The sequence below is a fragment of the Rattus norvegicus genome, chromosome X (assembly GCF_021556685.1).
Source record: "Rattus norvegicus strain SHRSP/BbbUtx chromosome X, alternate assembly SHRSP_T2T, whole genome shotgun sequence".
Lineage (NCBI taxonomy): Eukaryota > Metazoa > Chordata > Mammalia > Rodentia > Muridae > Rattus > Rattus norvegicus.
Window position 1 is genome coordinate 150,988,950 of NC_141554.1, and position 72,089 is coordinate 151,061,038.

Here is a 72,089-nt window from a genome sequence, read left to right on the forward strand (position 1 = left end):
ACACTACTAGACTTACTATATACTTTGATATGTATTATCATGTGAATGTCATCCCACAATCATTCTCATCCATGAGTTATTTTATAGACATACCTCATTTATTTCTGCTTCTTCATCTTTTTTTATTCTGTTTCATGTACCTAACTTGTTTTCCTAACATGGCTTTTCAGATCTTTATGCGGTGGAACTAAAGTACATGTCCCCATTCCTGTGTTTTTAAACTGAATGGAACTCTTACTCTCAATTTCAACCAATGTGAATTAATGAATCATCCTAAAACTGCCTTTCCTTTTATTTATTTATTTTTTGGTTCTTTTTTTTTTCGGAGCTGGGGACCGAACCCAGGGCCCTGTGCTTCCTAGGCAAGCGCTCTACCACTGAGCTAAATCCCCAACGCCTGCCTTTCCTTTTATATCCAGTTTCAGCAAGTTACTACATGCTGTGAAATTTAACCTTTTAGAATATATCATATCTGTTTTTCCATGCACCTGTACTTTGTCTTTTACTACAGATTCACCCAGATCTAGCAACAGCCACCTAACTGAGCCCCTGGCCTTCCCAGACTATGTTAGCACTTCCTTGTCCTATAAATAGGGAGCAGTAGGTATACTTACTTCAAAGGACCCTAGCAGGATCTTCTATAGAGCAGCTGGAATCAAAGCATCTGCACTTCAAAGATCTTTGACTTCATCAAATACAACAAGAAAGTAGGCAGCAATCTTTCTAGTACTTTATGATGGACCTTGCCCCTCCTACTATGGGAAGTTTGCAAGTGTATTCATTTTGCTATCACTGTGATTCAGTACAGCCTTTAGTATTTGGAATCTATACAAAAGAATGAAAGATCTACAGAGGATAATCTATTATCACAGGTAAAAAAGAACTCCTTAATGTGACATGAATTACAGAAGGAAAGAAAAAAGTAAGAGGGCACAGAGGGTCAGGAATTTGAACAAAGGTAAAACAATGAGGTATGGTAAACTGGGGGAAGCCACCAGCAAGTCCCAGAAGCCAGGAAAGCAAGAGGCTCCCAGGACCCAACAGGGATGAGATTAGCTGAAAAACCCAATAAAGAGGAGGTTGAACCTGTAGAGACCATATTGAGAGGTTAGGCAAGCCCCCAAAACCCAGTTGGGAATGAGGCCACCCATCCATCTCCCAAATTTTAACCCAGAATTGCTCCTGTCTGAAGGAAATACAGGAACAAAGAGTGGAGCAGAGAGTGAAGAAAAGGCCATCCAGAGACTGCTCTACATGAAGATCCATCCCATATACAGCCACCAAACCTAGTCTCTATTGCTGATGCCAAAAAGTGCTTGCTGATGGAAGCCTGATATTGAGCCTGAGAGGCTCTGCCAGAGACTGACAAATACAGAGGCAGATGTTTGCAGCCAACCATAGGACTGAGCATAGGGACCAAAATGAAGGAGTTAGAGAAAGGACTGATGGAACTAAGGGATTTTGCAATCCAAAGGGAAGAACAGCAATATCAACCAGTCAGACACCCCAGAGCTTCCAGGAACTAAACCACCAACCAAAGAATACACGTGGAAGCACCCATGGCTCCAGCCACATACGTAGCAGAGGATGGCCTTGTCAGACATCAATGGAAGGAGAGCCCCTTAGCCCTATAAATGCTCATTTCTCCTATGTAGAGGAATGCCAGGGTCTCGAGGTGGGAGTGGGTGGGTGGGAGGGAGAGCATCCTCATAGAAGCATGGGAAGGGGAGCAGAATAGGGAAGAACCCAGAAAGGGGATAACATTTGAAAAGTAAATATATAAAATATCCAATGAAAAGAAAAAGAAAACAGGTTACCAGATCCACAGAAAACTTAATCTGTTGTGTGGAGAATCAAAACACTGATGTTACTATTGTGATTTTCTGTTTGTTTATCACTGTTAGTTCCTGCATCTACTAGCTCTATATCTTTAAGAATGTAATTCAGCCCTTCTGAAGGTAGTTCCCGACATATAAAACCGAGACAATACTAAAATCTTTTCATAGGATTTCTCTGATCTTTAATTGTGGTAAAGATAAATAACACCCGTTTGGTCACATGGTATAGGAAAATTATGCATCATTCACAGGTTACTACTTATCACACCTCTCCTTAGGTTTTGGTTTTGGGTTTCGTTTTTCTCTCCTTCAACCTCTCTAGCAAATTAGAGTCAACAGTGAGAGATGACCAGGCCATCAGACACAATATGCTTCTAATTTGTACACTCCTGAAACAGTGGTAATACATCAATATATCAGCTGGAAAACTAGTTTAATTAATTGGCTTCTGTGAGAAGTACCTGCTGTAGTGGATAAGAATTTCTTAGGATACCGATATCCGTGGTTAAGCAATCAAGCACTTTGTTCAGGAACAGAGGAGATGGCAGCTCCTGCTGTAATGAACGGCTTGGCATAGTTTATTAAGGCCCTTGGGATTCCCAGGAGCCCTACATCTAATTCTTTGAACCTCCCCACATGCCTGCAGACTGTTAACAAATCTGTAATTTCCTCCAAATTGTCCAGGGGATAGAAAATCAGTGATGCAATATTGAAAGATCTTGTTGTAAAGTTCTTACATTGAGCTTTTTCCTTTGCTATTGTCCAATGACTGTGAGGTTCCTCTCAGGCTGATTTGTAAAATGATCTCCATGATTAATGAGTGTGGAAGACAAGATAGCCACGAGGAAGGATGGGAAAGAAAATAGAAAGCTACCAGAGTGGAAACTCCCAGGAGGTATGGCGAAGAGGAGTGGTAAATTTGAAGTGAGAGGCTATAGGGAATAGTAAATTGACTGTGAAAGGAGAATGAAAGGCTAAATTTCAGAAGAGAAAACAAAAAAACAAAGTCATGAGCACATCAGCCACAGCACTAGAGCTGCTCATTCCCCATTACTCAAGAGAAATATCAGAAGCTCAGATAAAGTCCTCAGCAGAACTTTCATAGCAACCAAAAGAAAGCTACTTTTTTCAAGAATCCACTTCAAAATAGACTGAAGGCCTATTAGATAGAATTTTCAATAGCAAAAAAACAAACAAAAACCAACATTTTTGGAAGAAAAAATCTATAATGCAAAATATATTATTTACTTCCTCTGAGGAATATATTCATACACTTGCCAAAATGGACAGGGTGAAAGTCTGGACAACTGATTATCTGGAAGCATAAGAAAGATAGAAAAGTATCTGTGCTAAAATGTTGAAATAGAATTCCTTCTTCAAAAAATACCTTCATTTTTGCTACTAGGACCTACAACTGATTACATGAACTCCATCCACATTATTGGAAATAAACTTTACTTGCAATCAGCTCCATATTTGTGTTAATAATACTGCTAAATTACCTTTTTTTTTTTGGTTCTTTTTTCGGAGCTGGGGACCGAACCAAGGGCCTTGCGCTTCCTAGGCAAGCGCTCTACCACTGAGCTAAATCCCCAACCCCTAAATTACATTTATAGCAATGTTTAGATGCATATTTGAGCAAACAATGAGACAAAAATATTATCAAACTAATAAACATATTTAACCAGCACACAAGGGACACTTTATTAAGACATTCAAAAATATGCCAAGTGAATTATACAGGTACAGTGTGGGATTTGAAAAATGTTATCTCTAAAAGAGCCTTAATGAGGCACTTGGAGACAGCATCTAAATAAAACTACTAACTTTAAATATAATAGGTTTGTTTCAGTGAATACTGTTATGCTGAAAGCACATATAAATATATCTCACTTAAGACTACACAAATATTAACCCACGAATCAGTGAAGTAGCGACAAAAATATCTTATGTTCAAACAAAATTCGAAACTGGGGGGATTTAATAATTTTCTAGAATGAAATATTTATAAATGACAAACTTTCGTCTGTACTATCTGACTATACACCTGTTTTACACATTGTGAAGACTTGAGAGCAACAACAAAAAGAATGAAATTTCAGAAATGATAGTGATATTAGCAATTGTATTACCCATTATTTTCTATTTAGTATACTATTGAAATGGCTTTAAATATTTGACTTAATCTATACCATTACAGATAAGGAACTAGGGAATGCATCTTGTTCCCATAGCTAGTAGTAAGAACATTTGGAGCAGCATGATACAATAGGGTCCCTGCTTCCTTTGTGAATCAAACACTTATATCTCATTTTGATGACAGATACCTTTGTCTTAAGACTTAGTACATTAGAAATTTGAATCCTGAACTCTGGCAATAAATAAAAAAGATTTGAATTCCTTGTGTTTCTTTATAATGACAACATGACCATACTGAGCAGCACAGGGCCTTAATGTAAGCCTCTATTCAATCACTGTATAGTCTTTTAAAGAAACCTGTCTTAGTTAAGGTTTCCATTCCTGTGGTAAAATATGAGGTCCAAAAGAATTGTGAGGAATAAAGGGTTATTGTTGTTATTGCTATATTTTTTTGTTTTTTATTGGTTTTTGTTTTGTTTATACATGCACATTACAATTCATCACTGAAGAAAGTCAGGGTAGGAACATGGAGGCAGGACCTGAAACAGAAACCATGAAAGAATACTGCCTACTGTGCTAACTGACCACAACCTGTTCATCTTGATTTTATACATCATAAAAGATCCTGAGCTCATAGGTAGCAATGCTCACATTGAGCGAGGACTTCCCACATCAATCATTAATCAAGAAAATGCCCCCAAGAATATGCCTACAAATAAGGATATGTGGAAATATATTCTTGACTGAGTTTCCTTTTCCCATAGAATTCTAACTTGTAGCAAGTTGACAAAAAGCTAGCCAAAGTTACTCTACATTACCTTCTAATAATTAATTATTTGTAGTAAGTGTAGAAAAACTATGCAAATAAGAGGAAAGGCAGAATAAGCAGAGCTTTGTATTTAAGGATCCACAAAACATTTGGGCTGAGTGACACATGGATGTTTGAATCCTATATATTGGTTGCAACAGGGTTCAACTGTAATCCTAAACCTGGTTACAGTTATTTAAGCAATCAAGAATACTTAACTAGGCGGATCACGGCCCGCAGCAGCTCTCTGCTCCCAGACCCCGTGGGAGAGAGACCTCACCGCCTGGTCAGGTGGGCACTCCTGAGGCTGCAGACAGAAGAGACCACCAACACGGCCCACCCCTGCCCACATCCCTGGCCCAAGAGGAAACTGTATAAGGCCTCTGGGTTCCCGTGGAGGAGGGCCCAAGAGCAGCAGGACCGCTGCATCTGAGAAACCGCCAGAATCTGAAGGGATCTACCGGATAAACAGTTCTCTGCACCCAAATCCCATGGGAGGGAGAGCTAAAACTTCAGAGAGGCAGACACACCTGGGAAACCAGAAGAGACTGGACTCTGCACACATCTTGGGACGCCAGAGGAAAACACCAAACGCCATCTGGAACCCTGGTGCACAGAAGCTCCCGGAAACGGCAGTGCAGAACTTCCTGGTTGCTGCCGCCACAGAGAGCTCGTGGGCAGCACCCCGTGAGCGAACTTGAGTCTCGGGACCACAGATAAGAACAACTTTTCTGCTGCAAGTGACCTGCCTGGTGAACTCAAGACACAGGCCCACAGGAACAGCTGAAGACCTGTAGATAGGAAAAACTACACGCCCGAAAGCAGAACACTCTGTCCCCATAACTGGCTGAAAGAAAACAGGAAAACAGGTCAACAGCACTCCTGACACACAGGCTTATAGGAAAGTCTAGCCACTCTCAGAAATAGCAGAACAAAGTAACACTAGAGATAATCTGATGGCGAGAGGCAAGCACAGGAACCCAAGCAACAGAAACCAAAACTACATGGCATCATCGGAGCCCAATTCTCCCACCAAAGCAAACACGGAATATCCAAACACACCAGAAAAGCAAGATCTAGTTTCAAAATCATAATTGATCATGATGCTGGAGGACTTCAAGAAAGACATGAGGTACTCCCTTAGAGAAACAGAGGAAAACATTAATAAACAAGTAGAAGCCTACAGAGAGGAATCGCAAAAATCCCTGAAAGAATTCCAGGCAAACATAAATAAACAAGTAGAAGCCCATAGACAGGAGTCACAAAAATCCCTGAAAGAATTCCAGGAAAACACAATCAAACAGTTGAAGGAATTAAAAATGGAAATAGAAGCAATCAAGAAAGAACACATGGAAACAACCCTGGATATAGAAAACCAAAAGAAGAGACAAGGAGCTGTAGATATGAGCTTCACCAACAGAATACAAGAGATGGAAGAGAGAATCTCAGGAGCAGAAGATTCCATAGAAATCATTGACTCAACTGTCAAAGATAATGTAAAGCGGAAAAAGCTACTGGTCCAAAACATACAGGAAATCCACGACTAAATGAGAAGATCAAACCTAAGGATAATAGGTATAGAAGAGAGTGAAGACTCCCAGCTCAAAGGACCAGTAAATATCTTCAACAAAATCATAGAAGAAAACTTCCCTAACCTAAAGAATGAGATACCAATAGGCATACAAGGAGCCTACAGAACTCCAAATAGATTGGACCAGAAAAGAAACACCTCCCGTCACATAATAGTCAAAACACCAAACGCACAAAATAAAGAAAGAATATTAAAAGCAGTAAGGGAAAAAGGTCAAGTAACATATAAAGGCAGACCTATCAGAATCACACCAGACTTTTCGCCAGAAACTATGAAGGCCAGAAGATCCTGGACTGATGTCATACAGACCCTAAGAGAACACAAATGCCAGCCCAGGATACTGTATCCTGCAAAACTCTCAATTAACATAGATGGAGAAACGAAGATATTCCATGACGAAACCAAATTTACACCATATCTTTCTATAAATCCAGCACTACAAAGGATAATAAATGGTAAAGCCCAACATAAGGAGGCAAGCTATACCCTAGAAGAAGCAAAAAACTAATCAGCTTGGAAACAAAACAAAGAGAAGAAAAGCACACAAACAAAACCTCATATCCAAATATGAATATAACAGGAAGCAATAATCCCTATTCCTTAATATGTCTCAACATCAATGGCCTCAACTCCCCAATAAAAAGACATAGATTAACAAACTGGATATGCAACGAGGACCCGGCATTCTGCTGCCTACAGGAAACACACCTCAGAGACAAAGACAGACACTACCTCAAAGTGAAAGGCAGGAAAACAACTTTCCAAGCAAATGTTCAGAAGAAGCAAGCTGGAGTAGCCATTCTAATATCAGAAAAAATCAATTTTCAACTAAAAGTCAAAAAAGATAAGGAAGGACACTTCATATTCATCAAAGGAAAAATCCACCAAGATGAACTCTCAATCCTAAATATCTGTGCCCCAAATAGAAGGGCACCTACATACGTAAAAGAAACCTTACTAAAGCTCAAAACACACATTGCACCTCACACAATAATAGTGGGAGATTTCAACACACCACTCTCATCAATGGACAGATCATGGAAACAGAAATTAAACAGAGACTTAGACAGACTAAGAGAAGTCATGAGCTAAATGTACTTAACAGATATTTATAGAACATTCTATCCTAAAGCAAAAGGATATACCTTCTTCTCAGCTCCTCATGGTACTTTCTCCAAAATTGACCATATAATTGGTCAAAAAACGGGCCTCAACAGGTACAGAAAGAGAGAAATAATCCCATGCGTGACATCAGACCACCACAGCCTAAAACTGGTCTTCAATAACAATAAGGGAAGAAGGCCCACATGTACGTGGAAATTGAACAATGCTCTACTCAATGATAACTTGGTCAAGGAAGAAATAAAGAAAGAAATTAAAGACTTTTAAGAATTTAATGAAAATGAAGGTACAACATACCCAAACTTATGGGACACAATGAAAGCTGTGCTAAGAGGAAAACTCATAGTGCTGAGTGCCTGGAGAAAGAAACAGGAAAGAGCATACGTCAGCAGCTTGACAGCACACCTAAAAGCTCTAGAACAAAAAGAAGCAAATACACCCAGGAGGAGTAGAAGGCAGGAAATAATCAAACTCAGAGCTGAAATCAACCAAGTAGAAACAAAAAGGACCATAGAAAGAATCAACAGAACCAAAAGTTGGTTCTTTGAGAAAATCAACAAGATAGATAAACCCTTAGCCAGACTAACGAGAGGACACAGAGAGTGCGTCCAAATTAACAAAATCAGAAATGAAAAGGGAGACATAACTACAGATTCAGAGGAAATTCAAAAAATCATCAGATCTTACTATAAAAACCTATATTCAACAAAATTTGAAAATCTTCAGGAAATCGACAATTTCCTAGACAGATACCAGGTATCGAAGTTAAATCAGGAACAGATAAACCAGTTAAACAACCCCATAACTCCTAAGGAAATAGAAGCAGTCATTAAAGGTCTCCCAACCAAAAAGAGCCCAGGTCCAGACGGGTTTAGTGCAGAATTCTATCAAACCTTCATAGAAGACCTCATACCAATATTATCCAAACTATTCCACAAAATTGAAACAGATGGAGCCCTACCGAATTCCTTCTACGAAGCCACAATTACTCTTATACCTAAACCACACAAAGACACAACAAAGAAAGAGAACTTCAGGCCAATTTCCCTTATGAATATCGACGCAAAAATACTCAATAAAATTCTGGCAAACCGAATTCAAGAGCACATCAAAACAATCATCCACCATGATCAAGTAGGCTTCATCCCAGGCATGCAGGGATGGTTTAATATACGGAAAACCATCAACGTGATCCATTATATAAACAAACTGAAAGAACAGAACCACATGATCATTTCATTAGATGCTGAGAAAGCATTTGACAAAATTCAACACCCCTTCATGATAAAAGTCCTGGAAAGAATAGGAATTCAAGGCCCATACCTAAACATAGTAAAAGCCATATACAGCAAACCAGTTGCTAACATTAAACTAAATGGAGAGAAACTTGAAGCAATCCCACTAAAATCAGGGACTAGACAAGGCTGCCCACTCTCTCCCTACTTATTCAATATAGTTCTTGAAGTTCTAGCCAGAGCAATCAGACAACAAAAGGACATCAAAGGGATACAGATCGGAAAAGAAGAGGTCAAAATATCACTATTTGCAGATGACATGATAGTATATTTAAGTGATCCCAAAAGTTCCACCAGAGAACTACTAAAGCTGATAAACAACTTCAGCAAAGTGGCTGGGTATAAAATTAACTCAAATAAATCAGTTGCCTTCCTCTATACAAAAGAGAAACAAGCCGAGAAAGAAATTAGGGAAACGACACCCTTCATAATAGACCCAAATAATATAAAGTACCTCGGTGTGACTTTAACCAAGCAAGTAAAAGATCTGTACAATAAGAACTTCAAGACACTGAGGAAAGAAATTGAAGAAGACCTCAGAAGATGGAAAGATCTCCCATGCTCATGGATTGGCAGGATTAATATAGTAAAAATGGCCATTTTACCAAAAGCAATCTACAGATTCAATGCAATCCCCATCAAAATACCAATCCAATTCTTCAAAGAGTTAGACAGAACAATTTGCAAATTCATCTGGAATAACAAAAAACCCAGGATAGCTAAAGCTATCCTCAACAATAAAAGGACTTCAGGGGGAATCACTATCCCTGAACTCAAGCAGTATTACAGAGCAATAGTGATAAAAACTGCATGGTATTGGTACAGAGACAGACAGATAGACCAATGGAACAGAACTGAAGACCCAGAAATGAACCCACACACCTATGGTCACTTGATTTTTGACAAAGGAGCCAAAACCATCCAATGGAAAAAAGATAGCATTTTCAGCAAATGGTGCTGGTTCAACTGGAGGTCAACATGTAGAAGAATGCAGATCGATCCATGCTTATCACCCTGTACAAAGCTTAAGTCCAAGTGGATCAAGGACCTCCACATCAAACCAGACACACTCAAACTAATAGAAGAAAAACTACGGAAGCATCTGGAACACATGGGCACTGGAAAAAATTTCCTGAACAAAACACCAATGGCTTATGCTCTAAGATCAAGAATCGACAAATGGGATCTCATAAAACTGCAAAGCTTCTGTAAGGCAAAGGACACTGTGGTTAGGACAAAACGGCAACCAACAGATTGGGAAAAGATCTTTACCAATCCTACAACAGATAGAGGCCTTATATCCAAAATATACAAAGAACTCAAGAAGTTAGACCGCAGGGAAACAAATAACCTTATTAAAAAATGGGGTTCAGAGCTAAACAGAGAATTCACAGCTGAGGGATGCTGAATGGCTGAGAAACACCTAAAGAAATGTTCAACATCTTTAGTCATAAGGGAAATGCAAATCAAAACAACCCTGAGATTTCACCTCACACCAGTGCGATTGGCTAAGATCAAAAACTCAGGTGACAGCAGATGCTGGCGAGGATGTGGAGAAAGAGGAACACTCCTCCATTGTTGGTGGGATTGCAGACTGGTAAAACCATTCTGGAAATCAGTCTGGAGGTTCCTCAGAAAATTGGACATTGAACTGCCTGAGGATCCAGCTATACCTCTCTTGGGCATATACCCAAAAGATGCCTCAACATATAAAAGAGACACGTGCTCCACTATGTTCATCGCAGCCTTATTTATAATAGCCAGAAAATGGAAAGAACCCAGATGCCCTTCAACAGAGGAATGGATACAGAAAATGTGGTACATCTACACAATGGAATATTACTCAGCTATCAAAAACAACGAGTTTATGAAATTCGTAGGCAAATGGTTGGAACTGGAAAATATCATCCTGAGTGAGCTAACCCAATCACAGAAAGACATACATGGTATGCACTCATTGATAAGTGGCTATTAGCCCAAATGCTTGAATTACCCTAGATCCCTAGAACAAACGAAACTCAAGACGGATGATCAAAATGTGAATGCTTCACTCCTTCTTTAAATGAGGAAAAAGAATACCCTTGGCAGGGAAGGGAGAGGCAAAGATTAAAACAGAGACTGAAGGAACACCCATTCAGAGCCTGCCCCACATGTGGCCCATACATATACAGCCACCCAATTAGACAAGATGGATGAAGCAAAGAAGTTCAGACCGACAGGAGCCGGATGTAGATCGCTCCTGAGAGACACAGCCAGAATACAGCAAATACAGAGGCGAATGCCAGCAGCAAACCACTGAACTGAGAATAGGTCCCCTATTGAAGGAATCAGAGAAAGAACTGGAAGAGCTTGAAGGGGCTCGAGACCCCAAAAGTACAACAATGCCAAGCAACCAGAGCTTCCAGGGAGTAAGCCACTACCTAAAGACTGTACATGGACTGACCCTGGACTCTGACCCCATAGGTAGCAATGAATATCCTAGTAAGAGCACCAGTGGAAGGGGAAGCCCTGGGTCCTGCTAAGACTGAACCCCCAGTGAACTAGTATATGGGGGGAGGGCGGCAATGGGGGGAGGATTGGGAGGGGAACACCCATAAAGAAGGGGAGGGGGAGGGGTTTGTTTGTCCGGAAACCGGGAAAGGGAATAACACTCGAAATGTATATAAGAAATACTCAAGTTAATTAAAAAAAAAAAAAAAAGAACTCCATAAGCAGACCAACAGAGTCAACTAACTTGGAACCTTGGTACTTCCCAGATACTGAACAACCAACTAAAGAGGATATATGGACTGGACCTAAACTCCCACAAATATGTAATGGATATACAGCTTGGTCTTCATGCAAATGGGAGTGGGGGCTATCTCTGCTCTTTTGCATGCCTTTTTACTTTTAATTACTCATTACATTTGTTTACTTTTCAAATGACACCCTACTTCCCTGCTATCCCTCCACAAGTACTCCTGATCCCACAACATCCCTCTCCTCTCTCCCTTTTGCCTCTATGATGATGCTCCCCTCTCTTTCCCACTCCACTCTTCAAGCATCCCCCTATGCTGGGGCATCAAACCTTTATAAGACCAAGGGCCTTGCCTCCCATCAATGTCAGACAAGTCCATTCTCTGCACCTATGTATCTGGAGCCATGGATCCCTCCCTTTACACTCCTTGGTTGGTGGTCTAGTCCCTGGGAGCACTGGGTGGTCCATTCAGTTGATGCTGTTCTTCCTACCCCTCAGCTCCTCCAGTCCTTCTGCCAGCTCATCTACCAGGGTCCCTGAGCTCACTCTAATGATTGGCTCCAAGCATCCACACCTATATTGTTCAGTTGCTGGATGAACCTCCCAAGGAGCAGTCATACCAGGTTCCTGTCAGAAAATGCTTCTTGGGCAACAGCAACAGTGTTGGATTAGGTGTCTGCAGACAGGATAGATGTCCAGGTGGAGCAGAACTTGGATGACTTGCTTCAGTCACTGCTCCATGTTTTGTCCCAGTTGTTCCTTGGGTAGGAACATTTCTGGATTAAAAACTTTGAGATGGGTGTGTGTGGTCCCATCTCACCACAGAGAGGGCATGCCTATCTACTGGAGGTGGTCTCTAAAGGTTCTATCTTCTCTACTGAAATCATCCCTGTTAAGTCCTGGGAGCCTCTCGATTCCCTGGAGTCTGGGACCCTCCAGTGGCTATCACCAGCTCCTCACCCCTGTACATATTTGTATTCGATTTCCTGACCCTCTGAAACTCTCTCCTGTCCCCACCAGTACCTGATACTACACCCTTATTACTCCTCCTCCCTCCTAGGTCCCTCCTACCTTTACCAATAACAATCTTCCTGTTCCCCCCTGAATATAGTTTTGAAACATCCACACCCTGGTCTTCCTTCCTTCTAAACTCTATATGGTCTGTTGGTTGTATCATGGGCATTGTAAGGTTTGGGGCTAATATAGACTCATCAGTGAATATATATATATATATATATATATATATATATATATATATAGTGTGTGTGTGTGTCTGTGTGTGTGTGTGTGTGTGTGTGTGTGTGTGTTTGATTTGGGTTACCTCACTCAGGATGATGTTCCGTCCACTTGCCTGAGAATATCATGAAGCCACTCTTTTTTTATAGCTGACTATTAATATTCCATTGTGTAAATATACCACATTTTTCATATCCATTCTTCTGTTGAGGCACATCTAGGTTGCTTCCAGCTTCTGGCGATTTGTAAATAAGGCTGCTATGAAATAGTGGAACATGTGTCCTTGTTATATGTTAGAGCATCTTTTGGGTATATGCCCAGGAATAGTATAGCTGAGTTTTCAGGTAGTAGTATGTTCAATTTTCTGTTGAACTGCCAGACTGATTTCCAGAGTGGTTGTACCATCTTGCAATCCCACCAGGAATGGAGGAGTGTTCCTCTTTTTCCACATCCTCACCAGCATCTGTTGTCACCTGAGTTTTTGATCTTAGCCATTCTGACTGGTGTTAGGTGGAATCTCAGGGTTGTTTTGATTTGCATTACCCTGATGTCTAAGGATGCTGAATATTTCTTTAAATCCTTATTAGTCATTTGAGATTCCTCAGTTAAGAATCCTCTATTTAGTTCTGTATCCCATTTTTAATGGGGTTATTTGCTTTTCTGGAGTATAACTTCTTGGGTCCTTGGATATTTACCTTGTTCCCCTAACTGGGCTCCCTTGAGTGGCTTCCGTGGGAAAAGATGTGCCTAGTCCTGCAGTAACTTGCTGTGCCACAGTGGGTTGTCATCCAAAGAGGCCTCTCCATTCTCAGAGGAAAAGGGGAGGGAGGATGGCGGGTGTGCTTGTGTGAGGTGGGCCTAGGAAGGGGAGCTGAAATTGAATGTAAAATGAAAAAAAAAACTTAATCGGACAAAGAACAGCCTACTGAAAACAAGGTGTGCATTATTTACACTTGTTGGAAAGCCCTGTGTATATTACACCGATACCAGTTCAATTGCAGATATATTGTAGTCCTTCCTGAGTGACAACCTTTGGGTTATTGGTTTTCCTCCAAGAATGCAGATCCATATCTTGTTTCTTTAATCAACACTATGCAAATAACCAGTTGCTTGTTTTGTTTTTTTTTTTGTATCTTACAGATACTAGTTGTGATTAAAATTACGTATTAATGTTTTAATGCCCATTTAATTGTTATCCTATTTTTCTGTGGAAGTATATATTTAGAAACATTAACTCTAGTTATTTGATTTTTAACATCTTTTATTTCTCTCACATTTTCTCTCCATCAGAAACAAGGTGATGCACTAAAGTTCAAGAAATTTTTTAAAATAGAGTGGAAACTATGAACAGCTTCTCATTTTCTCAGAATTCCAATCATTCTTTTCACTTTATTTCTAGTAGAAAAAAATAGGTTCTATTGACAGGCATTTTGTTCTAACAACTATTTCTATCATTTCAATTATTGCTTTCATGTCAATACTTTAAGAATTCTTCAATAATTCTTCTTTAATACCACTATTGAAAAAACAAGTCATTACCTGTACTGCTATTATGACTTGCCTTAGGTTTAAATTGTAGGTGGAAATTATAATATCTGGGTCACTTATCACACACCATTGTTATGTTAATTAATACATTGGCTGTTATCTAAAGTAAGTTACCTGGTTATAGAGGAAGAATGACTGCTATACTATGGCTTTAGAAGCACTTCCTTGAAAGTTGTCTTAATCATATAAAAATATAATATCCTTTGATTTAGAAAATAAGGTGCCTTAGAAGAGAAATGTGACTGTTTTGATTTGGTCTGATATCTATAAGGTGGTAACTTGCTGTCATTACAACATTATAAAGTAAAGGTTACCCCTCAGCAACTGATCCAAAAAGACTAAAGTATTTACTGTTGACAGAAGATTTCAGATTGGTAGCAACACAACTGCAAATCTGACAAGGTTTAGAGTAATCATGTTCTTTTCCAAAGTATGTCCCTGCATATTTAATATATAGTATTTTTAAGTGCAGAGGCACAGTTGTGCTATTATCACATTTTAATTTACCTCCTGAGAGAGTGTTCTTAGAAATTTATGACTGAATTGAAAATGAAAATAAAATACTTCTTTGGGATGACATGTGGAATTCAGTCAAATGTAAGTCCTGGAGAAAAATGGCTCTACACCACAACCATAAACTTTTAGAGAAAGACAATTCTCAATAACAGGATTTATGTCCTTACCATTCTAGAACTCTTTCTTTTTCAGCAAAGCTTCACAATAATTTGAGGATGGCAGCCCTGGAACGCATATTATTCTATCAATTTGTCAGTGCCCACTTGTATGCCTCTGTAAATAAAGAGGTGCTTGTACTGCCTGATATGTGGGGTGCCAGGGGGCAAATTACCTAAAAATTGACTTCTGCTTAATAAGATGCTAATTTGCCAGCTATAGATGACTCGGCCCCTCTGACACTTCAGGAAGGCCTAATTGCTTCTAAAGCTGAACAATACCTAGAGGCTTTGAACCATTTACTTTTACTAGTCTTCATAATTCTGAAAGTCTTCCTCTCATAGAAAAAAAATTTAAGCAAAATCATTGTAGTAAGTTGGCTATATGACATCAAGTGTATCATATAATCTTAAGTGAGAAAATAAAAATATTTAAATTGTCTATACAACACTATCTCAAATGGCTGAGAATATATACTATTACAGTGATGAAATTAAGAGACCATAGCTTGGCATGATTTACATTTAAGGAGTGGAAAGGTTATGAAATTGACATTTTTTTCTTTTATCATCTTTTCAGTGTTTTCAATTTTATTTAAATATTAGCAGCAATTTTGATTTTAAAGGAGAAAAAAGCCTCAGCATCTAAAAATAGTCCATTGGAAGCACTATTCCATACTACTAACTTTTATTTACCAAAGTTGCTTAAATATTGAAAATTCCTAGCCTTTGCCAGGCATAGTGGTGGTACCTGGCTTTAATTCAAGCACTTGTGAGGAAGAATCAGGCAGATATCTGTGAGTGCAAAACCAGCCAGGCCTACACAGTTAGTTACAGTACAGCCAGTATTACATGTTGAAAATATGTCTTAAAATTAAATAAAAAATGCAGGGTTTTTACCCTTATTAAATAAATTATAAGCTGCATTTATTATTTCCTATCTTAGATATATCACAATAATTTTTAAAGCCTTCTTCGTCCTTAAAGTAATTCTGGCACAACTTGAAATATTTCCACAATGTAAAAGACATTTAATAAATAGGTAGGGAATGATGAATGCCAGAAATAATAAAGATACTAATTCCTCCAACTTTTTCATTATATGCTGTGCAAATATATTGAATTATCATATTATATCCTGAAATAAAAAAATAGCAAGTGTTAATTATATCTAAAGTATAAAACTATGTAGAAGACCAATTCCTTTGATGTTTCATTGATGTACAATGAGACTGCACATTACAGTCACTTTCAGGGCAGAAGAAGGCAGTAGAAATTAGATATTCAGAGTAGCTATGAAGAATGCTGAGGCAGTATTTACAGTCCAGTAGGATTTATACCTTTCTCTGCATGCTACCTATGGGCACTGATATTGTGCATTATGGGTTTTATTCTCAACCTTTTAAATAAGAATTTTCTTGATCATTTTAGCATATATCAAAAATTGACAAATAAGATAATAGTTATTCAAAAATGTAGAAGTGCAATCTGGAACTCCATGATTAAGAGCACTGGCTACTCTTCCAGAGGTCTGGAATTCAACAATTCAACTCTCAACACCTACATGGTGACTCACAACCATCCTGAACAGGATACCTTCTGAGATGTAGACATACATGCAGATGAAATACCCATGTAGATAAAATAAATAAATCTTTAAAAATGTAGAAATATTTATTGCTGCAGTATATATAAGTGAGTGTCTCATATCTTCAACTCTGAGAAATATGTAAAACTACTTTAGGGTTTTCACTTATTGTTACACTAATTTTTGAATTTATGATAAACATTTTAGAAAAGAGAGGAAAAGCCTATATCAAGTGAATTATTATTTTTTTTTGTTCTGTTTTTCGGAGCTGGGGACCGAACCCAGGACCTTGCGCTTCCTAGGTAAGCGCTCTACCACTGAGCTAAATCCCCAGCCCCATCAAGTGAATTATTATAAATTTAACTAAATATTCCATAGTTCATCTAATAACATTTATGTCTATTCTGCTTGAATTTATTTTTAAATTAATATAATTATTTTAATTTTATTTGTGAGACACTAGGCAGAGAGAGAGAGAGAGAGAGAGAGGAAGAGGGAGAGAGAGAGATACATGATGGGGCAGAGGCAGAGACAGAGAGAGAGAGACAGAGAAAATGAGACTTTGGAATATACAACTCTAAATGGAATGTTTTCATCAAATACCTCTTTCAGAACTTAGAGAATCCCAAGGAAAAGGAAGTTGAAAGAACAGAAAAACCAGAGGGGGATGGAGAATAAGGCCCTCTTAATCAACTGAAAAAAGTACATATAAGCTTACTGAGGATGAAGCAGAAAGCAGATGGCCTGTAGGGGCCGGCATATGTTATGACTTCTAGTTTAGTGTTTTTATGGGGATCCCAAGTCTGTGAATGAGTTGAGTCTTTGCTTCTTATGACTTCTCTTAGGCTCTTTTCCCTCTGTTCGTTTTTTCTTATCCTGATATGCTAGATTTTTTTTATCATATTTTATTTTATTATTATGCCTTAGAAGCCTATTCATCATCTTTTTTTTACATTTTTCATTGTATATGTTTTATTTACATTTGAACTTCTATTTCCTTTCATCGTTACCTATCCATATGCCCCCTATTTCCTCCCTCTCTCCTTCTTCTATAAGGTTGTTTCCCACCCCATCCAACTCTCTTATTGTCCCCCGAGACATTCCTTTACACTGGGGGTCCAACCTTGGCAAGACCAAGGGGTTCTTCTCCCATTGGTGCCCAAAAAGGCCATCCTCTGCTACATATGCAGTTGGAGCCATGGGTCAGTCCATATATAGTTTTGTGTAGTGGTGTAGTCCCTGGTAGCTCTGGTTGGTAGGCATTGTTGTTCTTATGAAGTTGCAAGCCCCTTCAGCTCTTTCAATCCTTTTTTTAAATTCCTCCATTGGGGTTCTGTTCTCAGTTTAATGGTTGGCTACTAGCATTCTTGTCTGTATTTGACATGTTCTGGCTGTGTCTCTCAGGATACATCTATATCCAGTTCCTGTCAGCATGCCTTCTTAGCTTCATCAATCTTATCTAGTTTTGGTGGCTGTTTATATATATATATGGGCCACATGTTGGGCTGCTCCTTCAGTCTCTGCTCCAACCTTTGCCTCCATATCCCCTCCTATGAATATTTTTTCTCCCTTTTAAGAATGAGTGAAGCATCCATACTTTGGTTGTCCTCCTTCTTGAGCTTCCTATAGTCTGTGGATTATATATTGGATAATTCAAGCTTTTGGACTAATATCCATTTATCAGTGAGTGCATACCAAGTGTGTATTTCTGTGATTGGGTTACCTCACTTGGGATGATATTTTGTAGTTCAATCCATTTGCCTATGAATTTCCTGAAGTCATTGTTTTGGTAGCTGAGTGTAAGAGGCCGTCGGAAGACCCCCACTCATTAAGGCCACAGACACCAGAATCGCTGCAATCTGCAAGAGTTTTATTGTTCCAATGTACATTGGGGTTCCCCAGCACGCAGGCAAGAGGAGACCCCGAGCTCATAAAGCACACACTTTTTATAATCATTTTGCTGGGGAATTCAGTGATCACCTGTGTTGGACCACTGCGAATGGTTACCCTGAACAACATTTAAAATTATTGGTCAACTCAAATGGGAAGGTTTTCTCCTTCATTTAGTCCTGTCCTGCCCATCTTGTGGAATTTGTGGTATTTCCTGGCATTGTCCCCACCCTCCAGTCACTTCCCTCTTTGTCCTCATCCTAGGCAGGGTGGTTCCCTGTTTAGACCATTTCCTTATCTGTCCTAACGCCAGGCAGGGTGGTAACCTGCTATTTCTAACAGGGTTCTCATGTGAGTAGTACTCTATTGTGTAGATGTACCAAAATTTCTGTATCCATTCCTCTGTGAAAGAATTCTGGTTTCTTTCCAGTTCCTGAATATTATTTAAAAAAGGCTGCTATTAACATAGTGGAGCATGTGTCTTTGTTATATGTTGGGGCATTTTTTAGGTGTATAACCAGGAAAGGTATAGCTGGGTCCTCAGAGAGAGTAATGTCTAATTTTCTGAGGAACCACAAGACTGATTTCCATTGTGGTTGTACCAGCTTCTAATTCCACCAAAAGTGGAGGAGTGTTCCTCTTTCTCCAGATTCTAGCCAGCATCTGATGTCACCTGAGTTTTTCATTTTATCCATTCTAACTGGCGTGATGTGGAAGCTCAGGTTTGTTTTGATTTGCATTTCCCTGATGACTAAGGATGTTGAACATTTCTTTAGTTACTTCTCAGCCATTCAACATTCTTCAGCTGGGAATTCTTTGTTTAGCTCTGTAAACCATTTTTAATAGGGTTATTTGGTTCTCTGGAGTCTAACTTCTTGGATTCTTTGAATATTTTGGATATTAGCCCTCTATCAGATGTAGGATTGGTAAAGATATTTTCACAATGTGTTCGTTGCCATTTTGTCCTAATGACAGTGTCATTTGCAGTTTTATGAGGTCTCATTTGTTGAATCTTTATCTTAGAGCATAAGTCATTGGTGTTTTGTTCAGAAAAATTTCCTTAGTGCCCATGTGGTCGAAACTCTTCCCCACTCTTTCTTCTATTAGGTTGAGTGTATGTGGTTTGATGTGGAGGTCCTTGATCCACTTGGACTTAAGCTTTGAACAAGGAGATAAGAATGGGTCAATTTGCATTATTCTACAATGCTGACCTCTAGTTGAACTAGCATCATTTGTGGAGAATGATATCGTTTTTACCATTGGATGGTTTTAGCTCCTTTGTCAAAGATCAATTGACCATAGGTGTGTTGGTTCATTTGTGAGGCTTCATTTCTATTCCACTGATCTACCTGCCTCTCTCTGTGCCTGTTCATTTTCTAAACAGATAGAATGGGATTGGATCCAGATGGAAGGTAAGGTGAGGCAGAACTGGAAGGAGTAGAGGGAGGGGAACTAATCAATGTTTATTATATGAGAAAAGAATATATTTTTTAATAATGTGGAAAAATTAACAGTACATGATTTCACTTTTATGTAGAATCTAAAAATTTGGTCTCATAAAAAGAGTGAAAAAAATGAATACAGTTTCACTTGCCAGAGACTGAAATGATAATATAAGTGACTAGATCAAGAAATATTTGTTTTAAAAATATGGAGTCTCTCTTAGGTGGGAGGAGTAAATTTTATCAATCTCTCTTTCAATATGAAACTCTACTAAATAAGAAAGATTTATATCACAGTAACCTGTTAAATAGAGTTATGTCCTCAATGATCTCAGAGAGAGGATGTTACATATATCTTTGGTCTCATTTTTGCTTAATAAAACAACAACAATAACAACAGCAACAAAAAGAGGAATGGAACAGGTCTTCAGGTCTTCAATGCAAGGCAGAAACTTTTTAACTGATATAATTTGAGAATTTATAAGGAGAACTGGATTTGAAGTAAAAGAAGTCATGAATAAATCTCATAAACTATGAAGTATCAATACTGAAAATTTCTCTTTCTTTTAGCTGAAGATGGCTGAGTGGAGCATGAGCTTGCAAGCTGGGTTTCTCACATAGCCTATTCTTTTTAGAGTGTAAGTGAACTTAAGTAATCTTAAGAGCTGTAACATTATGTCTCTGAATATTCCTAGTACTGTAAATTATCAGTATAACCCTAACTATTGAAGAGCTTGGTTTTCTCATCATAGAATCTAAACTCGGAGTAATTTTTATTTGCTAATTTATATCTCTACATTATCTGTGATATTTATTTCACTAGTCTCTATCAGTGGACATTTTTCATGTGATCATGTGCATAAGTCTGAAGGGGAAAATATGAAATAAAGTCCATTACACATCTAAAATTACATAATGCTTCAGAGAGAATAGAACTACTGACTCTTAAAACTTGGAGCTATTTCCCTGATTTTTTTTCTCAACACAACATTGTCAGAACTCTTCATAACCCAACTTAAGTTCTACCAATGGATATCATGTCTTGTCACTTAGAAAGCAGAGGAGAAGTACAGGCCACCCGGTTTATCACTTTAGTTTTGAAATGAGCTTCCCTGATTATGTGTATTTATTAAAGTTTATTTTAACTCAATACTAGCTGGCCTTGTTTTGTAGGAGTTTTATACAGGTTAAATTAAAACCTTCTTACTTTGAGGGTAAGTACAATTACAGGATATTTTAAGATAGGGTGTTTACAAGCAAGTGAATAACAGGATGTTCTAAAATGGGAGTGACACACTATCCTGAGGACATGCTCCATTATGACAAAAATTAAGCAACTCAAAACAGTTTTGGGAAGTTCCTGAAACTAACTAGATTCAAAAGGCTCTGCAGTTCCAAAAAGTATTTAAACAGTAAAGACTGCTGATAATTCTTCTCTGATGAGTCAATCTATAAAGAAACAAAGAATACCCAAGTGGCCCCAAAGTAGGAGAAACCAACCAATTTAAAGAAAAAAAAGCTAAAACTAGCTGAACTATCTTGAAGCAGCTCAGAGAAACTGATCAAGCTGTAAAGAACACTCTTCAATCCACTGAGCTGCCTGCAGGCTGTGCAGTGTGCTCCAGGTTCCTAGCTATTGTGAGCTCTCACCCATGCTAGGGTGGACTTTGGTGATACAGGTGTCTTTTGAGTTCCTTCAGGTTCTGTAAGAAACCCTAGTACAACTAATTTGTTCAACAAGTTGGAGTTTTGGTGACATTCATGATTTGATCTGTTGTTAATTCCATATCTGGGGTTGGTAAAAGTTTTTATATTTTATCTCCCTGGAAAAAGTCTGTCACACAAAAGACTATCATGACTATATTTTCTGGTAGTCGTTTTTCTTTATGTTTTTCTTTTTTTCTTTTTTCCCCTGGTCAACAATTCCTGCTGTAAGAACCAAAGGATAAGAAATTGTGTGGGAGGAGGCACCAACTTCACAATCTCTGAAAACTAAAATGAACCAAACTGTAATAATAGTAGCCTTCTTGGTTATCTTAATTTCCACTCCTCCAATTGATTTGTAAGCACCTCATTTCCCATGTTAAATATTGTGTGTTAACTGCTTTCAGTGATGTCTGTTTTCGTTATAAGCTGTACCAGATATCAGAGACATTTACATTGACACATCATAAAAGGAAACTAATTAAGACGCATATATGGAGAAATAATAGATGTCTTTTGGCTCACTGGGAAGTATATTAAGAAACAAAATGTTGCTCATAAAAGAGAAATTAAAGAGTCCATATATATGAATTTGGAGAAAGGGATATGACAGAGCATGGAGAATAGATAGTGGTAAGACTTTTAAGGGCTTTGTCAGACTGAACCCATGGGTAGGGGTATGTTGCTGTAAAAATATAAAAAATAAAAACTGTTATCTTTCATCCCATTCTAAATCTGGCTCCACAAAACCCCAAGATATCTGCTAGATATCTTGGCGGAAACACATCCCAACTCCGCGGGGGGTGGCCCAGTGTCTCCAGCTGCCACATGATTTCCTACACTCAAATTGTCACATAAAAGAACACACAACACAATAACCTTTGACCCAATTGATAAGGTATAATTGCTCACATAAACATACAAAGCTCTGTACACATCCATCCCTGAAGAATACTTATAACAACCTGTAAAGGTACAGTGGCATGTACCTTAACGTCACCTGCCATATTGTCCTGCCATGGCTTCTCTCCCTCTCCCTTCTATCTCTTCCTCCTTTTCATTCCAGTCTCCTGCTCTTCCTTCAAACTTTTCTCCCACCCATCCTTCCTTCTCCTCCAATAACAGGCCTCCTTCTATCCTGTACCTGCCTTCACCTGTATTTTACAAATTAAATGGGGAGAAGGTTCTGGTGAGTCCTGAGTACATGATTAGGTAGCTGTCCTTGAGGCAGCGGAATTTGCATCAAAATACAGATAACTCCAGGGTAAACCACCAAAGGGGTAGAATAACAGGAGTTTCTGCACATAAATGCCCTATATAGATGGTAAAGCATCACTCAATAACCTGTACATGGAATATACTACAAGAACCAACAATGGGAATAAGTAGAAATGAAAATATTATGGCAAAATGTGTGAGAAAAAGCAGAGGCTTATCCTGCAGACATTCATTGAAATACACTCAAGAAATAGTTTTCTTTTAGGAATAGTAATGTTTATGGGTAGAACGAAAGTGATTGATGATGGATATAAAATATCTAGGCCTTTTTTCTTTTGTTTTCTTCGTTTTTGGTATACAATCCAGCATAAATGTATGCATGTGACACTCCCTGGCTTTTACATATCTATAGAAACACTGATTTAAGAATAACTCAACCATTGGACATAACATTAAAATGATTATGTTACTTCCAACTGGACAGAATTAATCAGCAGTTGAATATAGTATGAGAATGCTAAGTATAGCACTTGAAAGGCTGAGCATCTAAATTTAAGAAATTCATCAGTATTTATATGGTCATTAATAAAACTGGCATATGTGGAATAATCTATTATGGATATGTAAAATGAGAATAAAGTGTTGTTTATGCTAAAAATCTATGAACGTTTAAATCAAAAAGGGGAATGGTCAGTTGTCATACTCAAAACGTGCAATAATATGGATCAAAATTTAAAATTTAATGGATTTGTCAGTAAGAATATTATTTATTAGCTTGACAAGCTCATTTTTGTACACTGATGGTTGTAGAAGAATGTTTATATATTCACTCTAGTTAGTTTCTTCTTATAGTATGTTATTACAAATACCTGGAACAAACTGAAGACTATAGAATAAGAAAGAGAATAAAGAACAAAAAGCTGAAAAATTCTACATATTAAGGTTATGTAAAGAGGACCACAGTAACTACGGAAATAGAGTGAATTGCAAATACAATCATTAAATGCTACTGAGCTGACACAATGATGCAGTTGAAGACAGAGGACAAGTAAACAGTAGAATAAAGAAATTAAGGAATTGAATTTGCATGGTTTGTTGTGCTTTAATTCTCAAATGGAGAATGAAATAGGTAAAACAACTAACAAAAAGAATTATTGTAAAATTGAAGTTACCCCTTGAGTATGATACAACATTGGAGATTCTTATTGATTTTATGGAAAGTATCATACCATCAAACCTATTAAAATTTTAAAAAATAAAAATGAATAGTATTAAGGAGCATAGAAGTTATTTCTTTTAATTAGCCTCCACATAATATTTTAGTCGAATATACATCTAAACAAGTAATCAAAAACAAACAAAAAAAAAGAATGGGGAATAATCTATATCATTTGAGAGACTAAAACCATTCATGGAACCATTAGTGTGTTAGCTGATTTCATGGGACTCAATTCATATTTATGAAATTGTTAGTATTTATATAAAAACACTGTCACAAACATTAAAGTAAATTATTAATTTATTTAATAGATATATGTATTTTTCTTCTCTTCACAGAAATATTTTTCTTATTGGTAACACAGTTCATGAAATATGGTTGAGACCAACTCTGCTTACCTTTAAATAAGTGACCTAGAACTAGCCAATAAGAATATAGAATCAAACAGTAATTATTTCATATATCTCTATTATCTTACAGTATAAACTGAGCAGAACCAACCATTTTCCTTAGGAATCCCACATATGAACGATAGGGTATTATATATATGAAGATTGCAATGGCGATCTTTGCTAATAAAAGATGCAGTGCCCATCCCTGATATTGAAAGTAGTGAAATCTAAAACTTTCCTATGATGTGAACAGCCATGACTGGAATTTGTGAAAGTGGAATTAAGTTACCCAAGGAACCAACTATGATAGATCACTTCTACAATCCCACCAATTTGTAGGTGGAGACGGGATGATTTCCATGAATTTGGCATCAGACTGAGATAGAAGAGTGGGACACAGTCTGAAAAAGAAATATAACCTTAAAAAGTAACCAAGTGTCTTAGTTGGGATTTCTATCGCTATGAAGAGACACCATGACCACAGCAATTATTATAAAGGAAAACATTTAATTGTGGCTGGCTTACAGTTTAGAAGTTTAGTCCATTTTTGTCATGGCAGGAAACATTGCAGCATAAAGGCAGACATGGCATTGAAGAGATGAGAGTTCTACATCTGTATCTCCATGCAGCAGGAAAAAACAGTGATCTACTAAGCCTGGCTCAAGCTTGTAATGTCTAAGCCCACCCATTAATGACATATCTCTTCCAACAAAAGCAAATCTCCTCCAATAAGGCCACATCTTCTCATAGTGCCACTTGCTATGGGCCAAGTATTCAAACACATTAGTCTATACAGGCCATTCCTATTCAAACCATAATATTAAACTCCAATAGTACTGTAGCCATAACATAAAACAGATATTCATTCATTCCAGTGTGGGAATAGGAATCAGGAAATAGGGGAGAAACTGGAGGTAGAGCCCATGAGATGTCCTGGATCATACTGTGGAGACCAGCATCAGAGTGCAGATCTAACTTTATTGTTCAGTATACAATCTTATAATACAGTTTTTCAGGTTCAGTTATGTAACTAAGGACCAAACTGGACATAAACACATTGTCCTACCAAATCTATTTCACATGTCAAAGACTCTATAGGGAAGGAGTCAATCACCTGGAGAAATGTCCTTGAAGATGTGGAAGACGCCATTGCCCTGGTCTTTGATCCTTTATTCCTTCTTACTGGTGTTCTGGAAGACATCTTAGATTGAGTACCATGAGTAGAGCAAGGATCCTAAAGGAGTTGCAGGAGCCAATGGTGCTTGTATCTCCATCCCATTTCTCCCTCCACCAAGTTCGCCTCCATATCTACCATAGTCTAACCATAAATCTCCATATTCTATAATAGCTTGAAGCTTGTTTAAATGTCCAAAGTTCAAAGTCACTTCTGAGATACATGCAATATCTTAACTATAATCCCCTATAAAATCAAAATCAAAAAGCAGATCATATACTGCCAACATGTAATGGCACAGAATATAAATTACTACTCAAAAGGGAGAAAAAGGAGCATAGTGAGGAAGTATTGGAGCAAAGCAAGAACAAAAACTAGCATGGGAAAATTCCAAACTGCAAGTCTGATGTCAAATTGCTTTTGAGATTTCCAACTCTGTGCAGCTTTGTTGACTGCAGTACACTTCTTTCTCTTAAACTGGTTCCACTCTCTACAAGCAGTTTTCTTTGGCAGATATTACAGAGCTCTGACATCTTTAAATTCTTGGGGTCACCAAGTCAATCCAGGCTCTACCTTCACAGGTTTACACAATGATGTCTCCAGGCCTCCATGCAGGGACACCCCTGACATATGCCTGGCAACAGTGACTTCTATTCTTGACTTTAAACCCAGAATTACAAAAGCAAACCTGCCAAGTTCTTCTGCTTGCTTGGATTGGAACATGTCCCCTCCTGTTCAATTACATCTTTATCAGCTTTTTGTTTTCAGTGGTTTCCTTCACTGTCTAAACTTGGCTGTCCTGGAACTCACTCTGTAGACCAGCCTCGCCAAAAATTCAGAGATCTGCTAGCCTTTGGTTTTTGAGTTCTAGCAGTAAAGTTGTGCACCACTATAACCAGATCTATTGGGCTCTTCTTTAATTTCTTTTCACAAGTGGTAAATTCATCTGCATGTTAGTGGGTCTTACATAGAGTCCTCTACTCCCTTCATTACATTTAGTCTTTTCTTTAATCTGTTTATTCCCTTGAAAACAGTGTTTAGCTCTATTCCACTTCCTGATGACCCCTTTCTCCTTGAACTGTACATTCTATATTTTTTCTTGCTCAACTTGTTCCTTTTCATTGTAGATCCTCCCTCGTAAGAGTGGGCACTATTAACCCCATGATATAGTCCATATTAGACTGTTTTGAAATTTTCTTTTCCAATGCAACTAATCTAAACCTTTTCAATTTATCTTCAGGCAGTTCCTTTTAGACAAACATAAAAAGCAGCCACGTTCTTCAGTAACGCATCACAAGAACAATCCCTAGATCACAGATTCTTTTCTCTGAAACCTCTTGACCTGGGTCTCCACAATTTAAATAACTCTCAGTACCACCATCTCCCAGCTCCTACTAGTATGTCTCATTAATCTCTATTTTAAGCACGTCACTGCTTTCTGAATTCAAAGATCTAAAGTCTAAATTCCTTTAAACAAAACCATGATCATGCCCATTACAGCAACGTCCACATTTCTGGTACCCATTGCTTTCTTAGTTAGCATTTCTATTGCTGTGAATAGACACCATGACTATAGCACCTCTTATAAAGGAAAACATCATCTGCCCACTCTCCAATCTTCCTGGATGCTATTGGCCACCAGTCTGAGAGGACAAAGGGAGCAGAGACAGAGAGCAGGGTTTGGATGGCCATAGGAATGATGGAATGGCCTTCAGAAGACATTAGAACTAAACGAGTCTACTTCATTGTTTCAGGCATAAGGTATATAAGGACTTTTTAGGGGTATGGTTGGAAAGGAATAAGTGATCATGGCATAGGGTGAGTGGGAAAAGTTGATTAGTTATAATAAGCCACCTAGTTATTATGTAGGTGGAAGCCATCAAAGGAGGTGCATACTGAGTCACTTTTCATACAAGTGCAGCCACCTGTTTTCAGAGACATTATCCAAAAAGACACTTTCCAGACAGAGGCAAAGACTGGGAAACCCCACTAAGAAAGGGAGACTCCCATTATTTGCTAAGCTCAGAAAGGCATCTGGTCATGGGGGACTGCAACTTTAATAGAGAAGTTCCCCAACATTTAATTGGGCCTGGTTTACAGTTCAGAAGTTTAGTCCATTATTATCATGGCAGGAAGCATGGAAGCATGAAGGCAGACATGGCATTGAAGAAATAACTAAGTTCTAAATCTGGATCTTCAAACAGCAGGAAGGGAACTGGCTTGAGATTCTGAGAACTCAAAGCCCACCCCCTAGTGACACACTTCTTTCAAAAAAACATACCTACTCCAACAAAGCCATACCTCCTAGTAGTGACAATCCTTATGGATCAACTCATGAGTCTATGGGGGCTACTCCTATTCAAACCGCCACACAAAGTTATGGACTTTTCAAATCAACTGTAAAGGATTTGTTTTAAGATTATTTTTTTCTTTAAGAGCTGAAACACCCAACTAATCATCAGTATAATGTGTCTCAAATTGTGTGTGGCACAAATATTTCATAAAATATTGCTATTACTGTAAGTGTAATAGCAGTAATAGTAAAGTGAAAAACACAATGTTTTGCTGTGTTTTTTAAATCATGTTCATTTTATAAAAGAATGCATTCCTCTACAGAAAAATAAAAAAGGTAGGCAAAGCAGCTAGAACCTATGAGCTAAAGCCACAGGGACAATGGGAAAAAGGCATACAGAAAATACTGAAGATACCTTTCCATTGTTCATGCAAAATTTCATTAGAAAATTTCATTAGGAAAGCAACCCATTTAAACCATACTGAATCATAAATAACCAAGATAGCACCATACTAAAGAAAGACTGCATTTGGTATAAGTAGGCAAAAGCAAAACCCAGAAAGATAATGGAAACAGAAAATGGCTTATGAATAACTATTCCAGAGAAAAATTGATCAGCACAATACAAACTATCCTACAGATAAACTCAGTACAACACTAAATGGGAGCAGGACAGTTAGAATGCTAAATGGGAAGGAAAAGATAGGATTAGCAGGTAGTATCACATAGAAATGATGAAATAAACAGTGACTGTCTTATTGATCAACATTAGAAATTTGTCTGTTATAGAAATTAAACTCAGTTTAGAAAACTACTGTAAATGGAACACTGAAATTTTGCTATATCTTTTCTCAAACTTGATGCTTATGACTTGTACTTCAAGCCATGTCTCTCCAGACATCCTCAGTGAACCAATTAAAGGAACCAAATTAATAATGAAAATGAGAAAGTGGAAATTTCTCTGATGTATCAAACTGTAAAAAGGAACAAAGAGACCTTGCAAATGCCCCCATACCCTATATTCCAGACATCAAATTGAGATTAACGTTTAAAGGACCAAGATATGAATATATGCTGTCCAAGTCAATATATTGTCCTCCTTAAACCCGATCCATAATTATCTGGACTTCAGTCTCATTTTCTAAGATAATCTGAAAGGGTGTTAGGTACAAGTTCCTCCTATGGCTGGGACATTTTCATTCTCTAATGCATGAGATTCCTGGAGAAAATTTTAATTTCTTCAAAGTTCACGGTTTCAGTAGTCTGACAGATTGAGAGAAACAAGTGTCTCTTTAGAATATAGGCACTAATGCCAGTTCCTTACATATTCACCATACTTTTATTTTTTGCTTATTTTTTAAGTATTCATCTTTTGCTGTTTCTCAGTAATTTCACAAAAGAATTTTAACTTTTTACATCTGTTTGTTAAATTCCAACGACTTTCTGATTTGAACTACAATCAATAAATGCTGAGCTAATTATTTTCAAAAGATACCAAGAAGTAATACGTATATCCCAAGGTAGCAAGGATTCAGTCTTAAGGAAATACAGATTATTTTATCTCCTTAGTACTTAACAGAAACCTCTACAGTACTAAAACATCATTCAAGTACTGCTGGATCAAACAATTTTTTTCACCTAATCTTCTGCTTTGTTATGCTGATCCATTGAGAATATCATCATTGATGCTGTAAAAAATAATCTGAATAAGAAGTCATAAGACACTAGTGATTTGTCAGTTCCAAGGATGATTCATTTACTATTATTTTTTATGTCCAAGATTATTATGTAACAAATATATTTTCAAGAAGAAAACATTCAAAATATAAAATATGACATAACACAAGAGCTCAATATATACACACTAATATATGTTACTTAATTATTTAAATGTATAATATATACCATTAGATATATACCACTAGGTAGCAATCAATGATAAGTATGGATAACTAAGACTATAAATAGATTGCACTATGTTCATTTGTAAAAGAAAATTTGTTTTGAAATAGAGCGGTATTCTCAAGGAAGCTACAGTTTGCCTCTACTCCACCCCTTACTTCAGTTACATAAAATAAACCCAAAGTTAGTTATTTAAGGAAGAGCAAAGTAAATTTATAGGATTCACACTTACCCAATGACTTAAAGTTTAAAACGTGTGTGTGTGTGTGTGTGTGTGTGTGTGTGTGTGTGTGTATGAGTGTGTGTGTGTTTCTTAATTTTAAGTGTTACATTAAGGAATAGTGCTTAGATTAAGAGTATGATCAAGTATGTTTTTTAGGAAAAGAGTAAACATTTAGTTTGCTGAACTCAGTAATATAGATTTTAATGCCCAGTATAAGAAAACACATTCTCATCAATCTAGGGCCCAAAGAGAACAAAAATCGGAGGAAAGGAATTTTTCTCTCTTTCCAGACTGTCTGCTAGTGATGGTGTCATCTACTCTTTCCCTTAGATTAAGATGTACCACCAATAACATCCCTATATCTTAGACATTTCAACTTGGCCTAGACTTATATGACAATACCTAGAACTCAAATCTAACACAAAGGAATGGTTAAGAAATGCTCATATCTGTTGGTTGAAATAGAATGACAAACTTAGAGATTGACGTGTCTTTGAAAATAATACAGAACAGAATGAATCTATTTTTCCGTTATATAAAGAGGACTATAATACATAGAAGTATAATCAGTATTTTTAAATGAAATTAAATGCTTTATAGTACAGCTTGAGATCAGTGATGGTGATCCCTCCAGAGTATGAAAATGGTTTGGGTTTTCATATATCTTTTGTTTTTCCATTTGCAGTTGAGAATTACTCTTTCAAGATCAGTAATTATTTGTGTTGGTATTTTGATGGCAATTGCATTGAATTTGTATATTGCTTTTGGTAAGATAGCCATTTTCACTATGTTAATACTACCAATCCGTGAGCATGGGAAATCTTTCAATCTTCTGAGGTAATCTTCAATTTCTTTCTTCAGAGACTTGAAGTTCTTGTCATACAGAACTTTTACTTGCTTGGTAAGATTTACCAAGATATTTTATATTCCCTGATTGGGTCTTGGGTAGGAAAGATAGAATACAGATTTTAGTAAGTAATAATTCAGGCATATTGTAGGGGAAATATTAGAAACATGGAAGTTTGAGCGTGATCCAGCCTTTAAGCTGATTTAGGCATATTAAACATCAGGCTCTGTGTGTGTGTGTGTGTGTGTGTGTGTGTGTGTGTGTGTGTGTGTGTGTGTGTATGTCTTTTGGAAATCCAGAATATTGGGTGAGTGGCAATGAACCACCAGCTGGATGATTTGAGTGTATTAATCAATAATGCAACACAGAGGAGGGTACTGATATCTACAGAGCAATAGTGATGAACAATTACATGGTATTGGTAGAGAAACAGTCAGGTTGAGCAGTGGAGTGTAGTTAAAAACCCACAAATAAACTGACACACATATGGACACTTGATTTTTGACAAAGCCAAAACCATACAATGGGAAATAGAAAGCATCCTCAAAATTTGGTACTTGTCTAACTGGCTGTCTAAATGCAGAAGAATGCAAGTAGATTCATATTCATTACCTGCATAAAGCAGAAGTCCAGGTGGAACAAGGACCTCAACATAAACCAGATACACTGAATCTAATAGAAGAGAAAGTGGAAAGTAGCCTTGAACACATTGGCCTAGGAGAAAATTACCTGAACAGACACCAATAGCTCATGCTTTGAGATCAACAATTGATAAATGGAACCTCATAAAACTGCAAAGCTTCTACAAGGAAAAAGGACCCTGACAATAAGAGAAAAGAGTAGCCTACAGATTGGGAAAAGACCATTATTACATTTGATAGATCACTAATATCCATAATATATAATGAACTCAAGAAGACTTCAAGAAATGAAATAACCTAATTTAAAAAATGGGGTACAGAGCTAAACAGAGAATTCTCAACTGAGGAATCTTGAATGACTGAGAAGCACTTAAAGAAATGTTCAAAGTCCTTGCTCATCAGGAAAATGCAAATCAAAATAATCCTGAGATTCTACCTTCCACAATCAAAACGGCTAAGATCAAAAACTCAAGGGATAACACATTCTGGCAAGGATGTGGAGCAAAGCGAACATTCCTCCATTGCTGAAGGATTGTACAACCACTCCAAAAATCAAGCTGATGTTTTTTTAGAATATTGGAAATATTTCTACCTGAAGACCCAGATATACTCTTCCTAGGCATGTGCCCAGAAGATGTTCTACCATACCAAAAGGACATATTTTCTATTATAGCAAGTTCATTTTTTGATAAACAAAAACTGGTAGCAATGCAAACATCTCTCAACTGAAGAATAGATACAAAAAAGTGGTTCATTGACAAAATGGAATAATACTCAGCTGTTAAAAACAACTGAACTTGAGACCCATCCCAGGGGCACCAATTCCTGACACTATTGTTGTTGTGCTAACAGACAGGAGCCTAGCATAGCTGTCCTCTTGAAGGCTCTGCCCAGCAGCTAACTGAAATAGATGCTGATATATAGAGTCAAATATTGGATAGAGATTGCGGACACCTATAGAAGACTTAGTATAAAGACTTAAGGCCCTCGAGAAGATGCCAACCCCACAGGAAGATCAACAATGTCAAGTAACCTGGACCCCGAGACCTGCCAGAGACTGAGACACCCAACAAAGAGAAAATGCATGCTGGTCTGAGGCCTCTGGCACATATGTATCATATGACTGCCTTGTGTGGTCTCAGAGTGAGAGGATGTATCTAAACCTGCAGATACAGGGTGAGGGGATATTCACAGTGGGGGAATTGTAAAGAATTGTAAGTACAGTATAAATGGTGGACCACTGGCAATGTTGGTTTTGAGTAGCTTCTGATTTTTACACTTGAGCCCTGGTCACTAAACCTAATGCAAACCAATAACAACTACACCAAGAACGTATAATATCCTTGATTCTCTAGTTTATGTAACCTCATATTACAAAAGTTTTTCTTTTGATGGTTGTTATTGATTAAGTAAATCTGCCTTATGGATTCATGACTCTAATATAAGTTTCTTAGGTTTTTATGCAACTATACTTTTCCCTTTGTACTCACCTATATCAAAATTTTGAAATGATATATGTGCTTATTTGGGTGTGGGGTTTATAGACCCATCTGATAAGTAAACAATAGCATGAGACTTTCGATTTAATCTTAGGTCTTTTGCTGGGGCAATATCTCAGCTACCGTTTAAACTTAACCCATCATTCTAGCCTATGACACACCACATGGCTAGCTAGCTCTATACCTTTTTCTGCTCTGGTCAGTATCTGTCCCTTTCTCTGTCTACAGTTGATTCTCTCATTTCTGTTTCTTCCTCCCAAGTCATTTTTCTGCTAAAAAGTTCTGCCCTCCTTCCTTCTGCCCCACCTATTGGCCATCAGAGCTTAATTACAGTCAATCAGAAGCAAGACAGCCACTGATACATTTCTAGATTGCCTTTGGACAGTGAGCAAGAACAAATATTTACAAAATAAAAACCCTTATGATAAGCCATAGAAATTGCAATACCAAATCCTGAAAATATTTACTTCTCTGCTGGTACGGAACTAACAATTAAAAATACAGAGTCATACCTTCATACAAAGTAAGAAATGAAATGGTTGTTCATCTAGAACATATTACTAAATTAAGTTAAAGTTCAAAGAACATACATTTAATTACAGCATACACATTTAATAATATATTTGAAAGCATAAATTAATACAAAAGAAAACTTGAAATGTAAAGGAAACAAAATATCATATAGCAAAATATGCCAATTAAAAAGAAAGGAAACTGTTGGTTGAAATTTAATTAATTTCAATGTGATAAAATATTCATTAAAAGAGTCACTTTTACTGATAAATTTAGAAGCATACCTTTATTGTGTTTCCCGCATTCTAGGGTGAAGATATGAAGGTTTATTTTTTTATTTTTTTTATTAACTTGAGTATTTCTTATATACATTTAGAGTATTATTCCCTTTCCCAGTTTCCGGGCAAACATCCCCCTCCCCCCTACACTTCCTTAGGGGTATTCCCCTCCCAAACCTCCCCCCATTGCCACCCTCCCCCCACCAGTCTAGTTCACTGGGGGTTCAGTCTTAGCAGGACCCAGGGCTTCCCCTTCCACTGGTGCTCTTACTAGGATATTCATTGCTAACTATGAGGTCAGAATCCAGGGTCAGTCCATGTATAGTCTTTAGGTAGTGGCTTAGTCCCTGGAAGCTCTGGTTGCTTGGCATTGTTGTACATATGGGGTCTCGAGCCCCTTCAAGCTCTTCCAGTTCTTTCTCTGATTCCTTCAACGGGGGTTCTATAATCAGTTCAGTGGTTTGCTGCTGGCATTCGCCTCTGTATTTGCTGTATTCTGGCTGTGTCTCTCAGGAGCGATCTACATCCGGCTCCTGTCGGTCTGCACTACTTTGCTTCATCCATCTTGTCTAATTGGGTGGCTGTATATGTATGGGCCACTTGTGGGGCAGGCTCTGAATGGGTGTTCCTTAAGTCTCTGTTTTAATCTTTGCCTCTCCCTTCCCTGCCAAGGGTATTCTTGTTCCTCATTTAAAGAAGGAGTGAAGCATTCACATTTTGATCATCCGTCTTGAGTTTCGTTTGTTCTAGGGATCTAGGGTAATTCAAGCATTTGGGCTAATAGCCACTTATCAATGAGTGCATACCATGTATGTCTTTCTGTGATTGGGTTAGCTCACTCAGGATGATATTTTCCAGTTCCAACCATTTGCCTACGAATTTCATAAACTCGTTGTTTTTGATAGCTGAGTAATATTCCATTGTGTAGATGTACCACATTTTCTGTATCCATTCCTCTGTTGAAGGGCATCTGGGTTCTTTCCATTTTCTGGCTATTATAAATAAGGCTGCGATGAACATAGTGGAGCACGTGTCTCTTTTATATGTTGAGGCATCTTTTGGGTATATGCCCAAGAGAGGTATAGCTGGATCCTCAGGCAGTTCAATGTCCAATTTTCTGAGGAACCTTCAGACTGGTTTCCAGAATGGTTTTACCAGTCTGCAATCCCACCAACAATGGAGGAGTGTTCCTCTTTCTCCGCATCCTCGCCATCATCTGCTGTCACCTGAGTTTTTGATCTTAGCCATTCTCACTGGTGTGAGGTGAAATCTCAGGGTTGTTTTGATTTGCATTTCCCTTATGACTAAAGATGTTGAACATTTCTTTAGGTGTTTCTCAGCCATTTGGCATTCCTCAGCTGTAAATTGTTTGTTTAGCTCTGAAGCCCATTTTTTAATAGGGTTATTTGACTCCCTGCGGTCTAACTTATTGAGTTCTTTGTATATTTTGGATATAAGGCCTCTATCTGTTGTAGGATTGGTAAAGATCTTTTCCCAATCTGTTGGTTGCTGTTTTGTCCTAGCCACAGTGTCCTTTGCCTTACAGAAGCTTTGCAGTTTTATGAGATCCCATTTGTTGATTCTTGATCTTAGAGTATAAGCCATTGGTGTTTTGTTCAGGAAATTTTTTCCAGTGCCCATGTGTTCCAGATGCTTCCCTAGTTTTTCTTCTATTAGTTTGAGTGTGTCTGGTTTGATGTGGAGGTCCTTGATCCACTTGGACTTAAGCTTTGTACAGGGTGATAAGCATGGATCGATCTGCATTCTCCTACATGTTGACCTCCAGTTGAACCAGCACCATTTGCTGAAAATGCTATCTTTTTTCCATTGGATGGTTTTGGCTCCTTTGTCAAAAATCAAGTGACCATAGGTGTGTGGGTTCATTTCTGGGTCTTCAATTCTATTCCATTTGTCTATCTGTCTGTCTCTGTACCAATACCATGCAGTTTTTATCACTATTGCTCTGTAATACTGCTTGAGTTCATGGATAGTGATTCCCCCTCAAGTCCTTTTATTGTTGAGGATAGTTTTAGCTATCCTGTGTTTTTTACTATTGCAGAAGAATTTGCAAATTGTTTTATCTAACTCTCTGAAGAATCAGATTGGTATTTTGATGGGGATTACATTGAATCTGTAGACTGCTTTTGGTAAAAAGGCCATTTTTACTATATTAATCGTGCCAATCCATGAGCATGGGAGATCTTTCCATCTTCTGAGGTCTTCTTCAATTTCTTTCTTCAGTGTCTTGAAGTTCTTATTGTACAGATTTTCTACTTGCTTGGTTAAAGTCACACCGAGGTACTTTATATTATTTGGGTCTATTATGAACGGTGTCGTTTCCCTAATTTCTTTCTCGGCTTGTTTCTCTTTTGTGTAGAGGAAGGCTACTGATTTATTTGAGTTAATTTTATATCCAGCCACTTTGCTGAAGTTGTTTATCAGCTTTAGTAGTTCTCTGGTGGAACTTTTGGGATCACTTAAATATACTATCATATCATCTGCAAATAGTGATATTTTGACTTCTTCTTTTCCGATCTGTATGCCCTGGACCTCCTTTTGTTGTCTGATTGCTCAGGCTATAACTTCAAGAACTATATTGAATAAGTAGGGAGAGAGTGGGCAACCTGTCTAGAGCCTGATTTTAGTGGGATTGCTTCAAGTTTCTCGCCATTTAGTTTAATGTTAGCAACTGGTTTGCTGTACATGGCTTTCACTATGTTTAGGTATGGGCCTTGAATTCCTATTCTTTCCAGGACTTTTATCATGAAGGGGTTTTGAATTTTGTCAAATGCTTTCTCAGCATCTAATGAAATGATCATGTGGTTTTGTTCTTTCAGTTTGTTTATATAATGGATCACGTTGATGGTTTTCCATATATTAAACAATCCCTGCATTCCTGGGATGAAGCCTACTTGATTATGGTGGATGATTGTTTTGATGTGCTCTTGGATTCGGTTTGCCAGAATTTTATTGATTATTTTTGCAATGATATTCATAAGGGAAATTGGTCTGAAGTTCTCTTTCTTTGTTGGATCTTTGTGTGGTTTAGGTATAAGAGTAATTGTGGCTTCATAGAAGGAATTTGGTAGTGCTCCATCTGTTTCAATTTTGTGGAATATTTTGGATAATATTGGTATGAGGTCTTCTATGAAGGTCTGATAGAATTCTGCACTAAACCCGTCTGGACCTGGGCTCTCTTTGGTTGGGAGACCTATAATGACTGCTTCTATTTCCTTAGGAGTTATGGGGTTGTTTAACTGGTTTATCTGTTCCTGATTTAACTTAGGTACCTGGTATCTGTCTAGGAAATTGTCAATTTCCTGCAGATTTTCAAGTTTTGTTGAATATAGGCTTTTATACTAAGATCTGATGATTTTTTGAATTTCCTCTGAATATGTAGTTATGTCTCCCTTTTCATTTCTGATTTTGTTAATTTGGACACACTCTCTGTGTCCTCTCGTTAGTCTGGCTAAGGGTTTATCTATCTTGTTGATTTTCTCAAAGAACCAACTTTTGGTTCTGTTGATTCTTTCTATGGTCCTTTTTGTTTCTACTTGGTTAATTTCAGCTCTGATTTTGATTATTTCCTGCCTTCTACTCCTCCTGGGTGTATTTGCTTCTATTTGTTCTAGAGCTTTTAGGTGCGCTGTCAAGCTGCTGACATATGCTCTTTCCTGTTTCTTTCTGCAGGCACTCAGCGCTATGAATTTTCCTCTTAGCACAGCTTTCATTGTGTCCCATAAGTTTGGGTATGTTGTACCTTCATTTTCATTAAATTCTAAAAAGTCTTTAATTTCTTTCTTTATTTCTTCCTTGACCAGGTTATCATTGAGTAGAGCATTGTTCAATTTCCACGTATATGTGGGCATTCTTCCCTTATTGTTATTGAAGACCAGTTTTAGGCCGTGGTGGTCCGATAGCACGCATGGGATTATTTCTATCTTTCTGTACCTGTTGAGGCTCGTTTTTTGACCAATTATGTGGTCAATTTTGGAGAAAGTACCATGAGGAGCTGAGAAGAAGGTATATCCTTTTGCTTTAGGATAGAATGTTCTATAAATATCCGTTAAGTCCATTTGGCTCATGACTTCTCTTAGTCTGTCTACGTCTCTGTTTAATTTCTGTTTCAATGATCTGTCCATTGATGAGAGTGGGGTGTTGAAATCTCCTACTATTATTGTGTGAGGTGCAATGTGTGTTTTGAGCTTTAGTAAGGTTTCTTTTACGTATGTAGGTGCCCTTGTATTTGGGGCATAGGTATTTAGGATTGAGAGTTAATCTTGGTGGATTTTTTCTTTGATGAATATGAAGTGTCCTTCCTTATCTTTTTTGATGACTTTTAGTTGAAAATTGATTTTTTTCTGATATTAGAATGGCTACTCCAGCTTGCTTCTTCAGACCATTTGCTTGGAAAGTTGTTTTCCAACCTTTCACTCTGAGGTAGTGTCTGTCTTTGTCTCTGAGGTGTGTTTCCTGTAGGCAGCAGAATGCAGGGTCCTCGTTGCATATCCAGTTTCTTAATCTATGTCTTTTTATTGGGGAGTTGAGGCCATTGATGTTGAGAGATATTAAGGAATAGTGATTATTGTTTCCTGTTATATTCATATTTGGATGTGAGGTTATGTTTGTGTGCTTTTCTTCTCTTTCTTTTTTGCCAAGCTGATTAGTTTCTTGCTTCTTCTAGGGTATAGCTTGCCTCCTTATGTTGGGCTTTACCATTTATTATCCTTTGTAGTGCTGGATTTGTAGAAAGATATTGTGTAAATTTGGTTTTGTCATGGAATATCTTGGTTTCTCCATCTATGTTAATTGAGAGTTTTGCAGGATACAGTAACCTGGGCTGGCATTTGTGTTCTCTTAGGGTCTGTATGACATCGGTCCGGGATCTTCTGGCCTTCATCGTTTCTGGCAAAAAGTCTGGTGTGATTCTGATAGGTCTGCCTCTATTTGTTACTTGACCTTTTTCCCTTACTGCTTTTAATATTCTTTCTTTATTTTGAGCATTTGGTGTTTTGACTATTATGTGACGGTAGGTGTTTCTTTTCTGGTCCAATCTATTTGGAGTTCTGTAGGCTTCTTGTATGCCTATGGGTATCTCTTTTTTTAGGTTAGGGAAGTTTTCTTCTATGATTTTGTTGAACATATTTACTGCTCCTTTGAGCTGGGAGTCTTCACTCTCTTCTATACCTATTATCCTTAGGTTTGATCTTCTCATTGAGTCCTGGATTTCCTGTATGTTTTGGACCAGTAGCTTTTTCCGCTTTACATTATCTTTGACAGTTGAGTCAATGATTTCTATGGAATCTTCTGCTCCTGAGATTCTCTCTTCCATCTCTTGTATTCTGTTGGTGAAGGTTGTATCTACAGCTCCTTGTCTCTTCTTTTGGTTTTCTATATCCAGGGTTGTTTCCATGTGTTATTTCTTGATTGCTTCTATTTCCATTTTTAATTCCTTCAACTGTTTGATTGTGTTTTCCTGGAATTCTTTCAGGGATTTTTGTGACTCCTCTCTATGGGCTTCTACTTGTTTATTTATGATTTCCTGGAATTCTTTCAGGGATTTTTGTGACTCCTCTCTATGGGCTTCTACTTGTTTAATTATGTTTTCCTGGAATTCTTTCAGGCATTTTTGTGATTCCTCTCTGTAGGCTTCTACTTGTTCTCTTAGGGAGTTCTTCACGTCTTTCTTGAAGTCCTCCACCATCATGATCAAATATGATTTTGAAACTAGATCTTGCTTTTCTGGTGTGTTTGGAAATTCCATGTTTCTTTTGGTGGAAGAATTGGGCTCCCATGGTGCCATGCAGTCTTGGTTTCTGTTGCTTGGGTTCCTGGGCTTGCCTCTCGCCCTCAGATTATCTCTAGTGTTACTTTGTTCTGCTATTTCTGACAGTGGCTAGACTGCCGTATAAGCCTGTGTGTCGGGAGTGCTGTAGACCTGTTTTCCTGTTTTCTTTCAGCCTGTTATGGCGACAGAGTGTTCTGCTTTCGGGCGTGTAGTTTTTCCTCTCTACAGGTCTTCAGCTGTTCCTGTGGGCCTGTGTCTTGAGTTCACCAGACAGGTCACTTGCAGCAGTAAATTTGGTCTTACCTGTGGTTCCGAGACTCAAGTTCGCTCGTGGGGTGCTGCCCTCGAGCTCTCTGCAGCGTCAGCAACCAGGAAGATCTGTGCTGCCGCTTCCGGGAGCTTCAGTGCACCAGGGTTCCAGATGGCGTTTGGTGTTTTCCTCTGGCGTCCGAGATGTGTGTGCAGAGTGCAGTCTCTTCTGGTTCCCCAGGCGTGTCTGCCTCTCTGAGGGTTTAGCTCTCCCTCCCACGGGATTTGGGTGCAGAGGACTATTTATCCGGTCTGTTTCCTTCAGGTTCAGGCGGTGTCTCAGACACAGCGGTCCTGCCGCTCCTGAGCCCTCCCCCACAGGAACCCAGAGGCCTTATACAGTTTCCTCTTGGGCCAGGGATATGGGCAGGCGTGGGCAGTGTTGGTGGTCTCTTACGCTCTGCAGCCTCAGGAGTGCCCACCTGACCAGGTGGTTGGGTCTCTCTCCCACGGTGTCTGAGAGCAGAGAGCTGCTGCGGGCCGGGATCCGCGGGTTTGGGACTCCGGGTAAACACAGGAGGTGCCCGGTCCTAGAGGAATTCTGCCTCTGTGTGTCCCGAGATCACCAGGCAGGTCTCTTGCAGCAGAAAAGTTGGTCTTACCTGTGGTCCCGAGGCTCAAGTTTGCTCGAGGTGTGCTGCCCAAGAGCTCTCCGCGGTGGCAGCAACCAGGAAGATCTGTGCTGCCGCTTCCGGGAGCTTCAGTGCACCAGGGTTCCAGATGGAGTTTGGTGTTTTCCTCTGGCGTCCGAGATGTGTGTGCAGAGTGCAGTCTCTTCTGGTTTCCCAGGCGTGTCTGCCTCTCTGAGGGTTTAGCTCTCCCTCCCACGGGATTTGGGTGCAGAGAACTGTTTATCCGGTCTGTTTCCTCATGGAGGTTTATTATTGTCCTATTAAAGTAATAATAATTTCACTATCCATTTATATTATATTTCCAGGTAATTTCATAATGCTAACTTTTAGGTTATTAAATTATTATCCTTCTGTCCCTTCCTCCTGAGCAATTGTTGTGTGTCTCAGAACTCTTGCAATATAGGCACAATGAAAGCAAAGTTTGAATGAGACTTTTGTTGAAATAGGTTATGATCAATTAGACAGAGAGTGTGAATGGATTCAAAAGACTGAAATAGCCATCTTCTCAAGCATACAGAAAGATATCCTTGAGATATATGAGGGTTGCCATTGCCTGGAGATGTTTAATAAATGGAAATAAGGAGATAATGATGAGTTATGACTATAGGTAGGAGATGAAAAACAATTTTTAAAATAAAGCATACTTGAGAAGTAATTAATATTTTACATAAAACATTAGATCTCAGATATTTGTCTGACAGCATTCTCATCAGAAAGCCCATGCAGTCATAAAGACCTTTTGGAATTTTAGTTGTCTTTATGAGCAGCACAGGAGAAAGGAGCTGACCAGTTAGCATAGTAGACATTAGAAACATATTACTACTGTTGAAATGTTAACATTCAGGATATGTATATATAATAAGATATTTTACAGATTAAGTGCAAATATTCATGTGCCAGGTTTAAAAACAAAATAAAATTGTCTTTGCTAGTCATAAGATTTTTAATCCAGGTCTCACTAGCTTTCAAAAACAAATTATTGTGCATTCCAGAGCCCAGAACTACTATATCTTCTCCTCTCCCAGCATAGTAGCTTAATCCCTAGTTTTTGCACTATTGAGTCTGACAGTTGAGCTATTTTATTATCTGTGTAAATTAATCTTTTCAGTAAAATATTCCTTTAAATAATTAGAATGACTCCTATTCTCTTAAATGGATTCTTTTTCTTGAGTCCCTATATCTTTATTTTGAAGGTGCGACCATACAAAAGCAGGCAAATCAGAATTAATTGAGTGTATGAAAGAGGTGTTATGAACTTATTTGTGCCTGATTATTAATAATAATTGTCCTTTTAACAAATGTTAGTAAGCTTGGAAATTTGCTCCTAGATTAGATTCTGTTATAGTCAGGAAATCAATTTGGGGTATGGTAGCTAAACATATTTAGTTCTAAACATTCTTGGCTATTGTTAGTCATGATATAGATCCTAAGAGTTACAGGGTTATCAGAACAAGGACAGAGTTCAAAGGCCTAAGATCTCTCTCTCTCTCTCTCTCTCTCTCTCTCTCTCTCTCTCTCTTTCCCCCACACACACTCTGAATGAATAGGAAGAGTGTAAGGGTAAAGTAGGCCTGAACATAGGATCAAAATGACTTAGGCTATAAAGTGCAAAAGAATTCAAACATGAATAGAGGCAATCATGCCATCTGCAATAAGTAATTTATGGGTATGGTGGCTGCTATATTGCTACAATATTCATAGGACAAGGTAATAGAGGTCATAGGTGATTTTTCCCCATTAAGTTGGTTTTTTTTTCAGGGTATTCTAGTGTGTGAGAGGTGATATGACAACAAATCTGATAGTTTCCCAGAAGAAATGCATGGACTGTAGAGGGTATTCGAAATTCTGTATTATGTAGGAATTGTGTGCAGGACTTGTATGAAATCAAAATATGAGAACTCTTGCTCATACATTATTAAGAATTTCAAGATAGTGATAGCAGAATAGCAAATCAGAAGTAGAAACTTTTTGAGCATGAGTCTCTTCAGGACTTCACAAGATCTTTTCTACAAAGAAGATCAGATTGCATTAGAAGCACGCTATTTACATGCAAGACAAGAATTTGCTAAGTTAAATAGCTATATAAAATATTAGTGCTAGATCAATAAGTTCATAGTATAGAGAAGCAGGTATCAGGATAACATAAAAATGAACACTCCCAAAGCCCTTATACAAAGGATTGCTTGTGAAAGAAGACGTGTTCTACTTGTTATTAGCCATAGACTTTTATAAAAAAGTATGATAAATTTGACTAAAAGAACACATCATCATTTCTCAACCAGTATCACCTAGCATCTCAATGTTTACAGAAAACGCATGTAATGGGAAATTTCTCTTTATTATAACTTTCCTGAGACATTGGATATCCTGAGAAGTTGGTATTCATTGCTTCAAATAAGGTGAATATGATCATAGTAGGCATAGAAGTCAACAGACACTATCTGAATTTTTCTATAGGTTGTTCTTTAAGTAACTGTCAAACAACTATCTCAGAGAAAATGTGTAATTTTGAAATTAGATTTGATTTTGACAGTTTGCTTGCTATCTATTCTGTATAAATCCTTTTATTCCCCATGTTCTGCTAAACAAATACTGAAATTAATATAAACTATCAGTTTAAATATATTTTACTGGCTGACAAAGAACCCAATATGTGTGTATATATATATATATATATATATATATATATATATATATATATATATGTATATATATATATGTATACATACATGTACACACACACATACATGTATACACAAATATACATATCTTTTCTCATACCTCATGTTGAAAGACCAATATAGTAGGTCTGTGACTTTCCAGAAATATGCTTTTACAAATTCACAACTGGATATAGTCATACAGATGATGAAGAATCACATGCTGCTTACATATTACAATGGATTTTACTTAGAATAAAAGTGAAATAGAGAGGCTTCAATTCATTTTAAATAGAATGTTTATTGATTCTGTTAATCCATTATCAATTACCTGAATTACAACATGTGCTGCAAGAATATTTGTGCTCATTTGTCTGCATTGCAAATTTGTGTTTTTGTTTGAAATCCCACTCCATGTTTTCTTCCTTTCATTCTTAACTGATGATAATGCCAAGTGCCATGTTTTCTTCCAGAACATCTCATTTCTCAATGACTTCTGCCAGAAGAACTGTATATATCCTCAAGAAATCTTAGCTATGTCATCCCTTTCTTTATTTACATTCATTCATTGGTATATTATCTTCTTTAGGAAGAGTACTTTTTTATATCTACCCAGTGTTTGTGGTAGGGAAAATGATGTATAAAAGTTTAACTTTTTGAAAATTGTTCTAAGGAAGTATTTTTCATACCAACACTAGGTTTTGAACATAGATTTGTTAAGAGGTCTGACTCACATTTTTATGTCATGTTAAATTTCATAAATTCATTTTTTCTGACTGAGTCTCTGTTGCTCACCTGATGGATTTATATAATGCTTTGTCATAGTTAAACTGGTATTCACCTTAGGTGGGATACTGAACTCAAAACACTATCTCACATAGAAGAATTAAGCAATAATTACCAAATTCTTTAATTCCTTAATGTCTTAGTACCAACTGTCTTCTTTCAATTCTTACACAAATAACAGAAGATGTTCCCCAGAAAGATAATGTTCTTAGATGGCCATGTTAGACATGGGAGAAATAGAACAGATATTATTCTCAGAATAAACAGAAGTTATAACTGATACAAGATTTGCTCAGGCTTGAAGTCTGTTTTTTAAAAAAATCAGGAACCTGATTCTCAATAATACTATTTCAAAATTTTCTGGGTATGTCTTACTAGTTATATGACTGGTTTTCAAAACACATCCCTTGACATATATTTTAAGACAAAAATAAAACTTTAGATAACAATTTTCAGTAAATTCCATTCATTTTTTTCCTCATATTCCTAATACAACACAGACCACAAACACAGGCTCCTGCTGTAGTAGGCCCAAGGACCCAGTCAAGCTCTTCAATGGTAGCACAGCCCATAGATAACAACATGGCTTCAGGATTCAACAAAGACCACAAACATTTATTTCTATGTCCTTTGGTGGTAGCATGGGACATAGATAATAACCATAGAACTTAGATGCAGCAGGTCTGTGAACCTAGACATGGCACTTAGTGGCAACACAGGCCTAGACATCACTATGACCTCCAGTGGCTACTCAAGCCACTAAGATCAGCCTGTACACATCAACATGCATGGATATCTGTATGGCCTTTGGTGGTAGGTCATACAGTGGACATCAACTCAGAGCTCACCTGTAGTAGAACCTCAACCCCTGATATGGGGCATGAGAATGGAACCTTGTCTCTCCACAGACTTGGCAGCATCTCAGGCCACTTGTATCGCCCTGGTCCTTCTCACTGTTGCATCCCTTAGAGTCCCAGTTTCACAAACTCCACTGCACATGTTCCACTCTGCTTTTTCTATTTTTTCCATCTCTAAGTCATGTGTTTTTTCATCATGGGGGTGAAGACTAGGAATGGAAGGAATCTGACCATGGTGGACTATGACTTTAATAGCAGGGGTTCCCAACACCAACTGGCCCTAGTTTTGAAAGCTTATCATCTATAGTACTACAGGTTTTTTTTCGATTTTTTCTTTGGCAATTAAAATTTAAATTTAAATATCTCTCTCTTTCTCTCATTTACTTGAAATTATGTTTGGACTCTGTAACACTAATATAACTGGGTCAGGATGGCGATGCAATAAAAGACAGAAACTTACCCTTCACTACTAGTGAATTTTTGGGTGTTAAATTCCTTATAGATATAAAAAACAGTGACTAATTAAAATCTTCAATGTCGGTGGCCCATGCCCGCACCGACATGGTACTGAGAATCGGACAAAAGCCTGCGGTATTAAAGAAACACACACACACACACAGGTTATTCATGTCAAGCCAGGAGAGGAAGAGAGAGACTCCTGTAGCTTTATTCACCACTTATATACCCAAGTTCCCCAGGTAGAAATTATCTGGGAAGCACAGTGGGAAACCCTGGCTCCTGACTTCCTGGCTGGTGACTTCGGTAACAAAAGACCAACTATGTGACCTGAATTAATTAGGGAGAAATCACAGAAGACCAGCCTAAATCTCAAGGGCAAAGGCTGAGAAAGTAAAGGCAGGAGCGAATTGATCACCACCCAGGTGTGGTCCAGGTGTGTAGGTTCCACATTCCTCAGCCGGGCTCAGCAGGGGTCATGCGGTGGAGACACTGGGTGTTTGCTCAGGAGATACATGGTATTTGCTCTGGCTGAAACCATTCCGTGATTATTTTCTTCCTGTGCCGTAAATTCATGGGAAAGGCTTTTGTCCAACAATCTCAAGATTTTATGGCCATACAGCCCAGAGTCACGTAGCCACTTTGAGCCATACAGTCACAAAGTGGCCAGGCCCAAATCCAATACGGCTCCCTACACTTCAACAGATGCATCTTGAATTATTATTTTCAAAAAATATTACGAATGAAATGAAAGCAATTTCTAAGTAGTAATACATGTAGTAATTTTATTTAACCTTCTGTAAAACCATATAAATAAAAAAGTTGTAAAATTCAAAACAATAACATGACCTCTTCCGCTTTAAAAATCATTTACACAGTAAATTCAACTTTGATTTATCAGAGTCAGAATACAACTTACAACTATTCATTTTATGTTTGTCTCAAGCTCTCTACCTTTTGAATTGACTTTTACAATAACATAGATGAGTGTAAGTAATCAGATGTATTTCTCCAATTGAAAATTCCTTTAGAAATAGGATAGCAATGAGAATCAGAAAGCATGGGATCTCACCCCCCCCCCATTTGTTTGTGGCCTTGTGAATTTTATGTCAACTTCACACAGGCTAGAAATGTCTAAGGAAAAATGAACAAATGTCTGTATAAGATCAGGCTGTGGGAATTTTCTTCATTGGTGAATGGTGGAAGAAGGCCCAGCCCACTGTGGGTATAAATATATTCCGGCTCAGGTCCTGGGTTCAATAAAAATTAGGTTGAGAAAGCCATGGAGAGCAAGCCTATAAGCAGCAGTCCTCCATGACCTCTGCATCAGCTCCTGTCTCCAGGTTCCTGTCCTGTTTGTGTTCCTGTACTGCCTTCTTGATGAACCATGATATAGAAGAGAAAGCAAAATAAACCATTACTTCTCCAATTTACTTTTGATCATGGTGCATCATCATAGCAATAGAAACCCTAACAGTGTTCTTTTACATGCATTTTCATTTGAATGGTTAATTACCTTCAAGATCAAAGTAGAAGGAGTTACACATTTCATGAGTTATATAAGAAGTTACCTTTCCTTTCAAAATCCACATAAAAATAAATTTTGGACTCTTCTGCTTTTAAAAACATGAAGCATTCAAACTCAAGGTGCAACTAAAATAATAATCAAATAAGAAAAGAAAAAACCATGAGGCCATACAATGACTCAGGGAAATAATAATCTAAAATATAATCATATTTTATAGGAAACAAAGTTTTTTTATAATAAAAAGAGAATATATTACAACCTATTATTCATCTATTATATCACCCATTCTCTTTCTTTTTGACAGAACATTGTTTTTATCTATAAATTCTGGGAGAAAATGCTCTGAGGCAGTCACTTGCTAAAAGAGACGAATCGTATAAACTTTTACCTCAAGAATTTCATCTGTTATTTTCAGAGAGAAGTAGATAAAAATAGCATAATGGAGTATATTACCACAGAGCTACCTGCATATAGGAATGACTGATTTCTGAGAAATTGGGATATGTTTCATTGAGGAAATGTGGCTTAAAGAACAAAGTCTTTACTCTGGAGAAAATCAGGGAATGAACATCACAGGAAATAAGAGCTAAATCATAGTGTCAAAAATGTGTTACAATCATGGAATCAACACGCTGCCTAAAAATATCAGTGTTTTCTTGATGCAGTTACAGCACTTATGGGGAGAGAAGGGCTAAATAAAATATTTCATATTAGGATATATTTGTGGCTAAGGAAGGTTAAATCTGTATTAAGGTAGAAGTTTACAGAAGGCTTATTACCAAGAAAGTAATGTGGTAAAATTTATGTTTTGGAAAATATCCTAGCAGAAGTTGCTTTATTAATAAGTTTACCAAGGAAAATAGTCATCATACTCATTTTTTTCTGGATTTGTAAATTTATTTTTCCTACCTTGCAAATAAAGTAATTATCTTCATTAATGTATGTGTACTTTATTGAATCAACATAAGATCTTGATATCAATTCATAAGGCATGTCTAAGAAGAAATTAAGTTTCACACTATAGCATCAATTTCTTCCAGAAATTTCCATTAGCAAGTACATATTACCTTCCCTACTTGGTTCTCTCTCCGTGTGTGTCTCTCTGTCTCTCTGTCTCTCTGTCTGCCTGTCTGTCTCTCTCTCTCTCTCTCTCTCTCTCTCTCTCTCTCTCTCTCTCTCTCTCAATATAAACAATAAAAAAGGCATAAAATTGACACAATTGGGTAACTGATACATTTTTCAAATTATACTACCTTGAACCTTTTAAAATACATCATAGTTATAATGCAAATAAAAATTGATATTTTACTTGTAAAACCTATGTTTCTATCATTGTATTGCAACTGGAATTATCCTCCATCTGTATGAAGGGCAACCAGGAAATTCATCAACCTTCAGCTGAGTAGGAGAAACATTTTATTATTTAATCAGGACTAGTTGCATGTACCAACATTTTAGAAAGTAACTGCAACTTAGATTACTAAGGCTTTCTGGTAAGAACTAGCTATTTACATTTGTAAATTAAACTAAGATATCCGGCATATTAACAGAAACTTAAAACCCTGAGTACTTTAATATGACATTGCCAAGATTAGTATTTGTTCTTGATATTGCTTTATTTCAGGTTGACTGAGAGTTCTTGTCATAGTCATTACTCTGATAGTATTCTGATGGAATAGCTAGTACCTGAAAAATTATCATATATATTGCCATAGTGAGATGTATTAAGAGTCACACACAATTAAGTTTGCCAGAAATAGTTGCAGTTTTACTCATCAACACCAAGACCAAGAAATACAATTCCATCTGCACACAGAGGAAAGAATTAGTGGACAGTAATAAAAATAACACTATTAAGTTAAAAAAATCCTCCCTTTTTCCAGCTATTTAAGTCAAGGAATAGGGGAACAGAGACAGCTTGAAGGAAGTACAGGGAAGTGGTTATAGATCACTGATTGATGGCCAGGTTAAAAACTGATTAAATGGTTGCTGCTATGAGTCAGTATTCTTCAACTCTTATATATTGGGTGACATAGATAGCAGTGGCTCTGCTGTTTCTCCATTTTTGGTTTTTGCTTTTAACTTTCTTTTGTCAGATGACATTGTTCCAGCCTTAAAGTTAAATGTTGCTTTATTGTTCTGCATAAGTAAACTTCCATTGAATATGTAAGAGGGTGCAATTGGTTGATAACTTTAAAGGATGGTGTAGATGTGAATGGAGTGACAGATTTCTCTACAGACCCCATGATTATTCATTTATACATTTTTATATTGTTGCTTGAGATTATTTGATCTCTAATACAATGGGATGTATGTCAATCTCAGCAAAATGCCTGTGGGATGAAACTGAAATTCTCAATGTCTCTAAATATAATTTTTGTTCCTATAATCTATTTTTTTCAGAAAGAAATCAGTAACAATATTGCTTCACTTTCAGAGCAAATGAGGACAAAGTAACTTTCTCATAGTGTTTTCTTTGCCCAGTATTAGAATGTAATTCAATGTGTGTAGAGGTTTGAGAGCAATTTCTTATCTAATATTGCAGTATATCCTATACTATTAAATAATCATATTTTACTCTCTATAAACAAAAGGGAAATATTCATTTAGATAAAAAATAATACAGTAGGACATTGACATTATATATGAATTGTTAGTAGAAATAAACAGCACTCAGATAATTTGAGATTTACCAACGACCAAGTATCCAACCTGAAGAGCATAGAAAAAAAATCAAGTGTGAGAGAAATTTGAGGCATCATTAAACACAACAACAACATGGAATAATAGTAATACATACAGAAAGAAAAATGGATGGGTTAGAAATAAATAAGAAAAGCATACTTAATGAATCAAATAAAATACCTCCAGTTAAGATAAACAGAATTCTATAGACAGATACATCTGAAGCAGAATGCTGAAAGAACAAAAAAATGAGAGTTTGATCTAGCAAGACATACAGAATCAAAAATTATAAGGGAATCCCAATTACATTATGATATACATTATTACAAATAGAAGAATCTCATTAATCATCATTTTATTGACTTTTTGTATTGTTTGTTGGTGTTGCCCAGTCCTGTTTAGTTCTAGTCTAGGTTTCTTGAATAGCCAGCCACTGGCACCTGGTTATCCACACAATGTCAGGAGTAGGCTCCCTCCCATGGCATGGGTCTCAAGCTGCCATTGGTTAGCTATACCCACAACTTCTGCTCCACCTTTACTGGGGCAAATCTTGGAGACAGGACAAATTGTGGGTTGAAAGTTTTGTGGCTGGGTTGGTGTCCTTCAATGGAAGTCTTGAATGCTTATGGCCAGTTCAGGGGTTCAGAGTTCATATCCTCCATTGTCAGCACTGTCGGTAAGGGTCACCCTTTTAAATTCCTCAGTGTTTCAATTTCACTAGGTTTCTAGGTTGTCCCCAAGATGTACCCCAATTCCAGTTGTCTCTAGTCTCTCCCTCTACACTTATAAATTGGGTCTTAGCCAGTTGTCATCCATGACACCTCATCCAGCAACTCACAGAAACAAGTACAGAGGCCCACAGACAGACATTAGGTAGATCTTGAGAAATCCTCTGGGGTAGGGGCAGAAAGGATTATAGGTCCCGAGGGGCTCAAGTATACCACATGAAAATACACAAAATCAACTAATAACTTTTGCTCAGAGGGTCACACAGAGTCTGAACCACCAACCAAGGAGCCTGCATGTGTCTGACCTAAGCCCCCTGTGTTTAGGTTATAGTTATATAGCTTGGTATTCTTATGTAACTTAACAGTGGGAGCATGGCCTATTTCTGACTCTTTTGCAAGCATTTGGGGTCATTTTCCTCACACTGGGTTGTTTTGTTCATTTTAATATGAGGGGAGGTACTTAGTCATATGAAACTTGATACACCATATTTGATTGATTATCTATCTGGGGCCTGCTCTTTTAAAAAGAGAAATAGAGGAGAAATGGATGGGAGAGGCAGAGCAGAAGTGGAAAGAAGAGACTAGGAATAGAGGAAGGAGGGGAAAAATGGCCAGGATGAAAATAATGTAAAATAAAATATAAAATAAAATAAAATAGAAGAATCCATTAAAGAGTTGAATGGTACTCAAAATAATAAAATTCATTTATCAACTAGAAATCATGAAATAAGAAAATTTATCCATCTAAACTTAATGTATAATAAAAGCATTCTCATGTTAAATAAAAAACAAGAATAAATACATTGCTTGCATAGACAACCTGTGCTGAAATGAAGAGAAACCAGATTTTGAATGAAGCTGTTTTATAAAAATAAAGAAGTGCTAGTACTATTGAAGTACCATGATGTTGGGCTAACAAGATAGGTTAGCAGGAAAAAGTATTTATCATGAGAGACTGGCCATCTGTTTTTTCCCTGGAACCCACTTGAAAAGAGAAATAAAACCACTCTACAACATAGTATTCTGATTGCAACATGCAAGCTGTATCATGTGTTGTCTCCATTATATTACATTTTGTAATTTTTCTTTTTTATGTTTAAATTTGTATAAATAATCATATGTTACTATCAACATATGTGCATATTTGGGGGATGATAATAAATGTAATATAACGTATGAGATTACAAAGAAACATAATTAAAACAAAGAAAATGACTTCAGATGAGTTGACTTCACAGACATCACCTATGAAAAGTAATGGAATTCTCTTGATCTCAGTTGTCTCATTACTCTAGCTAAAACTTCAAATGTTGTATTGAATAGGTATGTAAAAACTGGACAATCTTTTCTTCTTCATGATTTTAGTGCAATTGCTAGTTCAGTCAGTAGTACATGAGACATTTATCTCACAGTCCTGGGTTCAGGTTGTATATTGTCTGCCAGGTGTTGGCCAGGTTTCCAACATGGACAATCTTAGGTCACTCCAGTGATAGATTGCCCTCCTAGCAGGCAGGAGTTGTTTTCTAAAACCATGGAGGTCTGGACTTAAAATGACTGCTGAATAGGAACAGGAAGGGACTTGAACTGTGTTGGGGAAAGAATGCTGTTTCTATATCAGTGAATCAGGGCTTGTGGAATAAAACATGTTCAAAGTTCTCTGGTGAGATTTCAAGGCAAGGTATGCACCCAACATCCCTACCCCATGTACTACCCTATCCCACGTGCTCAAATCTTCTGGTAGCTTGTCTTTTTGTCTTCCGTACTAGCCTTGGACACCTACTTTTCCTCTAACCCTGTCTTAACCAATTTGTAAAACAGCAGAATAGTAGTATTACAAAAATCACTGAAAATCAGGTTCTGGTTGATTACCAAACTGTTTCAAACATAAGACACTGATGACAATGATTACATCTTCCGTTTCTAAAACTAAAAGTGGGAGATATGGGTCCAGAAAGCTGTATGGGTGGGGAAGACTGTCTAGAGCAAGAGTGGTGTTGACACATGTCCAAACACTGAAAAAATCTCATCCTCGGACAGTTTTCCTCCTTTCTCTGGACCCACATGTCCCAGTGCATGAAAGTCTTAAGACTCCCATGTAAGTCACCCTTGAAGAGTAGCTTGATGGCCAAATTACAAGTTAAACTTCCTCTGTCCCTGTAAAGACATGTCCAAAAAAACACCTGGAATTATTCTTCATGCAAATGAACCATTCCTAGCATCTCAGCTGTAGCTAATAATGTACACTTACCCCCCTCAAAAACCCTACCCACTCAAGGTTTATATAGCCCTTATTATCCCCAAGAAAGGAGAGCTACTTCACTGAAAACTACCTGTAGAGAAAACTATTTTTCCTGCACTCATGCCAGCCACCCATCCTGTTAAGGTTCATTCCTTCCAGTCCAGCTCAGTAAGTAATGGTGCCTGAATAGCTCAAGGGCAGAAGCAGACCTTTAGTCTTTTGGGTAATTTGGATAAGTTTGTCAATCATTAGTTTTCCTGCCAAGGCTGGACCCCCCAGTATAAGGGAATGTCAGGGCAGGGAGTTAGGAAGCAGTGTGGGTGGTTGGGTGGGGGAAAGGGGAAAACATTTGAAATGTAAATAAAAATATCCAATTAAAAAAATAAAGGGTTATAATTTGCAAAAATAAAAAAAGCAACTGTGTTTGATTGATTCTTTGTATTCATTTTGTTTGTTTTCTAGGTTATTGATGTCAGTCCTGAGTTTGATCATTCTTACACTCTACTCCTCTTAGGTATGATTTATTTTCTTTTTGTTCTAGAGTTTTAAAGTGTGTTGTTAAATATTAGTATATGATCTCTTCGATTTTTAATGTACTTAGTGCTCTGAATGTTGTCTCTTAGAACCGCTTTCATGGTGTTTCATAAATTTGGAAATGTTGTATACTTATTTTCATTCAATTTTTGAAATCTTTTAATTTATTTACTAGTTTATGTCTTGACACATGTTTCATTCAGTAGTGAGTTGTTCAGTTTCCATGAGTTTATATGCCATCTGTTGTTATTGAAATTCAGCTTTAGTCCATGGTAGTCTGATAAGATGCCTAGAGTTATTCCAATTTTCTTGAGTTGAAACATGCTTTGTATTAGAGTAAAAGAATAGTTTAGGAGAAAATTCCATAAGGTGTTGATAAGAAGGTTCTTTTGTGTGTATGTATGGGTGAAATGTTGGCTAAATCTGTTAGGTCTCTTTGGCTTAAAATATCAGTTGGATCCAACATCCTCTTTAGTTTTGATTTAGATGATCTATTGGCAAGAGCAGAGTATTGTGATTTAAGCTACACATGTGCTATTGTTTTGTTTGTTATTTTAGGTACTTGGATACCCTGTGTTTGTTGCTTAGAAGTTAATAATTAGAATGCCATTTTAGTATATTTTTCCTTTGAGGAGTTTGTGTTGTCCTTCCCTATCTCTTTTGATTAGTTTTGCCCTGAAATCTATCTTTCAGATAGTATAATGGGTAAACCTGCTTGTATCTGAAGTCAATTTGCTTGGAATATCTTTTGCTAGCCCTTTATTCTGAGTTGATACATATCTTGAATTTTAAGGTATGTTTGTTGTATGCAGGATAAGGATGTATCCTGTATTTACATTCATTCTGTTTGTCTGTGTCTTCTTATAGTGGAATTAAGATGACTGACATTCAAAGATACCAATGAGTGTTTGTTCATTACTCTTATTTTGTTATTAATGGTGGTGGTGGTGGTAGTTATAATGATGTGCATGTATACATGCCTGCTTACATGGTGTGTGTGTGTGTGTGTGTGTGTGTGTGTGTGTGTGTGTGTGTTTTCCTTCTCTTAATTTTGTTGGTCTGATATTATTTTTTTGTCTTTTCTTGGGTGTGATTAACTTCTTTTTTTCATCTTTACTAAATTGGGTATTTCTTATTAACATTTCAAATGTTATTCCCTTTCCCGGTTTCAATGCCAACACATACATAGCCCCTCCCCCTCCCCTTGTATATAGGTGTTCCACTCCCAATCCTCCCCCAATTGCTACCCTCCCCTCAAGAATCCTGTTCACTGAGGGTCCAGCCTTGGCAGAACCAAGGGCTTCCCTTTACAATGGTGCCCTTACTGGGCTATTTATTGCTACCTATGAGGTTGGAGCCCAGGGTCAGTCAATGCATAGTCTTTGGGTAGTGGCTTAGTCTCTGGAAACTCTGGTTGGTTGGCATTGTTGTTCATATGGGGTCTCAAGCCCCTTCAGCTCTTTTAGTCCTTTCTCTGATTCCTGCACTGGGGATCCTGTTCTCAGTTCAGTGGATTGCTGCTGGCATTTGCCTATGTATTTGCCATATTCTGGCTGTGTCTCTCAGGAGAGATCTACATCTGGTTCCTGTCGGCCTGCACTTCTTTGCTTCATCCATCTTATCTAGTTTGGTGACTGTATATGTATGGACCACATGTGGGGCAGGCTCTGAATGGGAGTTCCCTCAGTCTCTGTTCTAAACTTTGCCTGCCTATCCCCTCCCAAGGGTATTTTTGTTCTCCTTTTAAAGAAAGAGTGAAGCATCCTCATTTTGGTCATCCTTCTTGAGTTTCATTCATTCTGTGCATTTAGGGTAATTTTAGCAATTGGGCTAATATCCACTTATCAATGAGTGCATGCCAAGTGTGTTTTTCTGTGATTGGGTTACCTCCTTCAGGATGGTATTTTCCACTTCCATCCATTTTCCTATGAATTTCATAAAGTCATAGTATTTGATAGCTGAGTAGTATTCCGTTGTGTAGATATACCACATTTTCTGTATCCATTCATCTGTTGAAGGGCATCTGGGTTCTTTCCAGCTTCTTGCTACTATAAATAAGGCTGCTATGAACATGGTGGAGCATGTGTCTTTGTTATAAGTTGGGGAGTCTCTTGGGTATATGGCCAAGAGAGGTATAGCTGGGTCGTCAGGTAGTTCAAGGTCCAGTTTTCTGAGGAACCTCCAGAATGATTTCCAGAAATGTTGTACCAGTCTGCAATCCCACCAACAATGCAGGAGTGTTCTTCTTTCTCCACATCCTTGACAGCATCGGTTGTCACCGGAGTTTTTGATTATAGCCATTCTGACTGGTGTGAGGTGGAATCTCAGGGTTGTTTTGATTTGCATTTCCTTTATGACTAAAGATGTTGAACATTTCTTTAGGTGCTTCTCAGCCATTTGGCATTCCTCAGCTGTGAATTCTTTGTTTAACTCTGAACCCCATTTTTATTAGGGTTATTTGTCTCCCTGCAGTCTAACTTCATGAGTTCTTTATATATTTTGGATATGAGCCCTCTATGAGTTGTAGGATTGGTAAAGATCTTTTCCCAATCCGTTGGTTGTCATTTTGGCCTATCAACAGTGTCCTGTGCCTTACAGAAGCTTTGTAGTTTTATGAGACCCCATTTGTCCATACTTGATCTTAGAGCATAAGCCATTGGTGTTTTGTTCAGAAAATTATCTCCCGTGCCCATGTATTTGATATTCTTCCCCACTTTCTCTTCTATTAGTTTAAGTGTATCTGGTTTGATATGGAGGTCCTTGATCCACTTGGACTTAAGCTTTGTACAGGGTGATAAGAATGGATTGATCTGTGTTCTACATGCTGACATGGAGATGAAATAGCACCATTTGCTGAAAATGCTATCTTTTTTCTATTGGATGATTTTGGTTCCTTTGCTCTTTGTCAAAAATCAAGTGATCATAGCTGTGCGGGTTCATTTCTGGGTCTTCAATTCTCTTCCAATGGTCTATCGGCCTGTCAGTGTACCAATGCCATGCAATTTTTATTACTATTGCTCTGTAATACTGCTTGCGTTCAGGGATAATGATTCCCCTGGAAGTCCTTTTATTGTTGAGGATAATTTTAGCTATCCTGGGTTTTCTGTTATTCCAGATGAATTTGCAAATTTCTCTTTCCAACTCTATGAAGAATTGGAAAGGAATTTTGATGGGATTGCATTGGATCTGTAGATCGCTTTTGGTAAAATGGCCATTTTTACTATATAAATCCTGCCAATTAACGGGCATGGGAGATCTTTCCATCTTCTGAGAACTTCTTCAATTTCTTTCTTCAGAGGCTGAAACTTCTTACCATACAGATCTTTCACTTGCTTGGTTAAAGTCACACCAAGGTATTTTATATTATTTGGGTCTATTATGAAGGGTGTCGTTTCCCTAATTCCTTTCTCAGCTTGTTTCTCTATTGTGTAGAGGAAGGCTACTGATTTATTTGAGTTAATTTTTTACTCAGCCACTTAGCTAAAGGTGTTTATCAGGTTAACTAGTTCTCTGGTGGAACTTTTGGGATCACTTAAATATACTATCATATCATCTGCAAATACTGATATTTTGACTTCTTCTTTTCCAGTCTGTATCCCTTTGATCTCCTTTTGTTGTCTGATTGCTCTGGCTAGAACTTTGAATACTATACTGAATAAGTAGGGAGAGAGTGGGCAGCCTTGTCTAGTCCCTGATTTTAGTGGGATTGCTTCAAATTTCTCTCCATTTAGTTTAATATTAGCTACTGGTTTGCCGTATATGGCTTTTACTATGTTTACTTATGGGCCTTGAATTCCTGTCCTTTCCAGGACTTGTATCCTGAATGGGTGTTGAATTTTGTCAAATGCTTTCTCAGCATCTAATGAAATGATCATGTGTTTTTTTTTTTATCTTTCAGTTTGTTTATATAATGGATTATGTTGATGGTTTTCCATATATTAAACCATCCCTGCATGTCTGGGATGAAGCCTAATTCATCATGATGGATGTTTGTATTGATGTGCTCTTGGATTCGGTTTGCAAGAATTTTATTCAGTATCTTGGCGTTGATATTCCTAAGGGAAATTGGTCTGAAGTTCTCTTTCTTTGTTGGATCTTTGTGTGGTTTAGGTATAAGAGTAATTGTGCTTTCGTAGAAGGAATTCGGTAGCGCTCCATCTATTTCAATTTTGTGGAATAGTTTGGATAGTATTGGTATGAGGTCTTCTATGAAGGTTTGATAGAATTCTGCACTAAACCCGTCTGGACCTGGGCTCTTTTTGGTTGGGAGACTTTAATGACTGCTTCTATTTCCTTAGGAGTTATGGGGTTGTTTAACTGGTTTATCTGTTCCTGATTTAACTTCGATACCTGGTATCTGTCTAGGAAATTGTCCATTTCCTGCAGATTTTCAAGTTTTGTTGAATATAGGCTTTTATAGTAAGATCTGATGATTTTTTGAATTTCCTCTGAATCTGTAGTTATGCCTCCCTTTTCATTTCTGATTTTGTTAATTTGGACGCACTCTCTGTGTCCTCTCGTTAGTCTGGCTAAGGGTTTATCTATCTTGTTGATTTTCTCAAAGAACCAACTGTTGGTTCTGTTGATTCTTTCTATGGTCCTTTTTGTTTCTACTTGGTTGATTTCAGCTCTGAGTTTGATTATTTCCTGCCTTCTACTCCTCCTGGGTGTATGTGCTTCTTTTTGTTCTATAGCTTTTAGGTGTGCTGTCAAGCTGCTGACATATGCTCTTTCCTGTTTCTTTCTGCAGGCACTCAGCGCTATAAGTTTTCCTCTTAGCACAGCTTTCATTGTGTCCCATAAGTTTGGGTATGTTGTACCTTCATTTTCATTAAATTCTAAAAAGTCTTTAATTTCTCTCTTTATTTCTTCCTTGACCAGGTTATCATTGAGGAGAGCATTGTTCAATTTCCACGTATAGGGGCATTCTTCCCTTATTATTATTGAAGACCAGCTTTAGGCCATGGTGGTCTGATAGCATGCATAGGATTATTTCTATCTTTCTCTTCCTATTGAGGCCCGTTTTTTGTCCAATTATATGGTCAATTTTGGAGAAAGTACCATGAGGAGCTGAGAAGAAGGTAAATCCTTTTGCTTTAGGACAGAATGTTCGGTAAATATCTGTTAAGACAATTTGGCTCATGACTTCTCTTAGTCTGTCTACATCTCTGTTTAATTTCTGTTTCCATGATCTGTCCATTGATGAGAGTGGGGTGTTAAATCTCCTACTATTATTGTGTGAGGTGCAATGTGTGTTTTGAGCTTTAGTAAGGTTTCTTTTACGTATGTAGGTGCCCTTGTATTTGGGGCATAGATATTTAGGATTGAGAGTTCATCTTGGTGGATTTTTCCTTTGATGAATATGAAGTGTCCTTCCTTATCCCTTTTTCATGACTTTTAGTTGAAAATTGATTTTATTTGATATTAGAATGGCTACTCCAGCTTGCTTCTTCCGACCATTTGCTTGGAACGTTGTTTTCCAGCCTTTCACTCTGAGGTAGTGTCTGTCTTTGTCTCTGAGATGTGTTTCCTGTAGTCAGCAGAATGCAGGGTACTCGTTGCATATCCAGTTTGTTAATCTATGTCTTTTTATTGGGGAGTTGAGGCCATTGATGTTGAGAGATATTAAGGAATAGTGATTATTGCTTCCTGTTATATTCATATTTGGATGTGAAGTTATGTTTGTGTGCTTTTCTTCTCTTTGTTTTTTTGCCAAGACAATTAGTTTCTTGCTTCTTCTAGGGTATAGCTTGCCTCCTTATGTTGGGCTTTACCATTTATTATCCTTTGCAGTGCTGGATTTAAAGAAAGATATTGTGCAAATTTGGTTTTGTCATGGAATATCTTGGTTTCTCCATCTATGTTAATTGAGAGTTTTGCAGGATACAGTAACCTGGGCTGGCATTTGTGTTCTCTTAGGGTCTGTATGAAATCGGTCCAGGATCTTCTGGCTTTCATAGTTTCTGGTGAAAAATCTGGTGTGATTCTGATAGGCCTGCCTTTATATGTTACTTGACCTTTTTCCCTTACTGCTTTTAATATTCTGTCTTTATTTTGGGCATTTGGTGTTTTGACTATTATGTGACGGTAGGTGTTTCTTTTCTGGTCCAATCTATTTGGAGTTCTGTAGGCTTCTTGTATGCCTATGGGTATCTTGTTCTTTAGGTTAGGGAAGTTTTCTTCTATGATTTTGTTGAAGATATTTACTGGTCCTTTGAGCTGGGAGTCTTGACTCTCTTCTATACCTATTATCCTTAGGTTTGATCTTCTCATTGAGTCCTGGATTTCCTGTATGTTTTGGACCAGTAGCTTTTTCCGCTTTACATTATCTTTTACAGTTGAGTCAATGATTTCTATGGAATCTTCTGCTCCTGAGATTCTCTCTTCCATCTCTTGTATTCTGTTGGTGAAGCTTGTATCTACAGCTCCTTGTCTCTTCTTTTGGTTTTCTATGTCCAGGGTTGTTTCCATGTGTTATTTCTTGATTGCTTCTGTTTCCATTTTTAATTCCTTCAACTGTTTGATTGTGTTTTCCTGGAATTCTTTCAGGGATTTTTGCGATTCCTCTCTGTAGGCTTCTACTTAATTATTAATGTTTTCCTGTGTTTCTCTAAGGGAGTTCCTCACGTCTTTCTTGAAGTCCTCCAGCCTCATGATCAATTATGATTTTGAAACTAGATCTTGCTTTTCTGGTGTGTTTGGATATTCCGTGTTTGCTTTGGTGGGAGAATTGGGCTCCGATGATGCCATGTAGTCTTGCTTTCTTTTGCTTGGGTTCCTGCGCTTGCCTCTCGCCATCAGATTATCTCTAGTGTTACTTTGTTCTGCTATTTCTGACAGTGGATAGACTGCCCTATAAGCCTGTGTGTCAGGAGTGCTTTAGACCTGTTTTCCTGTTTTCTTTCAGCCAGTTATGGGGACAGAGTGTTCTGCTTTCGGGCATGTAGTTTTTCCTATCTACAGGTCTTCAGCTGTTCCTGTGGGCCTGTGTCTTGAGGTCGCTTGCAAGAGAAATGTTGGTCTTACCTGTGGTCCCGAGGCTCAAGTTTGCTCGTGGGGTGTTGCTTTTGATTTCTCTGAGGCGGCAGCCACCAGGAAGATCTGTGCTGCCCTTTCCGGGAGCTTCCCTGCTCCAGGGTTCCAGATGGTGTTTGGTGTTTTCCTCTGGAATCAGTAATGTGTGCAGAGTGCAGTCTCTTCTGGTTTCCCAGGCATGTCTGCCTCTCTGAAGGTTGAGCTCTCCCTCCCATGGGATTTGGGTGCAGAGAACTGTTTATCTGGTCGGTCCCTTCAGGTTCCAGCGGTGTCTCAGATGCAGTGGATTTCCTGCTCCTGTGCCCTTATCCAAGGGAACCCAGAGGCCGTATACAGTTTCCTCTTGGGCCAGGGATGTGGCCAGGGGTGGGCAGTGTTGGTGGTCTCTTCTGCTCCGCAGTCTCAGGAGTGCCCACCTGACCAGGCGGTGAGGGCTCTCTCCCACGGGGTTTTGGAGCAGAGAGCTGCTGCGGGCAGGGATCCGAAGGTTTGGGACTCCAGCTAAATACCGGAAGCATCCGGTCCTAGAGGAATTTTGCCTCCCTGTGTCCTGAGTTCACCAGGCAGGTCGCTTGCAGCACAAAAGTTGGTCTTACCTGTGGTCCCGAGGCTCAAGTTTGCTCGTGGGTTGTTGCTTATGAGCTCTCCATGACGGCTGCAACCAGGAAGATCTGCGCCGCCCTTTCCGGAATCTTCCATGCACCAGGGTTCCAGTGGTGTTTGGCATTTTCCTCTGGAATCAGTAATGTGGCAGAGTGCAGTCTCTTCAGGTTTCCCAGGCGTGTCTGCCTCTCTGAAGGTTTAGCTCTCCCTCCCACGGGATTTGGGTGCAGAGAACTGTTTATCCGGTCGGTCCCTCTAGGTTCCGGTGGTTTCTCATACCTATTTTCTCATTTTTAATTATTTTTAATACATAAAACATTTATCTAATTCAAAATGCTAATATTTTAAAGGCTTATAAGAACATGCTATTTTTACATTTTCTTATTTAGCATTAGTCTCTTACTGTAAATAATATTGTTGATTTCTTACATTGTATTATCCCAGAGTCTCTGTGACAATGTGGAGAAAGAGGAACACTCCTCCATGGTTGGTGGGATTTCAGACTGGTACAACCACTCTGGAAATCAGTTTGGAGGTTCCTCAGAAAATTGGACATTGAACTGCCTGAGGATCCAGCTATACCTCTCTTGGGCATATACCCAAAAGATCCCCCAACATATAAAAAAGACACGTGCTCCACTATGTTCATAGCAGCCTTATTTATAATAGCCAGAAACTGGAAAGAACCCAGAGGCCCTTCAACAGAGGAATGGATACAGAAAATGTGGTACACCTACACAATGGAATATTACTCAGCTATCAAAAACAATAACTACATGAAATCCTTAGGCAAATAGATGGAGCAAAAGAATATCATTCTGAATAAGGTAACCCAGGCACAGAAAAACACAAATGGCATGCACTCACTGATAAGTGGATATTAGCTCAAAAACTTGGAAATACCCAAGAAAAATACACAGACCATATGAAGCCCAAGGAGAGGACTAAAATGTGCATGTTTCATTCCTCCTCAGATGGGAGAACAAAATATTCATAGGAAGAAATACAGGAGCAAAGAGTGAAGCAGGCACTGAATAAAAGGCCATCCAGAGACTGCCCCACCTGAGGATTCATCCCATATGCTGCCATCAAATCCAGACACTATTGCTGATGCCAAGGAGTTCTTGCTGAGAGGAGCCTGATATGGATGTCTCCTGAGAGGTTCTGCCAGACCCTTACTGATACAGATGAAGATGGTTGTAGCTAATCATTGGAATGAACAAGGGGGACCCCAATGGAAGAGTTAGAGAAAGGACTAACAGAGCTGAAAGAATTTGTAACAACATAGAAAGAACAATATCAATCAACCAAACTCCACCACAGCCCCGAGGGACTAAATGATCAACCAAAGAGTACACATGGAGGGACCCAGGACAAGAGCCACATATGTAGCAGAGGATGGCATTGTCCAGCATCAATAGAAGGGAAAGCCCTTGGTCCTGTGAAGGCTCGTTTCCCGAGTGTAGGGTAAGGCCAGGTTGCTGAGGTTGGTGTGGGTGAATAGGAATAAGAGCATCCTCATAGAAGCAGGGGGAGGGAGAGGGAGTATGGGAGACAGGAGAAAGGGGATAACATTTGAAATGTATAAAATATCCAAGAAAAATAAAATTATTAAAAACAAACAAGTCTGATTTGCATTATAGCATGAATATCAAGGATTTTTTTCTACTTAGAACATTTCAAAGTCTAAGAGCTTTTTTTCTTTTTTTGGTTTTTAGTTTAAATGAAAAGAAAAATAAAAAGAAAAAGTTTCAAAGAATAATACAAGTAAGTAACATACTTAAATAATATTGCCTCTAAATATATATTTTCCATCACATTCCTAACTTGTTATAATTAGCCTGGAACTAGCGACATAGTGAAATAAAATAAAATAAAGTAAAACAAAATGAAGAAAGTCTCATCATATAACCAAGGATAGACTTAAATTCAAAGCAGTCCTTTTGAATTACCCTCTTAATTTCAAGAGAAACTTTTAAAATGCCAGTTTTATGAAACATCTTTTTTGGGAAGCTATATGACTGCTATGTGCCGCTATTATTCCATCTCCAAATAGAATATGACACTATAAATCACATTTAATTTCCATAAGTGTTGGATGAAGTAGTATAAACTGCATACAATATATCAGTGTTTGGTATAGTCCTTTTTCTTTCATTTTTGAGATTGTAATATAATTTTATCATTCCTCTCTTTTCCTTCCACAAAACCCTCTATGTTTACCTGCTTATTCTCTTTTAAATGTATGGCCTGTTTTTTTCAATTAATTGCAGTTACATTTATCAATATATGTATATATATATATATATATATATATATATATGTGTGTGTGTGTGTGTGTGTGTGTGTGTATACACACATTCCTTACTATGAACTGTTCAGGCTATATAATATTTTCAGGGCTGAAATTTTAATTCTGAATAACCAACTAGGGTGATTTTCCTTGAGGAAGAGGGTTCTTGGTGTAGGGTTGAGGCCTCAGAGTCTATATTTCCCATCCACTAGACATGTCTATTGTTGTTGTCTATGTTCAGCATATATTCAGGCAATCATGTTGCTGAGACTTTATCGGTGCAGCTTCTAACAGTATATTCTTAATAATTATTATCACCTTTTAAGTTTTATTTCTTCAAAACTTAACTAATAACTATGGATTGTACTCAGTATTGTTACTTGATGTTTTCATGTTTACATGTCAATATATATTATGTAGCTAATTACATTGTAAATAACATAAAAGTAATATGAAATAGGAATCTCAAGAATATCCTGGTATAGTTGGCTAGATAAACTCATACATAACATGAACTAGTACATAACATAAACTAGTAGAATGCATTTTAGTTAATGGTCTTTCACTGTGACCTAAAACAGTTCAACAAACTGAGGAGAGCATAATACTGCTTAATGCAAACCTCTGTAAGGGCTTTGTGGATATTGCAACATAAACCTGAGTACTAAAAGGAATCTCACATTTGGACCTGAAACACGAATTGGCTTGGCTTTCATTTAGAAAAGTACTAGGATAGTTAAGGTATACTTGATATAGCACTATCATATACGGTATAAAGTGTACATAGTGACTTTTTAGAACATAACATTCTTGGATCTCCCAGGAAAATATGCACCTACAGAATTGCTTTCTAAGACAAACAGAAAGCCAGGATATAGCACACTGATTTTCTAAGAGAGTTTAGACTTGTGGTTGATGAAGCATATTCAAATAGTAGCAATATATTGTCAACCCAGACCTAACCCAGTTTGCCTTTTTTAACTGGGCCAATTCCCACAGTAGCGAGCTAGAGGCAAATCTGCTGACCTGCATGTTACCCATCGCCCACTCAGGCACATTAAAGGATGGGCATCCATTTTCAGAATTCCTAGCTGCGTTGCAGCTCACATAAGAGATGAGAGAAAACTGCAGCCACTGTATTTCTTGGCAAGCTGCTTGGATAAAAATAGAGACCTGCTGAGTAAGTATTTGCTATATCTGCAGACATTTCCCAGCTGGGGAATTAGACTTTTTCATCTAATTTCCCTCCTTTGAAATTTTACTTAAATTAGTCCCTCAACTTTATCTTCTCTATAAAAAAAACTCACATTTTTAATTGATATATTTAAAATACATTCTCTCCTTTATATTTTTAAAATTCTGCATTTATTTCAACCATTCTGAACTTGTAATCTTAAAATATTTACTTTCTGTTTTGAGATTTTAAAAATGGTTTTCATGTTCCAGTGGAATCTACATATCAAGTCACTTTTTACTGAAGAAAGGAAAGATGAGACCAGTACATCAGTACTTAACAAATATGTTCTGGAAATACTTGATTTGAAAAGAACTAGAGATATTCTTGAAAGCAAATTTATTTAATTCATCAAAGAAACTTCTTCTGTGAATACATGTTCTACTAAAGCTCTATCCAAACACGCTGTAACAGTAGTTTTTTGAGAACTGTTAAATTTTCACACATGAGAAAAGAAATATCTAAGTGGGAGCTTGATCTCAGACTTTCCTTTTCCTTTATGGACTCTTGCTCTAACTCATGGCAAAAGTTGCTGACCTTTCTTTCTGCTAAGTGGTATGATGTCTCCAAAGAGAAGTATGAAATGTTTTTTATTCTATGTGATTACTTCATAAATACATTAAAATCAGCCTTTAAAGCAACAGTATAAGTACTAAGGCATGAGATTATTATACTACATGCTGAATGAGATTTCACAAGTGAACTCCTTTGTCTTCCAGAAAGTATTCATAGTAGCTGCATCAAAAAGAATTATAATGCATAATATTCATAGATGCTTCTGCTTAAAATGTTATTTACAAAAACAATGCAAAAGAAAAATATCAATAATCTATCCTGCTATCCCCTCATTTATCAAAGCATGTATACCTCACTGCAGTGTGTTTAAGTTCCTTCTTATTCAGAATGGCAGACACTGGATGTACTGATCTTGTTAAATAAAAATCCTCATTTTGTTAGTCAGTTAGTGTTGCTATGTTGAACTTAAAGAGGAAGTATAATGTTGCACTTCAGAGCATGGACTTTATAAGTCATTATTCTAAGTTCAAACCCAGTACTTTTTGTGAAATGTAAAACAAATCAGTCAGATCTCTGTTCCTTCATAACCATGATCAATAAATAGAACTGATAATAACGTCTAATTCACTGCTCTGTATGGAGCAGTCACTGCCACATAAATGCTATAATTCTTACATGTTTTGTGTCACTCTAAATAGATGTAAAAGTCATGAGACTGTATTCCATCTAAGCTTATACAGTGTACAGAAAAACTAAAATTTCACTATGTGCCAATATATATCAAAGTAATAAGTACTTAAACACAAAAAGTAGAACACAATTTCTGTTCTTCTGAAGTGTATACCCCTTGAGGATAATAAGCAACTACAGTTGATGTGGGAAAATATTTACACAAACTTTGAAGGAGAACGTTTTCGAAACATTCCTATATACAAGGCCAATAATGTGGAGTGAGAGAAGAGTTTCATAAGTAAGTCTGTTGGGAAGTTTCTTTTTTTTTATACTACAGAGACAAAAGAACATATGGATTTAACAAATCCATAATGGAAAGAAAATAGGTCAAAATGGAGATAATGCTTTTTAATAATACAAATAATAATTGAAAAGTCATAAATAGAAAAAAGTCAAAATGCCAGATAAAAATGGTAATGAATTTTATAGCTATTTCCTATTCTAGCAGTTAGATTTTCTTTGAGCTACAGTTAAACCTTACCTACACACAAACATTCTGTGTATGTACATGGACATTTGGGTGATTTCCTTGCTCATTTTGGGAAAGTCGTTGAAAGTGTAACTCCCATCTAAGGTACCTTGTGAGAACAGGGACAACCACATATACAAAAACAAAGCAATACTTGGTTGAATTATTTCTGTGGAAAAATGATAACAAAGCTAGAGTTTCTTAATAATGTGTTTGTATTAGTATCATGCAAATGATTTAGAAGTTTCAGAATTGTTTGGAGTAAATTCTATTTACTATAACAATAAACTTTGGAGATGAATAATAATTCTGATTTTGTGGGGGGGGGTGGCAGATACTGGTAGAAAATGAGACCGGTTAGCTTGTTATTCAATAAGAACTTGGCAGTGTACCCAAAGTGTTACTATAGTTAACAGAATAATTAAAATAGAAAAAAGAACTATTAAATAGGATAACTTGCAATTGCTGACAATTCCCATTATTTTTCTTCTTGAAGAAAAAACTGGTATTCATTATTGATTACCCAAAACAAAACCTCTGGAATTGACATTAAGCAGTATAAAATGCATACTAGTCATAGATTGACTAAAATTGAAAAGATAAAATATGCTGATTCATGGGGGTAACTTTTATTGATTTATATCACAGATGACTTTTCTTTTTTTTTTATTAACTTGAGTATTTCTTATATACATTTCGAGTGTTATTCCCTTTCCCGGTTTCCGGACAAACATACCCCTCCCCCCTCCCCTTCTTTATGGGTGTTCCCCTCCCAATCCTCCCCCCACTGCCGCCCTCCCCCCAACAGTCTAGTTCACTGGGGGTTCAGTCTTAGCAGGACCCAGGGCTTCCCCTTCCACTGGTGCTCTTACTAGGATATTCATTGCTACCTATGAGGTCAGAGTCCAGGGTCAGTGATGTATAGTCTTTAGGTAGTGGCTTAGTCCCTGGAAGCTCTGGTTGCTTGGCATTGTTGTACATATGGGGTCTAGAGCCCCTCGAGCTCTTCCAGTTCTTTCTCTGATTCCTTCAATAGGGGTTCTATTCTCAGTTCAGTGGTTTGCTGCTGGCATTCGCCTCTGTATTTGCTGTATTCTGGCTGTGTCTCTCAGGAGCGATCTGCATCCAGCTCCTGTCAGTCTGCACTATTTGCTTTATCCATCTTGTCTAATTGGGTGGCTGTATATGTATGGGCTATATGTGGGGCAGGCTCTGATTGGGGGTTGCTTCAGTCTCTGTTTTAATCTTTGCCTCTCTCTTCCCTGCCAAGGGTATTCTTGTTCCCCTTTTAAAGAAGGAGTGAAGCATTCACATTTTGATCATCCGTCTTGAGTTTAATTTGTTCTAGGCATCTAGGGTAATTCAAGCATTTGGGCTAATAGCCAATTATCAATGAGTGCACACCATGTATGTCTTTCTGTGATTGGGTTAGCTCACTCAGGATGATATTTTCCAGTTCCAACCATTTGCCTACGAATTTCATAAACTCGTTGTTTTTGATAGCTGAGTAATATTCCATTGTGTAGATGTACCACATTTTCTGTATCCATTCCTCTGTTGAAGGGCATCTGGGTTCTTTCCAGCTTCTGGCTATTATAAATAAGGCTACGATGAACATAGTGGAGCATGTGTCTTTTTTATATGTTGGGGCATCTTTTGGGTATATGCCCAAGAAAGGTATAGCTGTATCCTAAGGCAGTTCAATGTCCAATTTTCTGAGGAACCTCCAGACTGATTTCCAGAATGGTTGTACCAGTCTCCAATCCCACCAACAATGGAGGAGTGTTCCTCTTTCTCCACATCCTTGCCAGCATCTGCTGTCACCTGAGTTTTTGATCTTAGCCATTCTCACTCGTGTGAGGTGAAATCTCAGGGTTGTTTTGATTTGCATTTCCCTTATGACTAAAGATGTTGAACATTTCTTTAGGTGTTTCTCAGCCATTCGGCATTCCTCAGCTGTGAATTCTTTGTTTAGCTCTGAACCACATTTTTTTTTATTAACTTGAGTATTTCTTATATACATTTCGAGTGTTATTCCCTTTCCCGGTTTCCGGGCAAACATCCCCCTCCCCCCTCCCCTTGCTTATGGGTGTTCCCCTCCCAACCCTCCCCCCATTGCCGCCCTCCCCCCATAGACTAGTTCACTGGGGGTTCAGTCTTAGCAGGACCCAGGGCTTCCCCTTCCACTGGTGCTCTTACTAGGATATTCATTGCTACCTATGGGGTCAGAGTCCAGGGTCAGTCCATGTATAGTCTTTAGGTAGTGGCTTAGACCCTGGAAGCTCTGGTTGCTTGGCATTGTTGTACTTTTGGGGTCTCGATCCCCTTCAAGCTCTTCCAGTTCTTTCTCTGATTCCTTCAATAGGGAACCTATTCTCAGTTCAGTGGTTTGCTGCTGGCATTCGCCTCTATATTTGCTGTATTCTGGCTGTGTCTCTCAGGAGCGATCTCCATCCGGCTCCTGTCGGTCTGCACTTCTTTGCTTCATCCATCTTGTCTAATTGGGTGGCTGTATATGTATGGGCCACATGTGGGGCAGGCTCTGAATGGGTGTTCCTTAAGTCTCTGTTTTAATCTTTGCCTCTCCCTTCCCTGCCAAGGGTATTCTTTTTCCTCATTTAAAGAAGGAGTGAAGCATTCACATTTTGATCATCCGTCTTGAGTTTCGTTTGTTCTAGGGATCTAGGGTAATTCAAGCATTTGGGCTAATAGCCACTTATCAATGAGTGCATACCATGTATGTCTTTCTGTGATTGGGTTAGCTCACTCAGGATGATATTTTCCAGTTCCAACCATTTGCCTACGAGTTTCATAAACTCGTTGTTTTTGATAGCTGAGTAATATTCCATTGTGTAGATGTACCACATTTTCTGTATCCATTCCTCTGTTGAATGGCATCTGGGTTCTTTCCATTTTCTGGCTATTATAAATAAGGCTGCGATGAACATAGTGGAGCACGTGTCTCTTTTATATGTTGAGGCATCTTTTGGGTATATGCCCAAGAGAGGTATAGCTGGATCCTCAGGCAGTTCAATGTCAATTTTCTGAGGAACCTCCAGACTGATTTCCAGAATGGTTTTACCAGTCTGCAATCCCACCAACAATGGAGGAGTGTTCCTCTTTCTCCACATCCTCGCCAGCATCTGCTGTCACCTGAGTTTTTGATCTTAGCCATTCTCACTGGTGTGAGGTGAAATCTCAGGGTTGTTTTGATTTGCATTTCCCTTATGACTAAAGATGTTGAACATTTCTTTAGGTGTTTCTCAGCCATTCGGCATTCCTCAGCTGTGAATTCTTTGTTTAGCTCTGAACCACATTTTTTTTTTATTAACTTGAGTATTTCTTATATACATTTCGAGTGTTATTCCCTTTCCCGGTTTCCGGGCAAACATCCCCCTCCCCCCTCCCCTTCCTTATGGGTGTTCCCCTCCCAACCCTCCCCCCATTGCCGCCTTCCCCCCATAGACTAGTTCACTGGGGGTTCAGTCTTAGCAGGACCCAGGGCTTCCCCTTCCACTGGTGCTCTTACTAGGATATTCATTGCTACCTATGGGGTCAGAGTCCAGGGTCAGTCCATGTATAGTCTTTAGGTAGTGGCTTAGTCCCTGGAAGCTCTGGTTGCTTGACATTGTTGTACTTTTGGGGTCTCGAGCCCCTTCAAGCTCTTCCAGTTCTTTCTCTGATTCTTTCAATAGAGGACCTATTCTCAGTTCAGTGGTTTGCTGCTGGCATTCGCCTCTGTATTTGCTGTATTCTGGCTGTGTCTCTCAGGAGCGATCTACATCCGGCTCCTGTCGGTCTGCACTTCTTTTCTTCATCCATCTTGTCTAATTGGGTGGCTGTATATGTATGGGCCACATGTGGGGCAGGCTCTGAATGGGTGTTCCTTAAGTCTCTGTTTTAATCTTTGCCTCTCCCTTCCCTGCCAAGGGTATTCTTTTTCCTCATTTAAAGAAGGAGTGAAGCATTCACATTTTGATCATCCGTCTTGAGTTTCGTTTGTTCTAGGGATCTAGGGTAATTCAAGCATTTGGGCTAATAGCCACTTATCAATGAGTGCATACCATGTATGTCTTTCTGTGATTGGGTTAGCTCACTCAGGATGATATTTTCCAGTTCCAACCATTTGCCTACGAGTTTCATAAACTCGTTGTTTTTGATAGCTGAGTAATATTCCATTGTGTAGATGTACCACATTTTCTGTATCCATTCCTCTGTTGAATGGCATCTGGGTTCTTTCCATTTTCTGGCTATTATAAATAAGGCTGCGATGAACATAGTGGAGCACGTGTCTCTTTTATATGTTGAGGCATCTTTTGGGTATATGCCCAAGAGAGGTATAGCTGGATCCTCAGGCAGTTCAATGTCAATTTTCTGAGGAACCTCCAGACTGATTTCCAGAATGGTTTTACCAGTCTGCAATCCCACCAACAATGGAGGAGTGTTCCTCTTTCTCCACATCCTCGCCAGCATCTGCTGTCACCTGAGTTTTTGATCTTAGCCATTCTCACTGGTGTGAGGTGAAATCTCAGGGTTGTTTTGATTTGCATTTCCCTTATGACTAAAGATGTTGAACATTTCTTTAGGTGTTTCTCAGCCATTCGGCATTCCTCAGCTGTGAATTCTTTGTTTAGCTCTGAACCACATTTTTTTTTTATTAACTTGAGTATTTCTTATATACATTTCGAGTGTTATTCCCTTTCCCGGTTTCCGGGCAAACATCCCCCTCCCCCCTCCCCTTCCTTATGGGTGTTCCCCTCCCAACCCTCCCCCCATTGCCGCCCTCCCCCCATAGACTAGTTCACTGGGGGTTCAGTCTTAGCAGGACCCAGGGCTTCCCCTTCCACTGGTGCTCTTACTAGGATATTCATTGCTACCTATGGGGTCAGAGTCCAGGGTCAGTCCATGTATAGTCTTTAGGTAGTGGCTTAGACCCTGGAAGCTCTGGTTGCTTGGCATTGTTGTACTTTTGGGGTCTCGATCCCCTTCAAGCTCTTCCAGTTCTTTCTCTGATTCCTTCAATAGGGAACCTATTCTCAGTTCAGTGGTTTGCTGCTGGCATTCGCCTCTATATTTGCTGTATTCTGGCTGTGTCTCTCAGGAGCGATCTCCATCCGGCTCCTGTCGGTCTGCACTTCTTTGCTTCATCCATCTTGTCTAATTGGGTGGCTGTATATGTATGGGCCACATGTGGGGCAGGCTCTGAATGGGTGTTCCTTAAGTCTCTGTTTTAATCTTTGCCTCTCCCTTCCCTGCCAAGGGTATTCTTTTTCCTCATTTAAAGAAGGAGTGAAGCATTCACATTTTGATCATCCGTCTTGAGTTTCGTTTGTTCTAGGGATCTAGGGTAATTCAAGCATTTGGGCTAATAGCCACTTATCAATGAGTGCATACCATGTATGTCTTTCTGTGATTGGGTTAGCTCACTCAGGATGATATTTTCCAGTTCAAACCATTTGCCTACGAGTTTCATAAACTCGTTGTTTTTGATAGCTGAGTAATATTCCATTGTGTAGATGTACCACATTTTCTGTATCCATTCCTCTGTTGAATGGCATCTGGGTTCTTTCCATTTTCTGGCTATTATAAATAAGGCTGCGATGAACATAGTGGAGCACGTGTCTCTTTTATATGTTGAGGCATCTTTTGGGTATATGCCCAAGAGAGGTATAGCTGGATCCTCAGGCAGTTCAATGTCAATTTTCTGAGGAACCTCCAGACTGATTTCCAGAATGGTTTTACCAGTCTGCAATCCCACCAACAATGGAGGAGTGTTCCTCTTTCTCCACATCCTCGCCAGCATCTGCTGTCACCTGAGTTTTTGATCTTAGCCATTCTCACTGGTGTGAGGTGAAATCTCAGGGTTGTTTTGATTTGCATTTCCCTTATGACTAAAGATGTTGAACATTTCTTTAGGTGTTTCTCAGCCATTCGGCATTCCTCAGCTGTGAATTCTTTGTTTAGCTCTGAACCACATTTTTTTTTTTATTAACTTGAGTATTTCTTATATACATTTCGAGTGTTATTCCCTTTCCCGGTTTCCGGGCAAACATCCCCCTCCCCCCTCCCCTTCCTTATGGGTGTTCCCCTCCCAACCCTCCCCCCATTGCCGCCTTCCCCCCATAGACTAGTTCACTGGGGGTTCAGTCTTAGCAGGACCCAGGGCTTCCCCTTCCACTGGTGCTCTTACTAGGATA